The sequence below is a fragment of the Castor canadensis genome, chromosome 16, assembly GCF_047511655.1.
Source record: "Castor canadensis chromosome 16, mCasCan1.hap1v2, whole genome shotgun sequence".
NCBI lineage: Eukaryota > Metazoa > Chordata > Mammalia > Rodentia > Castoridae > Castor > Castor canadensis.
In genome coordinates this window covers 47370755-47442843 of record NC_133401.1, presented here as the reverse complement: position 1 = coordinate 47442843, position 72089 = coordinate 47370755, and the positions used below count along the sequence as shown (strand labels likewise).

The 72089-nt window shown below is 40.4% G+C and overlaps 2 protein-coding genes across 4 annotated transcripts; one reads left to right on the top strand and one right to left on the bottom strand.

The window, feature by feature from the left end:
* Positions 1 to 11634: 11634 nt before the first annotated feature.
* On the top strand, positions 11635 to 50959 carry Trim36 (tripartite motif containing 36). Of its 3 annotated transcripts, none has more exons than XM_074056977.1 (10): positions 11635 to 11953; positions 22534 to 22768; positions 31487 to 31812; positions 33449 to 33595; positions 37575 to 37670; positions 41578 to 41831; positions 42041 to 42165; positions 45553 to 45843; positions 48032 to 48329; positions 49627 to 50959. In XM_074056977.1, exons 1-10 carry the CDS (start codon positions 11885 to 11887, stop codon positions 49994 to 49996), a joined length of 2211 nt encoding a protein of 736 aa, XP_073913078.1. In that variant the 5' UTR covers positions 11635 to 11884; the 3' UTR covers positions 49997 to 50959. The 3 variants fall into 3 exon arrangements, with proteins under 3 accessions (XP_073913078.1, XP_020036430.1, XP_073913079.1); XM_020180841.2 differs by lacking the exon at positions 11635 to 11953 and adding an exon at positions 20285 to 20597; XM_074056978.1 differs by lacking the exons at positions 11635 to 11953; positions 22534 to 22768 and adding an exon at positions 30764 to 30799.
* On the bottom strand, positions 44289 to 44838 carry LOC141418177 (translation machinery-associated protein 7-like). The gene is made up of 2 exons (XM_074058613.1): positions 44737 to 44838; positions 44289 to 44411 (listed from the first exon to the last, which is right to left on the bottom strand). The coding sequence occupies exons 1-2, from the start codon at positions 44836 to 44838 to the stop codon at positions 44289 to 44291; spliced, it is 225 nt and encodes a 74-aa protein (XP_073914714.1).
* Positions 50960 to 72089: the final 21130 nt, after the last annotated feature.

Genomic DNA, 72089 nt, shown 5'->3' with positions numbered 1-72089 from the left:
TCTAAGAGCCTGGGCTCTCACTGGCTCTGCCACTGCTGCATCTGGTGACTCAGTCAGTCACTCCACTGTTTGAACCCAGGGTGACCATCTCTCAACAGGGATAGAATAGTGCCTGCCTTGTAGAGTTATGTGGGGATCAAATGGGATGGCATGAGTGAGTAAAACGTGCCTCACCCAAAGGGAGAGAATCTTATGGGATTCCCATTGTGATCCTACAAGAGTGGAGTGGAGCTAATCTGAAGGGATACTACAGTTAGAACTCTAAGGTTCAGAAGGCTTTTAAATAAACTAGCTGGGGAAAAAAATCAGATTTCATGGAAAAAAATTCAGGAAACTTTTAAAAATCAGAAGCCAACTAATTTTTAAAATCCCACTTATTTACACACACACCCCCACCCCGCAACACACACACACCTGCCGACAGGTGTCATGGGAGAAGGCAGACACTTGTTTCTCTGGAGCTGTCTGAGTTATACTTGCTCATGTCTTCTCCACACAATTTAAATTCGGAGTCATATTCAGAGGGCAGTTAACCAGGGGTAAGCATGCTGCACTGTGTAGGGTCATGAAACAGATCCATACCAACTCAACCCTCATTTGTAACATTGAACTTGGACTCTGGCCATGGAGCCTGCCAGCCAGTCATCACAGCCTGACAGTGCAGGCAAGCTTTAGCATCTCAGAGCTGTGGCAAGGATTAGAGCAATTTAGGTATGTGTTGGTGCTGTGTAATTTGTAAAGTTCTTTTTTATTTTTTAAATTTATTTATTTTTGACTGGTTCAAACCAGGCTTTGTGCTTGCTAGGCAGGCACTCTACTGCTTGAGCCATGCCTCCAGCCCTTTTTGGTGTGGTAATTTTAGAGATAGGGTCTCACTTTTCCCCTATGCCCAATGATTTTATGCTTCCTACCATAGCTTGGATGACAGGCACACACCACCATCCCAACCTTTTTTCATTGAGATGGGGTCTTACACAAACATTTTTGGTCATTCTGGAATTGCAGTCTTTCCACTCTCAGCTTCCCAAGTAGCTAGGATTATAATCATGAACTTCTGGCTCCCCAAAAGTACTTTTTTGGGGGGGCAGTTGTGCCTGGATTTGAACTCAGGTACAAAGTACTTTTAATTGAGAATTATGCATTCTGTTAAGCTCTCGGCCCAGGTCTCCGACTTTACAGAAGGTGCTAAGAAACAACTGTAGTGACTTCCTCTTCACACACCTTTTGCATTTGTGCTTCAGCTAATAATATGATAGGTGGTACGTGTGACTAACAAAGAGAGAATTCATTGAGGCTGCAGTCTGTGCTGCTTCCAGTTCTAAGTTCTTTATATGTATGCTAATTCATTTCATCCTTGCAATAACTCTTAGAGTCAATGTCCTTATTGGAGTCTTTTTTTTAATGAGTAAACTGAGGTACAGAGAAATTAAATGAATTGTTAAAAGTCAACAAATGCTATAATATAGCCTTATCAGTTGAGACTGAGTTTAGTTGTATGTAACAGAAAATAACATGATTTAAACAAGTTATAGTTTAATTTGGTCTTGAGTAGAATAAGGGGTGAGGTAGGTAACCAAGAATTAGAGTGGTAGCCCTGTCCTTCATATCCTCCTCTCTTTCTTCTCTAGTTTTCTTAGCGTGTGACTTCCATCCTCAGAGTCTCCTCAGAAGTCCAAGATGGTGGTTGAACTATGTTTCAGTTAGAAGGAAAGAAAGAGAGAGCAAAGGGTTATTTCCAGGAGCCTGCCCAACCACTGCCATTGACATCTCTTGGGTCACCCCTTCTGCAAAGAAGGCTGGAAAATGTGCTTTGTGTTTTGTTTTTTAAGTTGGACACATTTCTCAAGGTTTTGTAACAAATAAGGACCAAGCACCATAAACCAGTTTCTCAGACTATAACTGTGCTGTTGATTGACAGGTGAGGTGAAAGCTGTGTTACTGTTTTGATTCCCCACTTGCAGTAGTCATTTGGCATATACAAGAAAGTGGGCCAAGCTGGGCACTGGTGGCTCACGCCTATAAACATAGATACTTGGGAGGCTGAGATTGGGAGGATCAAGGTTCGAGGCAGGCTGTGCAAATAGCATGCAGACCCCATCTCCAAAATAACCACAGCCAAATAGACTGGAGGCATGGCTCAAGTGGTAGAGTGCCTGCCTAGCAAGTGTAAGGCCCAGTTTGAAAAAAAAGAAAAAAAAAGTTACTTGAGTACTTTTATGGTTGAACATATAACGCCTCTTTTCACACAGGTAAACAAATATATGTGTCTTACTGGTACATTGAAAAAAGAAACATAAGACTCCTTTTAGAATTATATGATACAAATATTTCAGCTAAGTCCATATTGCACAGAACAAAACATTTTATATTAAGAATATGTGTTCAAAGATAAATATTAACAGTTTTGCTCTTTAAGAGTAAACATACTATGAAATGTCTTTCGGAAACCGCATGCTTCCCTTAGCAAGCTACCCTAGATGCAACTCTAAGATAGACATGTCTGAAGAAAATATTCCTCTAGTCTATATTGATGCAGCCATATTGCTTCTCTAAGGAACTATTTATCAATATTGCTGTTGTGTTCTTGAAATGCACCAGGAAGAAAATCGTAGTTGAAGTTGTCTACAATGGAAAATATAATAAAAATGTTTCCCCTGATGGAATGCAAAACTGTGTATTGTCACAGCAAACGAAGAGGTATAACTTGAGAAGCAGCACCTGGGGCGATGGCTGCAGTGTTGTGGGTAATTTTCAGTTTGTTGCTAATTCTGATTCCCTTCTAACACTAGGCAAGCCATGCAAGTGACTGAATTCATTTGTAGAGCACCTGGGGCTGCAGTGGCTCTGCTGGAGACCTGTGCCAGAGGTGTGCCATTGGGAAAGAGGCCACAATAAAGAGTTTGAACACATATGAATAAAATAAAATAAAATAAAGTAAAATAAAAAGAGTTTGAGTCCTTAAAATGTATATAACCACTTCAATGCACAAAAACCTTCCACTTCACATATGGGTTCAAGAAAGAAGCAAAGGAAGTAAGCCCAGTGGTGACAAAGAAAGTGTCAAGAACAAGAGACTCACAAGGAAAGCTTTACTCCTATGGAAAGGGTGTGAATACAGTAGTTCTTTCTTATTTTATTTTATTTGGCAGTACTGGGGTTTGAACTCAGGGCTTCACACTTGCTAGGCAAGTGCTCTACTGCTGAGCCACATTTCCAGCTGAGTAGTTGCTTTTAAAATAACTGGTTAATTAATACAATTCTCAACATGCATCCCTTTTGTGCCCTTGGTAGCATTCAGAAAGGGTGAAAAAGGCCTTGACCTTGCTGTGGTTGACCACTTCACAGTGTAGGAACAGGTGAAAATGTGCCTGGTCAAAACTTGTCCTTCCTGCTCTTCAAAGTCTGTACTATTTTTACAATAGGATGCATACAGAGTCCTTTCTTAGCATTTTACTCTGAGAATTTCCTCCCACATATCTCTGTTTATAACAGAATAATGGTGCTCAAGCCCTACCAAACACTCAGTTTAATCAATAGATCAATAACCTGTACTGGCATTCTTAGCATTCTTTCTTTCCATTTAACAGCAAGATACACTGTGCCCTTTGTTGGACATCCCTGGTAAGATAAGAAGGGAATTTAAAAAGTGTCTTGATGCAAATTGGAAAAATACTCATGCTTTACCATCTTTGCCAGAGCCAATAAATTCCATATTTAATAATCAGATGGTAGCCAATCTTTTACTAAGTAATAACTCCTAATATACCCTATGTTTTCACTCACTGCCGGCTAAAAGCAATCATAAATCTGAATCTGGTCCTGTAAGTTAACCCTCTTCCTTCCTCTCCTTAGCCTCCCTTCACCAACACCCACGAGATGAAGGTTCCAAAGTAAAGATCGACAGGAAGAGGGCTGGTAGAGTCTGCCCATCTACCTCGTTCCCAGCTCTAAAAGTAACTTCCTTTCATTCTGCTTTAGAACTCTCAAAGCAACAATGCCAAGATCCTTTAGAATGAGAAAATACATCAATGCTTAGCTATGAGGCAGGTGGGGTAAGACAAAGTGGACCTTTGCCCCAGGAAGATGACCAAGTACTTCTGGAAGGTTCTGGAACCTTTAAAAAAAAAAAAAAAAAGCAGTGTTCTGTGGCAATAACACAACCAGGCCTGATGAGAGAAGCAGATCAAAGAAACCAAAAACGGAGTATGTGGCTAAATTATTTATGATGCTCCTGCTGTATTGATCAGAGGCAGTTTTCTCTCTTAGCCCAGCCTTTCCTGTGTCTCTGGAAACTCTTGTCACCCGAAGAATATTGCCCAGTGTGAACGGACAGGGGTGTGGGTGGGTAGCTAGTCAGGACCTTAGTTAAAAGAAGACTGCTTATCCAATATAGTTCTGCCATATCTAGTGACAAACAAACTGGTGACCTCTTGGCATATCTCATTTCCCGAGAAAGAAATGGTGTATCATTTCACTCTGTGCCCTGCAGGAAAAAAAAGTTCTGCCCTACCTGCTCAGCTCATATTACCTGAGCACCAAGAAGCTCAATATAAAATTTAAGCTTTCAAAACAAGTGCACAGTATTAAAAGGACATTTGTATTTTGAGAACCTTGTTTATCTTTTTTACTGTCAGGCATGCTTTAGGTGAGTGGTACTTAGTGGGCTATTTAATAATGAATTTTTTTGGTATTGTGGGGTTCTGGCACTGGAAGCCTGGTGCTCAGGAGACATGGTAACCTGAGTTAGCTGTTCTAGGCTTCCTCTCACTGTCAGAGAACTAGCATTTTACTCCTCCAGACTGAGGATGGAGTCATATATGGCACAGAGTTTCAACTTTGTCAGTGGGGAAACCCTAAGACAAGGATTGATCCTTTTTCTGTACACAGAGAATCCAAGGCATTTGCTATCTTTTAGAGGCCAAAGATTGTGCATGATAAACTTCTCAAGAAAAAAAAAATGGTTAAAAGATACAGCATCCTTTTTACTTGCAGGGAAAAGAGACCGAAAAGAAAACTTTGTTCTTAATGCCGTGAAGGTATCCAGCATTCCATAGAGTGGCTGTGGGATGGGGTCTTCCTGTTTGGATGAAGAGGGGAAAAAAATACTGATAATTGACCAAACTGGCTTATTCCAAGAAGAAATCTTAAGAATTTATACTTACTGAAAATCATTTAAGAAAGGTATATTTTGACCTATCTCCATTACAAACAACTTTGGCTAATGTACTGCTTTTCTTCAGGATAGTAAGCATTTTATGGACTTAAAAAAACTGCATTGTTGGAAGAGGGGATGTTAGTTAGGTGCCTAGTTTTCTATGTGAACTGAAGTTCCCTGAAGAATCCACAGCTGGTTGAAGATCCCATAGACTGACTGACTGACTGAATAGAACATCGTGATTTTCTCTTGGACTAGCTTTCCTGCCCTTCATAGCCACTGTCAACTTCCAGATCTGACCTAACAGCTGTGTGACTATTAGGTGAAGTTTTGGAGTGATTTGTTAAGCTTAGCAGACCACTAGCTTCTACCAGCCCTAAAGCTAAGAGTGTCCTAATATCTGAAACCTGTAGAAGAGATTTCTCTATGTGCTATAAGCACACCCCCACACCCCCATTCTATCTCCACCCCCCACCCCACCTACCTGACATCCCCACCAATGTACTCAGTAAAATTATTGATTTAGGGCTTTCTTTTGTTTTGTGACTACAAAAGCTCATGTAACTTTCTCCACAGTGGAATATGTCCTTCAAGGTAACCTGGGCCATAGTCTCTCATTTTTTGTGCAGAGTGAACTATCTTTTATTTCCTTTGCAGCAGAGCTGGGTTTGCATCAAAGAGTAGTAGAAATAATCAGGTTCCAATAAAAGCCTAAAATGGCATCAATTTTGGATTGTGGATCCAGGTGAAGGTCGAAGCATATGTTCAGGCATTCTTTATCATCCCAGATTGCTATAAATGGTAAATAATGTTGTTTTTAAAGTACATAGAAGTAGTAGAAACCCAGAAATTATTACAAGGAATCCCTGAAATATATAAGGCAGATGGTATAACATTAACAGAGACAAGCTACCACCTAAAAATGGGATGATTCCAAATGAGCTACTGACTCAGGGCAGATTCAGGAGCAGGAAGAGCCCTAGGCCACCAAGAAGTAATCTATAGACATTAAAGGAAAATGGTTGCTAGGTGTGGTGGAGCACACCTATGATCTCAGCACTGAGGAGGTGAGGCAGGAAGATCATGAGTTTGAGGCTAACTGGGCTGCATAGTTAGACCTTGTCTCAAAGAACAAAACAACAATAAGAAAGGTATCAAAATGAAAGGAAATGAGAGACTGGGAGAAAATATTTGCAACATATATGATAGATAAAGGACACACCTAAGAATATATAAAAAGAGGATTAGGGGCATAGCTCAAGTCGTAGAGCACTTATGTGGGTGAGGCCCTGGGTTCAATCCCCAGCACTGCATATATACATATGAACCCCAGGTATATCAATAAGAAAAATGAACAAAGGATACAAATAGACTAAATGAGGGAAGACAGATGCTAATAAACATGAAAGGATGCACAGCCTCAACAGTAATAAGGGAATACATGGGTGAGGCCCTGGGTTCAATCCCCAGCACTGCATATATACATATGAACCCCAGGTATATCAATAAGAAAAAGGAACAAAGGATACAAATAGACTAAATGAGGGAAGACAGATGCTAATAAACATGAAAGGATGCACAGCCTCAACAGTAATAAGGGAAAAACAAAATGAGACCACATTCATTCATCAGAGTATCAGAAGTTAATGAATGGATAATACAAGGCTTATAAGAACTCTTATAAGGTACGTAAGAAAACACATACCTTCAAGAACGTTTGGTTTTGAGGGTTAGAACAGCTATAATAAGGGGCAGATTGTCAACTCTGATTACAATAGTAAGTAAGCCAGCGATTCCACTTTTCATAGCTATTCAGAGAAGCACCCTCCAAAGAGGCCTGTTTGTGTGTTAACTGAAGCATTATTTGTAATGGTAAAAAACTGAAACATATCATATATCAGAAAATTACATTTTATGGCTGAATAACATGCTATTATATGTAGATACATGCCACATTTTGTTCATGCATTCATCTGTCGGGCAGTTGGATATTTCTACCTTTTGGTTATTGTGGAAAATGTACTAGTGGTCCCTGGTGTCCACAAATCTGTTTGAATCCCAGTTTTCAATTCTTTGGGGTCCATGCCTCCAGGTGGAATTGCTGAGTCATGTGGTAACTTTATGTTTTAATCATTCAAGGAAATACCTCTTTTCCACAGTGGTGACACCATTTTACATTCCCTTCAGCCATAAGCGAGAGCTCCAATTTTTCTCCATGGTCATCAACACTTGCTACTCCCTGTGTGAGTGTAGCTATCTTAGTAAGTATAAAAGTGGTATCTCGTGTGGTTTTAATTTGCATTTCCCTAATGACCAATAATATTGAGCATTTTTCATGTGCTTACTCCACTGCCTGTTTTATAAATAAATGCTTTTTGCCTCATGGCCACACTGATTTGTTTACCTATAGTTGATAGTCACTTTCATCCTGTAACATCCAAGTTGAGTAGTGGCACAAACTGTATGACTGCAAGTCTAAAATGTTTAATTAAATATCTTAACCATTAAAGAGTGAGAACCCTTTAAGAAAAAGTTTGCTGATTTTCATGCTAGGTCATAAAAAAGCATCAATATATTTTAAATCATTGAAACCATTTTCAAAGACTGATCTTTGTTCAAACAGAATTGGACTAGAAATCAAGGCAAAAATTGGGAAATCTAAAATATTTGGAAGTTAAACAACCTATTTGTAAATAACCCATGTGTCAAAGAAGAGATCACAAGAGAAAACTAGAAAAAAATTTCTAAATGAATGAAAAGTCAACATGCGAAAATGTGGCTTAATCAACTACTATGTGGTCGTAATCAGGTGATGCTTCCTCCACCCCCGGGTTTGGGAATGAGGAGTTGCCCTGTCCACTCAACATTGTACTCTAGTTCCAGCAAGAGCAATAAGGCAAGAAAGGAAATTAAAGGCACACAGATTAGAAGGGGAAAAATGAAACCTTTCATTACAGATGATAACCTACAAACACATTCTAGTAGAATTGTTAAATGAATTTTGTACCAGTGCAAGAGACAACTAAATTGTGTAAAAATAAGATTAATCTCTGTATACTAGAAGTGAACAATCCAAATGGTGAAGTCAACAGATCAGTTGCATTCCCAATATTAAAAGATAATAAAATACCTAGCAATATATAAATAAAAGAAGCCCAGTATGTGACCACAAAAAGTTGTAGAGACTTACTGAAAGACATTAAAGAAAATCTCAGTAAGTGGAGAGATACTCCAATGTTTTAAATCAAATTATAAAATGGTTGCATAACCCCATAATTTAATTTTTAAAAAAACCCACAAAACTGATAAACCAGGCAAAGTTGCTTATATCTGTATACAATCCCAGCACAGGAAGCTGAGGAAGGCACTGAGGAGCAAGTTTAAGGTCAACCTGGGCTACATAGTGAGACCTGGTCTAGAATAATACCTCAATAAAGCTGTCAAAAAAAATAAAGAGGTTCTCAAATTGATTTTTTTTTTTTAGGTAAAGGTGTTGGGATGTATTGTGTCAGAAAGTCAAATTTTATAGAGCTACAAACTAAATGATAAATGTGAGGATTTATAAAACCTAAGATTTTTTTAGATTCCTTATTCAATTTTATAAAGCTAAACATTGAACATCATAGATTTGTAACTTCTAAACCTTCACAAATACAATTATTTTCGTGTCCATTTTTAAAAACTTGGATTATGGATTTTGTTAGTGCTATTTGTTAAAATTATCAAATATTGTGTTGGTAACCATCAGAAGAAGAAAGTCAGCTGTTGTGGATCAAAATGAAATCAAAAGCTGTTGGTTTGTGTGGCTTGCAGTCCGTTCAAGAATTGGAAGGCAAGGGAGCTGTTCTGTTGGGGAGTTATCTTCATTTGATGGAACTCAGCAGGTGGCAGGTTTTCCAGAGCAAGAGATCCTTTAAGTGACTGCTGGTCTTCTCAGTGTGAAAAATTCACACATCACATAATCCCTCTATTAAATACCTTCCACTTAGGTGGGGAAGTTCCCCAAGAAGCAACATCTGTCATGTTAATTTCATTCTTTATTTCTTGAGAAATACGAATTCACTTTTGAAAAAAATGGAATTTGATGCTGATTTATATGATTTTAATTTTGCTCTTAGAAGTAAGAGAATAAAGCAGCTTCTATTTGGTATTTCTGGACAGTCTGATCCTATGTCTTTAGAATTGCAGGAAAAATTTGAATATAGTCTTTATTTTGTATGTTACGCCTGTTATCTTTGAAGAGTCTTTAATGCTCCGTGGTATTCCTCACACAATTAATGACAAGAGTGGTAAATACCACCAGCCATCTGAATAAGTGCTTAGGACCAAATCCATATCCTAACTTCCAGAAGCTGACATGGACACACCATTGTGGGCAGTTCTCTAATACTGTGGCAGCTGATTCTAAAACCCTTTCCCTACAACCTCACATTCTTGGCCTTCTGTGGGAATCCAGGGAACTGATCAGGATGCTTTGCTGGAGTATTTCCTGGGAGCGAGTGATGGGCGGACAGTCCTTTTGTACTAGCAACTTCTTCAGGGAGGAGAGCGGCAGCTAGTATGTCTAGACAGCAAAGGGATCCTCAGATCAGAGATCCTGGCATTTAGACAGGAAGGGATTAGAGACCATTTAATCAAAATCAGTCATTTTACAAAAGAGAGAACTGAAACTTGGTAAGCTGAATGGACTTAACCCAAGTTGTTACCAACAGTTTCCTACCCAGTATCTGACTTTCCTTCTTCCTCACTAGCAAATATATGATTTTGTTGAGAGTGGCAATATTCCCAGAGTTAAATAAACCCCTTCCCACCTTCCTTGCAATTAGAGGTGGACATTTGACCTAGTTCTCACACAAGAGATGTAAGCTGAGGTCACTGGATGAGGTGGTAGGGGAAGCTTTTCAAGGTGAAACACTTGTGTGTCCGTTTGTCTTCCTTCCTCTCTCCTGCTTGTAATACAAGCATACGATTACCTGTTCAGCTCTAGCCCAGTGACTTTTCTCATGTGCCAGAATCCATTCTCTTTCTGAAAATCCATCAAGTATTGCTGGTAGTGGAAAGGAATCCATTCATGGATGCTACAGACCTCCTTTGAATTCTACTGATTTTTCTTACAGAAGCAAAAAGCACAATGAGGGGCTACAGAACTTGACAGGGCAAGAAGCTTCTGAGCTCTCCACCTAAGAAGCATCTGGACCATGTCTCATCTTCACCAGAGCCGGCCCTACCTGTCAACACCCAGCACTCCACTGTTGCTTGCTCTAAGAGGCCATTGGCTTGTAGAGGAGAAAAACATTCTGAAAAGAAGCAAAGTTCTGGTAATGGAACAGTTAATAACATTGTTAGTGACAGGTGTCCAGGAAAAAAAAGTGTCTATACATTTGGGTTTCTGTGCCAGAGAGGAGAAATTAGAAAATGACCAAAACAGGCAAAGAAGAAAAGCCCCTATGCTCATTAAGCCTGGGGGGGACTCCTAAGGTTCCTGCAGAAAAAGAAGTCATTTCTACATTTCCTGATGCCCAGCCCAGGGCAAACTCGGCCCACCTACTTAAGAAAAGTGCTTTCACTCTTGTTGTAAATCTTGCTTGCGTCCAATCTAATATCGCTGGTAGATTTTTTTTTTTGGCGTTGAAATGCAAGCCCTTATCACTTTTCAAGAAAGATAAGAGTCTCTGTAGAACTGAGTAATAGACTAGGATTGACTGTTCAGTCTTTCTCTTTTCAATAGAAGCAAAGATTGGCAGGTAGGGCTGAAGAGGCCATTTCAGCCACTACCTCCTAGAAAGCTGCTATTATTATAAACAGAAGTACAGACTGTGAGAAGCCGCACTGTTTAACTCAATTAAGGAAAGGCACAATTAGAAAAGAGTGTGGGTAACTAAAGGCGCGAGAGTCCAAGTACCTTGTCATGAATGCTTTTCTTTCCTTTTTTTTTTTTAAAGGGAGGTTGAGTATCAGGAGGATATAGAGATCCTATCAACCTTCCACACTTAAAGCGTTTAAACACAATCCTTGCATTTGTTCTCATCTCGGAAGCCCCGAGCCGGGTCTTTGTTACCTATTGGGTTTCAGGAAGGCTGACTTGAGATGCAGCGGTGCCCATTTCCTGGGCCTTCACTCTTTTCCCTTGGCTCTGCCAGCCAGACCCTTTGTTGTGCCTTCCCTGCATTCATCCATCTCTGCCCTCGCACCTCCAGACAGTGGGATGGGGATTTTTTTCCCCCTCGCTTGGTCTGTGCTGTGCACTGAGAACTGGGGATCGCCAGTCTCCGGGCATCCGATCATAAAGCCCCGATCGGCCGGATCCTAGCCGACCCGCTTTGTGTGCGGGTTGTTTGTCCTGCCGCGCGCGGGAGGCGAGGGCCGCGACCCCCGAGGAGGCGTGGTCTCTGTGCCCGGCCCCTCCCCGCCCGGCCCGGCCTCCCGGCCGCCGCCGCCGCCCTTATTTGTTCCGTTACATCGCGCTGCGGGGACCGCTTCCTGAGAGCCAAGTCCTCCGGACGCGGTGGCGTGATCCCGGGGGTCCTCAATGGCCTCCATCCCACCCAGCCCCGCTTCGGGCTGCCGCTCCTGGAGCTCGCTCACTTTTCCTGGTTAACAGCATCCCCGGGGTTGGGGGTGGGGAGGCAGCGCTTGGCAAAACTCAAACTAAAACCAGAGTAAAGGGGAGCAAAAACCAAGAAGAAATTCGATGAGCCCGGCTCGGTCCTCCGGAGTTTGGGAAGGGTCATGACCATGTCCGAGTCAGGGGACATCAGTGAATTTGGCTACATCATGGAATTGCTTGCCAAAGGCAAGGTAAGTGCTCCCGCGCGCGCCTGCGCCATGAACCTCCCCCACCCCACTCTGGACACCACCTGCCCGGGGGGCTACGCGCGCGACCCGGGCTTTTCCAGCAGCCCCCGGGGCGGATCGGGACCCGAGTTCCCTGTTCTGCGCTCCCCGTCCCGCGCCCCGGCAGCTGCGGAATGCAAAGTAGGCGCCTTTTCTTCATGGCGAGGCATCCCTGACAGGAGCGGAGGGATGATGTCCGGTGCGTTTGCAGCCAGTCGAGGGCAGCGGGAGCGACAGCCCAGAGTGTGGACTTGGGGACAAGAACAAGGTGTTGGCCAAAGGCAGGGAGGCGTTGACCGTACCCTCAGGCTGCCCAAACCTGGTGACTTGGAGCGGGCGATCTCGCGGGTGCAGGCGCTGGAGGCGGAGGGAGGGTCCCACCCGCCAGAGAGGGAGGGGTCCGGTAATTAGGGACAGCTACCCGCGAGCCCCTTCTGGACGCCTCAACCCTCCCTTCAGGCCCTTAGCTGCTGCCCGGCCGGCCGGAGCATTCATTTTAAGCGGCCTTTTATTTGATAAGGAGGGATGCTAGAGGAGTCAGATGTCAGCCCCGCACCTGTCCTGGAGCCTTTGGGACCCAGCCTGGCGCGGTCGGTGGCGCCCCGCGGCCACGCCCTCGGCGGCTGGGCAGAGAGTCTGGAGAGAGGCCGGGTTCCGGGATGCACCGGAGAAATGTCCCCAGGCTCCTCGTGGTTTGCAGGCGGGACCTGTCCCGAGGTTCCACGGCCCCCCGCGGGGACGCGCTAGCCACCAGCGAACAGGTGGTGAAGGACGCCGGAGTTTGTCCTCCCGACCCCCTACGAGCAGTCATCAAAAAGAAGGGTGCTTTTGCAGCTCAGGTGGGAGCCCCGGAAACTTCGGTCCTCTCACTAACTCCAACACGTATAACCGCCACAGAGTGTGGAGTAGTTTTGGGTTCAGACCAGACAACCAATGCCTCGCTGAAGTCCCCTGTGGACACCTTCGTCTGAAACAGATGCTCAGGACTTTTCCTTGTGTGTGTGTGTGTGTGTGTGTGTGTGTGTGTGCGCGCGCGCGCGCGCGCGCGTTGGGCCGCCTCCTTACCATTTACAGCCCCAGCCAAAAGTGCAAATGCGGGACCCTCATTCCACCTTTCTTCCTATTCGGGGAGCCATCCTGCCCCTTGTGGGGCCTCCCACGTCAGCATGGGGACACCCTGGCCTGACCATCCAAGCTCTTTGTGGTCCCAAACAGCTGCCCCTTTACCACCCAAACAGCCTGCTTCTCTTCTAAAAAGAGGGCCCCAACCAGGGTGAGAAGTCCAGGAGCAACAGCTGGCTCCCAGCTGATGTCCTGGGCCAGGGGAGGCCTCCAGAGAGCAGGGAGACACAGCACGGCCCCGCTTCCTGGGACTAAGAGGATGCCTGACGGGGCAGCTGTTTGGGAGCTGGAGGATGAGGTGGTAGAGGGTGGATGCCTTTTGTTGATTTCAAAATTAATAGACTATTGATGGGATGGGGGACAGTTTAGGCTTATGCTCAGACATTCTCCAAATAAGCCAGAATTGGATTAGTTGGCTATAATTTCCTTCAGTTGCACCCAAACCCAGAAATTCTGAGAGAATAGTTCTGGGATGGGCCCAGAAAGGGACATGTTAATAACACCCAGGTGACTATGAAGCAGACAGGTGAATTTCCCATAAATACTAAATGGGGTGGGGGTGTGGAGGGCAAGCCACTGGTGAATCCTTGAAACTCTTTAAACTCAGGTGAACAAAAACCAACCTCTCAGAGCAGCATGGTCATCACACTATGCTTATATAATGGAGAGCAACAACAAAGTCACCTTCTGGTGTCCTACCCTGGAGTCCTCTTCCTGTTTGAGAGTCAGACTTCTCCATGCTTCAGCAGTGGGCATACAGCTGCCAGGAGTAGTCACAGCTGAATTCTCAGGCCTGGTGTCCTTTGTAATCTCTGAGGTTGGAAAGTGGGCTGTTCCACGAGGAGTGTGTGTGTGTGTGTGTGTGTGTGTGTGTGTGTGTGTGTGTGTGTGTGTGTGGTGTTGGCTTCCTAACCATTTCAACTCAAGCTTATTTTGTACCCACTCTGTTTACCTCCCAATTCCAGTGAAAAGTGCTGTTTGGTGTGCAAATGTGGGGTCTTTGAACACTTCATATTAGCCATGAAATAGCAGACATTCGAGACGGGCTTGCCTTATTTTCCTCTGGGGAGTTATGTTTCGCTTGGTGGTTCAGGTTTGCAGTGTAATGAATAACAAACTTGAAACTGGTCTGATTATGAAAGCAGGAGAGCAGAGGCCTGTCGTGGGCCAGCCTCCTCCTTCTCCTTCCCTCTGAGTCTGACTAGTGAGCGGACCATCTTCATAGTTCTTTCACGTTCCCTTCCTCAAACTCTGTACATAAGTTCATTTAAAATACATGACTTTGGGAGCTGGGGATCTGACCCAGTGGTAGAGTGCTCGCCTAACATGTACAAGGTCATGGGTTTGATCCCTATCACTGCAAAAATAAAAATATGTGGCTTTTGAATTGTGCAAATGAATACATGGAATGCATGCTTGCTGTAAAATATTCAAACTTTTTGGAAGGTCTTGCAGAGTAAACACTGCAAGCTCATTTCCACCTACAGTCCTCTCTCCTGCCCACTTTAATGGACCCGTTCTGGGTCTATTTCAAATTAGATTAGCTTACTGTGTGTTCTCTCATGTGGGAGGTGAGCCTTTCATTTTAGGTAACCTAAAACCCTCATGCCAGACTTGATCAGCTTATTTACTCTATTATGATGCTTACTTGAATATTTAAAGTACACAGTGAACTCTGGCATCACAGTCTTCCTATAAGCACACAGCAGTTTATACGGCGATTCTCAAGAGCTTTAAAAATCAAGGTAAATGCATTTCCTTGCATTTCACCACCAGTGAGACTTTTGCCTTTTCTGAAAGCTCTCTTTGGTTTCTTTTGCACCTCATCTCTATGGACAAAAAGAGAGCTTTTCAAATCTGTGGTCAATATCTAGGATTACTCAAGGCAGTGTTCTCAAATGCTTTTGGTCTCTTGAAAGATTGGTCTCATTTTTTATCATGATAAAAAATTGTCATGAGAGGTTTTTATATACCTATTCCCTTCGGAGTATCATGGACTCTTTTGGAATCATATAATGAAGTTACAAGAACAAGGAAATAATAACTTAAGCTTAATATACCTTCCTATATTTCCAGTATTTATCATATCTATATTTATGTATAAATATACAGACAATACTTCTCATCTTTTTTGCAGTGCTGGGATTTGAACTCAGGGCCTCACGCTTGCTAGGCAGATGCTCTACCACTTGAGCTGCTCCACCAGCAGATAATACCTTTTATTCCTCATAGTTTAGTAATTATGGTTCAGACATGTCCAAGAAGTTTGAGTAAAATAAAAGACATGTTGGAAAGCTTACATTTAATTTTGAGATTAGTTATTTTAACTTTGAGACACAAGACAGTCACAAAATTGACTTTAAAACAAGAAGGCGCTTCTACTCTGAATTTGGTTTAGAAAATCCACAAATGTAGACTAATGCAAAGTCTTCAAGATCTCCTGGGATCAAAGCAAGAAGTCTGCTGAATGACCTGTTTCTGTAGACTGGGTAGACAGTAATTCACACAGGTAAAATCTAAACTGGGGTAGTAATGGCCAGTTGTGCCCCTTGCAAAGTATTCTTTAAAATCTTTTTACAGGTTGGAATTGAGTGAAATGTATGTGTGGTGGTGGGTAGGGAAGAAAATTTAGAGTTTTGTGACATCATTTGAAAATAGCTAATTTCATAAATATTTTTCTTTAACTACATTATTCTAAAGATAATTTGAAAAAAAAAAAGGCTACCTCCTAAATTACTTTCAAGAGAGTAAGTTGGGTATTTCTAAGAAATTATAAATTACATGTTTATACTTACCTGTGGTCAGTGGGACGGGGTGCTGGGTGAACACCCAGGTTTGCACCTGGGTTATTTGGTGTCTGGCTATGCAAACATGAACTTATTAACTGGGCAGAGATGGAGACAAGTGGCAGTTGCCACATCCCCTCTCTAGAGAATTGTACTTATTTCACAGGGCTATTGCAATAATTAAATGAATATTTTATACATGCTTGCTAATACTGTAATTGGCACATAAGCTATTACCTCTAGCTATTGTTCTGATAGGGCTAGGTCCTGAGACACCTTATATCCAAGGCTGTTAACAACTAGAGATCAAATTTCCAGATAAAATACAGGAAGTAGGGTTAAATTTGAAATTTAGATGAATAACAAATACTTCTTTGGTACAAGTATGTTCCAGGCTATTAATATTTGGAACACACACTAAAAATTCCATTATGTATCTAAAATTCAAATTTAACAAGGCATACAGTGTTTTTATCAACTGTAGCAGCCCCAAGGGGAGGAGAAATGTGTTCAAAGGGGACCTTCTAAGTATTACCAAAGATGTTTACATTGACTGGGCCAAGAGACCTTTGGTCACCAGCTATGTGGACAGTGTGCTCCTGCCATTAACAGGAAAAAATGTACCAGAAATCTACTGTTTCTCTCATCATTCCAATTTCAAATTGGTGGTCTGGTGCTACTGTTTAGTAGATGAGTATCTACTGGATTTTGTCTCAAACACATAAAGCTTAAATGATTGGTGAGGTAAGACTTACAAAACACCCAACATGAGTGTACACAATGAGAAGGAATAATTGCTAGACTGAGCAGCAAGACTAAGTGCTGAGCTTTCAGAGGAAGGAGAGAGAGAGTCAATGAAAACTAGACTAGTGAAGGAGGCATTAAAAGTAAACTTGAGCCGGACACTGGTTACTCATGCCGGTAATCCTACTCAGGAGGCAGAGATCAGAAGGATCAAGGTTCAAAGCCAGCCTAGGCAAATAGTTCATTAGACCTTATCTTGAAAAAACCCATCACAAAAAAAGGGCTGGTGGAGTGACTCAAGGTTTAGGCCCTGAGTTCAAGCCCCCGTACTGAAAAAGAAAAAACAAAAAAAAGAAGTGAGCTTGAAAGATGAGTAGGAGCTGGCCAGGCAGTGGAAATCTGACCTTCCTGGCTCTCTGGACGCTTCCCTCCACACTTGGTTCCCATAGAAATACTTTATGACTGGTGAGCCTGGTATATCAGACAGAGGCTTGAGTCAATGATTGATAGACACTCATTGTCCCTTCACCTGACTTCCTGATAACCAGCAGTATGGACAGTCTATATGTCAACTGATCTGCTGTAAAACCATTGGGTTGACTTCATTTCTTTCTTATTTCCCTAAAGTCCAGGAGCAGTCTGGATTTTCTACCAGGGTTGCTGAATGACTAGGGGTTCCCAGCAGGGGCAAGGTTTAGGGATTTGTGGTCACATCACTCTGTTTCAACTTTTTGTCCAGGACATACTAGCAGAATGACACTCTGCCTGTCTGATTTCAGGGTTAGTGGTATCTTAGGGCTCTGACTGAAATATGCATCATGGTCAGTAGGACCTGACCCAGCTAGGGATTTCATCTCTTTTAGGTATCAGGAGTCAGTATGGAAGGAGAACAGATCATCTTAGAACGATATAGATTACAGAGTAACAAGCTTATATTTTAAATATCAAGTAATGAACATTGTATGGAGCCTCTATTTCATGAAAACATGAACAGTGTGTGTGTGTGTGTGTGTGTGTGTGTGTGTGTGTGTGTGTAGCAGGACTGTAGAACTTTTGGACTTCTGAAACAGATGTGACAAGTCACACCCCTGTGATAGGAGAGTGACTAAGTAGGCTGGGGATACCACCAGTGATATAGCACTTGCTCAGCAGGTATGAGACCCTGGGTTCAAGCCTCACCAAAACAAAAACAAAACAGAGTCAGCAAACCAGAAGGCAAAAGTGTTGAAGGTCTGTGGACTTAAGGGCAGTGACAGGAATGGACGAGCCTTGTCTTAAATGTTGACTCATATATTGCAAGAAACTATTTGAGAAAAAAGTTGTAGGATATTCCAAACTGGTGAGGGTGGGTGCCAAATGATAGCATATGTGATGCAGAAAGGGACAAAGACTTTTTGGAAAAAGCAAACACTCAGATATTTCATTCCCATTTCGGCACAAAATCCTTCAAACCGTTCCCAGAAATCATGGCATTTCCAGCCCTGTATTCTCTACCACACTTATTTTGTGTTATTGCAAATTTACCACCCCTCACAGTCACATATACACCCACCTCTCCCCTTAGATGCTTGTAACAAGTTACTTATGGTTCAGCACCAAAGCTTATTCTGCTCTCTGTGCAAATGGAGCCATGAGGACAGTGCTATGCACACAGAAAGCCATTTGTGTGTACCTGTCAGGCTGCTGCTGAATCTGGCATGGAGAAGAGGCTCATGGGAATTAGCGGTACAAATGAGAACGAACAGATTCTGAGAAGGGTCACTATGAATTGAAGGTTGATCAGAGGTGGACAGTGAAGAAAAAAGGATTTTTTTAAAAAAGGAAGAAAACAAGAAACCCACACAGACTGGATGTGGTAGTATACACTGTAATCCCAGAATTCAGGAGGCTGAAGCAGGAGGATCACCAATTCCAGTTTTTAAATTGAGGTCTGGGAAGGTCCCATTAAGTGGAGGCTGGGATGTGTGGGCATTGAGAGAAGCTAATGAAAACATGACAGCCAAGCAGGATGGAATCCAGGAGGGAACTGGGAAAGCAGCAGTTTAAAATGTTAATTGTTAATCAGGCAGAAGATATTTCAGTGAAGTTTGATTCGTGTGATAGAGGGTCTTTAAAATTTACTTCCATCCATATATTGTGAATTTATGTTAAGTAAACAGTCTAATCTCTTTTACGACTCTGTCAACTAGTAATCTTTGGACTAAAGCACTATCCAGTGCGGTATAATTCACACACCCCAACCACACAGGCGTTTGCTCTGTTTCTCATCGCCCTGCTGATTAGGACTCTTCAGACCTGTGGCTCCAGCACGTGGGCCACGGATCTAGATGCAAACAGCCCAGTCATTGCCTGATGAGGCTTCATCCCGAGCGCCTCATCTGTAAATTAAGGGTACTCCATTAAAGACAACTGCCAGAGTCCCTTGCTGTCCTTCAAGGCCACACTGCCAACGTCATTTGGCTGCAGGGTTGGAGAAGAGGCTACTTCTTCAGCTGACTGCGGAACCCGCCTGGGTGAGACTTCTTCCAAACAGGAAAATGAAAGTGGGAAGCTTTGCAAAACCTGCACGAGATGCCTGGCTGCAGCTGCGTTGGTCCCTTCATCCAGGAGGTGGAACACCGGTTCATTGAGTCTAATACGTACGGATGAAATTATTTAGCAGTGGCATGAACTAGCCCAACAGTTCCCAACAGCTCACGCTAGACGGAAAAACCGCGCCCAAGCCCTGGGGTGAAATGCACTCGCTGTCCCTGGACAAGAGCGCACGCCAGAGCAGGTGCATCCCGGGACCCTCGGTCCTCAGGGAAACCGCGGGGGAGGGGCCTGGCTGCCAGCCTGGGAGGATGGGGACGCCTTTTCCTCGGTCTCTTGAATTTAGTCCCCGGGTTGCCCTCAGGAGTGGAACACATACCCTGCGGGCTGTCCCCGCGCCACCTGGCAGGAATGTGGGGCGCGTGATAGCCCCGCGCCCTGGAGAGAAGTGAAGCGGAAAGCAGAGTACCAGGGCTCCGTGATCAGCCAAGGAGTGCCAAGATCACAAAAAAAAACAAAACGAAACAAAAAAACCCAGCCCCCCCTCCCCAAAACAACAAAGGATGGAGAGAAAGAGGAGCGGGACCCAGGCCCGGACCCACAAGGGAACATCCCCATGCCGGGCCTGGCGGGCGGGGTCTCGCCTTGGTGGCCCCCGGGGCGAGGCTCTGCGGTGTCGCTGCACCGCACGGGGAGGGCTAACCAGCCACCCACCTCGCCCTCATCCCCACGGCCCGGTTCAAAGCCAGAAGCGTGGCTCGTCTGCGGTCGCTGGCTTGCGGCTCTCTGCAGCAAGGCGGGGCCGTTACACCCCGGCACCGCCCTCGGCCTTCTGCGCCTCACTTCCGCCGCTCAGTCTTCCCACCCCGGCAGGGGGCGATGGGCGGCGGCCCCGGTGCAGTGCAGAGGAAGGGAGAGCGCCTGCACCCAGAGCGCGCAGCATTTCCGCCTGGCCCCGCCCCGACCCCACCCCGCGCTCAGGCCCCGCCTACAAACACGCCTCCTTTATGTGGCTGGCGCTGTTACTCGGGCGACGGCTCCGCCCTCTGGCCCCGCCCCGGACACGCCCCCGAGGCGCCCCGCCCTGGTCTCCGCGCGGCCGCCGGTCCAGCTGCAGTCCGCAGGAGCCGCCGCCGCAGCCGGCCGTGGGCAGGATTCCCGGGGCCGTCGCAGGGAGCCGAGCCGAGTCGAGCCGACTCTCCGCGCCTGTGCTTTCGCCGCCCCGGCTTGTTCCTCGCCTTGTCGGTCCGCTGGCCGGATCTGGCTGACCAGCACGCCCTCGGGCTCCGAACCCAGGATCCGGGACCGCCGCAGGGACCCGCCCACCAGACCCTGCCCGGGGCCGCCAGTCCGCCTGTTTGCACTCTGCCGCTGATGACACCGGGCAGAGTGCCACCATGGAAGGGGACGCTTCAGACTCTCTGGTGAGCGAGTGCGGCGGGGCCCCCCACCCCCTCTGAGGACCCCCGTGGGAACCTCTGCACCCCCGAGCCCAGGGCCCGCGCCTGGAGACCCCGCTTCCTCTTCGCCTTCACTCACCCTCCAGGCTGGATTCCAAAACCGGGAGTCCCCAAATTATCCCCCAGAAGGGTCGGTCTTGGGGTTCCTTGGGCCCCAGCGCCCTCCAGCCATGACCACCTCCGGGAGTCCCGGCTGGGCTCTTGAGTGGGATTCTGGCTGGAGAAAATGGCTTTAGGGACCGGGGTGGCGGGCCAGGATGCGGGTCCCCGTGGGTCGGCCGCCCTTTGTCTGGGGGCACTGCGGGGCGCTGAATCCCGCCCGGATTCAGCCGCTGCCTCCCGGGAGCCCCAGCTTTGCCTGCTCGCGGGGCGCGGCCGGCCGGCGCCCTGGCAGCCATCGAGGAACGCGAGTTTTTGTTTGGAGGGGTCGGAGGTGCGCGTTTTCCAAAGTTTCCCCACCAATACCTTGTAAGCCACAGTTCTCTTAAGATTGTTTCCTTCTCAGTCAATATAAAATGCACAGTGATTTTTTTAAGTAAGGATGACTTTATATCCATTGTGATTAAAAGCCAAATGGTTTAGGAAGAAAAATGGAAATGAGTTGGGATTTGCCAGTGAGAGGTACACCTTAACCGAGGATGTTAACACCCCATTATGTAAAATGAGGTGTGAAAATCTATTTAGGACAGTATTTTTATTTGAATTGGTGTCCAACTGTTTGTTAACTGAGGTGTGATTTCCTGAGTTCTTTGATGTGAATTGTGAGGTGTGGTCATCTTATTTCTAGATGTATTAAAATTGTGCAGGATGTGCCATAGTGACATATTTTTAAATATTTAATTAAATATTTGCGTGATGCAGTCAGACACACTGCATTTAAAGATGTGCTTGCTGACAGTGATGAAGCCAGCTGGCTGTGGTGTCAGCTGTAGTGCAACAGTCTGTGTTGTCAGGATGATTAACGTGCTTTGTGTCACTTTAGCATACATTTTGATTACATTAAAATAAGTGAATCAGATAAATTCTAACTTTATGTGCATTTCTGGTGATTGAAGTGATGGATTATGCAAGGTCATGAGTGATGTTGAACTGTCATAGGGACTGTCACACGTCTATGGCAGGGGTGCTGCCCATAGGTCTTAGAGGATACCTGGGAAAAGTGCACAGGGAAAGGCTGGAAAACGGTTTGAAGTCATCACACCTTACTTATCAGAGTCTAGAATGTTCCTCCTTAAAAATGATGAACTAATGAAAGCCTATAGTATCAAAGTGCTTATAAAGGTACATCTTAGTCGTCTACGCCCTTTTACTAATCTTAAAGTGCTTTTATAACCGCGCTGATATATAGCGTGAGAACCTCAAATGAAAAATGGCCATTTTTAATGTAGAAAATTGGAAACGATCTAGCTTGTAAATAGATTTCAGCTAGGATTTCATGAACATACTGATAAGCCTGTTTTTGTTTTTAACCATCTCTTGTCATTTGCCAGTCTCAGAGTCAATGCACTGAGCAGGAATATAGTACATTCTTAATGTTATATTCATTTTTTTTGTGTGTGATGAAGTCTTGTTCTGTAGCCCGGGCTGGTCTCGAATATTCCATTCTCCTGCCTGAACCTTCTGAGTGCTGGGATTACAGGGATATACCACGAAGCCCAGCAAGTTTTTGATAAAATATTAGGGTCCCCTAGAATTTTATACCAACTTTTTTTCTTATACCTTAACTTGGTGTCCTGTATCCTTATGTCCTGGCATTCCTAAATTCTAAGCTCTGGATATTGAAGGGAGGTTGAGAGCATGAAATTAAATAGTTGAAGAGGACTTCAGATTTAAAGAAAAATCTTAATTTTAACTTTTTGGAAAGGTAAGAGGTTTTGACTGTTTTTTTTTTAATTCTAAGGTGACTATTAAGAATATCGAACGAGAGCTCATTTGCCCAGCATGCAAGGAGCTGTTTACACACCCGCTGATTCTTCCTTGTCAGCATAGCATCTGTCATAAATGTGTAAAAGAACTCTTGCTGTCTCTGGATGATTCATTCAATGATGTGGGATCAGACAACTCCAATCAGAGCAGTCCTCGCCTTCGGCTCCCCTCCCCTAGCATGGACAAGATTGACAGAATTAACAGACCAGGTATGTGGCATAGCTTGGGGAGGGGTGGGAGGAGTTTATATAGCTATAACTGGGGAAGAAATAGTTATTTTTGTCATTTGACTGTTTATTTTTCCAGATAAATAATCTAAAACTATGATTCTAAAGAGTTCCTCCCACTTCAAATGTCAGACTCTTGACTTTGATATGCACTTAAAGTGGTTGCTGATCACCCTTTATTAACTGTACTTTAGGGGATATTCTTACCTGTGATGTCCTTGATATGATAAAATAATGGACCACCCCACTATGAGGGAAATATCCATATATGGTAATATTCAAATAAATACTGCAGAGTGAAGTATGGACAATGGCTGATCCCAGAAAAACTTTTCAGACAGATTATCTGGTATCTTTCCACCTGATGGTTTGAGTTTCTTCAGCCATTTTTGATCCATTTTAAACATAAGTATTTGAACATCATAAAAGTAGAATTGTATAATGCTATATCAGTAGATCTAGTTTAATATAGCCTGCATACTGTACCTTCATCCCAGGGCCAATGTTTAGAGTATTTCCTGTTGAGATAGTGTTACTTTTTCTTCTAGACAGGTATTGTAGGATTAGTGTAGATCAAAGTTAATTTAAAATCACCAGAAATGCTGCCATTCTTAGTATAAAAATTTGTAGTGCAAGCAGGGTGCTGGTGGCTCACAGCTGTAATCCTAGCTACTTGGGAGGCTGAGATTGGGAGGATCAAAGTTTGATGCTAGTCCGGGCCAGTAGTTCGAGAGACACCCATGTCCAAAATGACTAAGCAAAATGGACTGGAGGTGTGGCTCACATGGTAGAGTGCCTGCTTTGCAAGTGTGAAACCCTGAGTTCAAACCCCAGTTCCACCAAAAAAAAAAAAAAAAAAAAAGAAACAAACCCAGAGAGAGAGAAAAAAAAGAAAGAGAAAGAAAAAAGAAAAGACAAATCAGCAGTGAAGACCAACGTGGATGGAAACAACCAAAGCTCATGTCACCATGTCTCTTGTGTTGAGGAGAGGATTTGTGACTCCAGAGCTTCAGCTGTGTCCCATGTCCAGCTGTGTCCTGGGTGAACTTTGAGGCTCCAGATTTTATTCTTTTGTCCACTCAGTCAGTTTCTCCCTTTTAGAGTTAGGAGTGATTTTTAACCTTTGACTTTCTTTTCCAGAGAACAGTCTCTTCCTCTAAGTTGCATTTTAAAGAGTGCCATTTTTAGGGGGTCCACACCATGATGGGGAGCCTCCTTGTGTGAGAGTTATGTCTCTGTGCTCCATCTGAGAGAGAATGGATTTGTTAAGGGTGATTTTGTGCTGTTTACATATATTTTTTCGTTAAATGTCATTCACTAATAACTGAAGATATTTTGGACATATAAAAAGTATATGTAGTGTATGAAAATGGAGAAATGAGACCTATTGAAACCATTCCAGGAATGGGGGAGAGAGGATAAAGGAGAAAGATGGAGGGGGTGAATTAAACTATGATATATTGTAAGCACTTTGGTAAATGTCACAATGTACCCCCAGTACTATAATAATAAAAAATTTTAAAAGTTATATGTAGCAAGTTGTGAGGAGGCAGGGGGTAGGAGGACAGACAGGATAGGCTCATTGTGAAGTCATTACTTTTTTTTTTTTTTTTGGTGGTGCAGGGACTCAAACCCAGGGCCTCCAGCCTGTTAGGCAAGTGCTTTCCTACTGAGCTGTACCCTCAGCCCTGAAGTCATCACTTTTATGTTTTTCTCCTTGTTGAGACTCCCACATACTGAGGAGGGGGAGGAGGACAGTTATGGCTTGAAGTCATCCTATCGGATAAAACTTGGTGTTCTATTAGTAGGTCTTCATGGGCTAACTGGGGATCCATGCTTGATTGACCAAGGAAATAGAGCTTTGTATGTGTGTTAATATTCAGCACAGACCATTAAATTAGGTTGTACTCACATATTTCATGGAATCCTGTATTTTATGTAGGCTTTTAGCTTTAGGATTAGGCTACTTTTCCCATGTGATTGGTAGGACGTTCTAGATGAACTCACTCTAGTGAGCTCACCTGAGGCGCTTACCTGGCATGGTACTGTGTACATGCCTTGTTACATTTGTTGAATGGATGTTGAAGCTACAAGATTCATACAGAGACATGCCATAATTTCCTTGTGTTCAGTAGTAGTACACCGTTTCTTCAGAACACGAGCTCCATGTCACCAGACAGCCTGCTGTCTAGATTAGGCATAGCGTTACTGAGATGTTCCTCCCCCTTTCTTCAGAAAGAACACGGTGAAGTTGGATTATGTCCTGAGGGAAATAGTGAAGAGTCTGAAATCATTATAGGAGACAGGAATGTTTAGCCGGGCACTGGTGGCTCACGCCTGTAATCCTGGCTACTCAGGAGGCAGAGATCAGGAGGATCCAGATTCGAAGCCAGCTGGAGCAAATAGTTCGTGAGCCCCTGTCTCGAAAAAACTCATCACAAATAAAAGACTGGCAGAGTGACTTAAGTGCTAGAGTGCCTGCCTAGCAAGTGTGAGGCCCTGAGTTCAAACTCCAGTGTTGCCAAAAAAAAAAAAAATCTATGTTTACCTCAGGTAAGGGAAGGTGACAGCCAAGTGTGGGTGAGGAGAAGCAGAATTTCTGATTCAGTGAGTCCATGGAATACAAAGGCAGAGTTAAACTTAGCATGAAAGAATATGAACCCCCGACCCTCCTAAGGTTCTCTGGAAATGAAACGGCTACTTAACTCTATCTGAGCCCTGTCACCAGGAGCTTTTAAATCAGGTGTCAGACTTACATGCTACAGAAGCCAAGCAGGTATGTTAATGAGGCAAGTTCCAGGCAGAAGGAGCCCTTCTTCATTTTCCTTCTACTATATATATAGAGGGACAAACATTCTGTTATTTCAGTTACTATCAGAAAACCAGCAGCCCAGTGTCAGCAGCCAGCTGATTCCAGCTTCCCTGTTGGACTGTGGAGACAAGAATGGGTACCTTGTTAGCTGGGGGTTCTGAGAGCACCAGTGAATTATCATCTAGGGTTGGGAACACCAGATGGTCAGATTTATTGGTTTGTCAGAAACCTGGTGGTAGTCTTCATGTGAAAATATTGTCTATTACTCAAATTATTTAAAAACACAGTTCACCGTAGAGCAGGACTGCCAAGCATGTCTGACTCTGACTTGTCCAGGTTTGGCCATCATTATTTGCAGTCTTTGCTTTAAGCAGTGGCTGGCTGACCACTGTCTGAGAATGTTGTTAGAAGGAGGTTGTGCTTTGGGCGGGAGCTGAGATAGCCATACTGACATCTGCTAGATGTCCTCCAGCACTGACGTTCTCTGCTGTATTGAATACCAGTGGCATTTATTCATTCAACAGATACTTGAGTGTGCCTACTGGTTTCCAGACACAGACATGGCTACAAGCTGAAGAGTGACGGCCGGAGAGACCTGTCCTTCTAAGATGCACATAATAGTTTAGCATTGTACAGATCTTCCTAAGAGAAGTGCCCATTAGAGTTTAGTCCTTCATCAAGAATACATACAGAGCAAGTTAATCAATACAGGTAGAGCACCAGACCATGAGACTGCTAAACACTGGAGGTTATAATCGAATGAACACAAATTGTAGGATTGTCTTTCGTGTGGTAACCAGCTTTAAATTAGTAGAAGTCAGTGCACTGTAAGTAGAATGCTACCTTCCATTTATTGGGCATTTGTCTATAATTTTTCCTTGGATAGATTTAAAGATTAAGTTCATGGGTAAGTGATGCACCTTCCTTTTTTTTTGATAGATTCTAATTGTTTTTTTAATCAGTAAAATGTATTTGAGAAGGAAACCAGAAACCCTGTTCATAGCAATTATTGGTATGGAAGGAATAGAATTCTAAGTTTGCCGTAGCCACGACCATGTACAATGTTAAGTCCTTTAAATATGGCTGCTCTGAATTCAGCATGCTGTCAGTGTAAAATGCATACTAGATTTCAGAGACTTCACATAAAAAAATCCTAAAGAATTGATTTTTAGGACATTTAAATTTTAGGATATTTGATATTAGGATTATTAATTATGATACTATTTAATGTTAACATATAAAAGATTTAATAATTTATGATAACATTTAATATCAACATGTAAAAGAAATAATTCTTAATATTGATTTCATTTCAAAATGACAATATTTTAGATATAACAGGTTAAATAATTTGTTACCAAAAGTAATTTGACCTGTTTACCTTTTTTAATGTGGTTACTGGAACATAAATTGCATGTATTGTTTTTGGTACCAGTAGTTCATTTAGATGATGATATCTTTTTAAAAATAAAAGTATATTTTGAAAGGAGAATAAGGTTTCTGTGTGTATCACAATTGCATATTAGACTGTGTAAAAATAAAAGATGTTACTTTATAATTCTGATCCTTTACACATAAGCTTTCTGTCCATTTTATATTTCCCTTTTTTGTCAGAAAAAGAGATTAAGTTTTCGTACTGTTTACTTAGAACTTTTAGGTCAGTAAAAAAGTCAAACAAGACCAGGCACTGGTGGCTCACACCTGTAATCCTAGCTACTCAGGAGGCAGAGATCAGGAGGATCGAGGTTCAAAGCCGGCCTGGTCAAATAGTTTGTGAGACCCTATCTTGAAAAAACCCTTCACAAAAATAGGGCCGGTGGAGTGGCTCAAGGTGAAGGCCCTGAGTTCAAGCCCCAGTACCACAAAAAAGTCAAACAAAAGATAATTGATTTCACTTTGTACTTCGAACAGTTACAAGAGAATCAATTGTCTGCAAACACAAATCTATAGGTCTCTTACTGCACCAATGCTGAGTTGTTCTGAGTTCTAAGAGAGTGGCTTGAATGTCGGATCCTGCTGGCTTCATCATGCCGCATGTACAAGGAGGACACATTTTTACCATTAATTCAGTAATCGTGTTATGCCGGGTCACAGTCACTGCTGTATCTTTTGTTACCACGCTGTGAATGTTCTCTTTGAAACTTAATTCTAAATCCAGCTTTCTGTTCATTGTTCACAGCCTCACAACGGAGGTCTTTGGGGTGGAGAGGTAGAAAATGCTTTGCTGCTTTTGTGGCTGCAGGCAGTGTAGTATTAGATTTAAATCTAATCTATCTGGATTAGAGATATCTCTATCTAGAGACACACGGTTCTCTAACATCAGTGGTCAAGTCTTCAAAATTATATAGAAAGTCAATGAATTGGGCTGGAGTGACTTAAAGGTCAACAGGATTCAATTTCCAAGCAGGTTGTGATATTTTTAACAGGCACACTGATGACTCATGCCTGCATTTTGTCAATATACACAACAAGACGTTGACATCTTGAAAATACTGTATACTTCTTTAGCTTGCTTTAATATATGGGAACTGAAAAAAATTTCACATGTTCTTAGTGTGGAACAAAGTTTAATATGCTACGTTGGAGATATTACATAAGCCAGTACTAAAAATCTGATGAAAGATACTGATCATTTTTATAATTAATAACATACTCTTTGCTTGTTTCATGCACAAAGTGTCTTTTCTTTGTCATTAACCTTTTAACATATTTGGCGTCAGAGTTTTAAACTGAATTTTTACCCACTTGTGGGTAAATGACATACATTGCATTTGTTAGGCTTTCTGGAGTATGTGGTTCTATGTGAAAATGAGCCAACTTATCTTAATTTTTTAAAAATTTTACTCCAGTTGACCTTTAAAGGAAAATTGGCTACTTTTTGGTGAAATGCTGGTGATACCTTCTGTTTCATCTCCTGAGATAATCCCTTTTCTGTTTTCTTCAACCTTCTGTATCTTTTGATTTAAAAACCTTCTAGCTACACAGAGTCTCTGAGAATTTTAAGTATTGCAAGTTAGTAATACAGAGAAAAGATAGGAGCAGTAGATTGAAAGAAGTTAATTTTATATATCTGGTTTTGATTCAGAGGGGAGCTGAGAAAAATAGTTTTTTGCAAGTTGAAGAAGCTAAGTTGTACCAGAGGGTAACACATGGTGAAAATGTACCAAAAGAAACATTAAGCAAACATCAAGAACCCAGCATGGAAGTCCATGTGGGGAGAGACCAGGTGGAAACAGTGGGGAAGTTGTTTGCAGTCCAAATATGGGAGAGAAGGGAGAAGGCAGAGTTTTGGAACCTGTGATGAGCTGACTCTCTTCCCCTTATTTTGAAATATCTTATTTCCTCTTTGATATTTAAATGGTAAAACATATGGCTGAAAGCTGACTTTTTTGGAGAAATTTGCTGTAAACTAACTTGATAATATTTCACACATTTTAAAACTCTGCCATGATTTATGTTTAGTGTGTCTTTGAGATAATGTAGGGAAAATAATAGATTTTGCAAGTTGAGAGTTTTCACATATGGTTCCTCTGACGGACCATTGCTTGTTGCGTGTCTGTCACTGCCTTACCTTTCCAAGCCATCATTAGTTTTCTTTTTCATTGTGTCATGCTGTAGAGCAGTACTGTCCAAAAGAACCTCTGTGGTAATGTAAATGTTCAGCCTGTAACATATACATGGTGGTCACCAGCCCCAAGTCTCTTGAGAATTTGATCTGTGGTTATCGAAACCAGAGTGTTTATAATTCAATATAATTTTAATTAAAGTTCAATAGCCATATGGCAAAGGACTATTGTATTAGCTAGCACAGCCATAGAAAGTAGGAAGTTGATTCTATCATATTTTGAGTCCACTGTGTTTTCTCTTTCCCATTAAATTTACTTTCTAGCTTCACCTTGGGTCTGTCCTGTTTTTTTTCTTTATTGTCCTGAACTCAGGGTCTCAAACTTGCTAGGCAAACACTCTGCCAGAGATACACTCCCAGTCCCTTAAGTCTTGATTTAATATTTTACTTGATTTAAGAAGTCCAATGTGATGCTTTATACTTTATCTTTTTACTTTAAAAATAAGTTAACAGAGGGTATACAGAAAAGGGATGAAAGATCTTTTTTTGAAATTTTTAAACATGAAGACCAAAATCTGGGTGTCACCAGTATACATGTTTAAAGCATGATTTTATTGTCATGACTTAATTTGTTTTATCTCATTACTTAATTGATCACAACCTTCATAAAACCAACAGTAGCTCATGTTTAAATATTCATTAATTTCCATCACTGACTTCATGTGTAGCCATGTGCAATTCAGTGTGAGTTTCCATGTGTTTGAACTTGACCACTGCACTATCTCACTTCCAGAGTTGTTTGGCTTGTTCTTTCACCAAATGAAATTTTTCACTGGCATGTGTTTTAAAACTAGCTTTGCTGCTTATTTCATGACATGCTTGCTGTGGTGTGAAAAATCCCGACTGTATTGCATGTTTTTTAGAAATACCTCAAGAATATATTTTGGGTAGGATTTTCAAATTTTTGTGGAACATTTTTTTGGTATGCATTAATGTTTAAAAACATAAAGATTAAAGTGCCTTTCAATGGAGATATTAAAAATATTCTGCATGTTTTTTGCATAAGTGGCTTTGGGGTCCAATGTCTAAATTTAGCATGCTATAAAAGTCACTTAGAATAAATACTTTGGACTGATTGCTGAATTTTACATGTAGTGATACATGATACGAGATTTTTTTTAAGATATTCTTTTGAGCCATGACAGTCATCTGAAAAGGTAGTATTAATGTAGCTATTTAGAGACCTTTTGTAAGTGTGGTATACTAAGTGTAACCATTTATTTTTGGTACAGGATACATGGTAGTGGGAACAAAGGCTGTGGGTTAAGAGGTTTCTCTACTAAGGAAATTACTTTGTGAGCAACCAAGATGACATACTCTAAGAATAGACTTTAAATGAGAGAGGGATATGATATGCTTGCACCTATGTAACATGGACAACTCTGGATTCCAGTGAACCAGAGGGTAAGGGCTGCTGTGCCTTGGTTTGATTTGTTAGAATGGGATTTTTAAGGTCATTCATTGTATAGTATGTCTAATATAAATTTACTTGAAATACTTTTTGGGTAACCTTTGTGTTACTGAATTAAATAATCTCAATGATTCTTTGTTTCAGGTAATAAGAAGATACTAAATGGTTGGTCCCTCTTAAAGTGTAACTACATTCTTAGGTCTATGAATGAGTTTTTCACTCTTGTCTAGATAGCACTCAATCAACTAGTATCTCAACTACTAAATTTTTCCGGATAAAACAATACTACATCGAGAAACCTTCCATTGTAATGGTTCTAAAAAATTTTGTGGTCATATATCCCTTTGAGAATCTGACAAAAAAACTAGATTAACCAAAAATATATGAAAAATTTCACACACAAATTCAAATGGTTCATGGACCTGCCTGGAGCTTATCCATGGGTCCTGGGTTAATGACCCCTACCTACACTTTCTTGTGTCATCCATGTCCTCTCAGTCAGCTAACGCTGCTCCCCTTTAAATGCTTCTGGATGTGGTGTATAAAAGTAGCTATAAAATTTCAAAAGATCCTGTCCTCATGTAGTATTGTCTTACATGTTTTATCTTCATGTCTATGTTTGGTTTAATATGGGTTTTATATGGGGCTTACTGGAGAATATTTTGCTTTTCTCTTTGATTTGATAAACATTTACTAATTTGAGCTTGTCTTTTATATACCCAGGAAGAATAGTTTTTAGAAAAGCTTTTGAAATGCAGCCTCTTTGGAAATTAGGCTGTAGTAGAGAAATGTCTCTTCATTCTAACCATTCTCCTGCTGATGTAACTAAACAAAGACTTTCTGATTACACAGGCTGGAAGCGCAATTCTTTGACCCCCAGGACAACTACTTTTCCTTGCCCTGGCTGTGAGCATGATGTGGACCTTGGAGAACGAGGAATCAACGGTCTGTTTCGGAATTTCACTCTGGAAACAATTGTGGAAAGGTACCGGCAGGCAGCCAGGGCAGCCACAGCTATTATGTGTGACCTTTGTAAGCCACCACCTCAGGAATCCACAAAAAGCTGCATGGATTGTAGTGCAAGCTATTGCAATGAGTGCTTCAAAATCTACCATCCGTGGGGAACTGTGAAAGCTCAACACGAGTATGTGGGCCCTACCACGAATTTCAGACCCAAGGTGAGTTAGGCTACACACTTAATGTCATGGAAGAAGTCATAATTGTAGTGCCTGGAATCTGACAGAACAGAAATAACTCTAAGAGCAGATATAGGAACTTAAGGCCTGGGTGTTGGAGTTATTTAGCATGGGACTAAGCATTCCCAAAGGCTTAGAGTTGTGCAAAATTGTGTTTCCTGTGTTACACTCTAGGGTAATACAACACAAGAAATGAATGTTCACATCGATATTCTGAGTAGTAGGGGATGATTATCTCAGATATCCTATGATTGAATGGTTACAGTTAAAAAGTTTTGTGCTTTTGTGTCATAAACTCACATTTGCCTTTTCTCAAACTATGTCAGTCTGGCAATAGATTTATCAAATAGCTTTGAATCCTCTGTTACGTTCCTCATCTCATTTTAAATGCTCAAGGCCACTGATTTTTAGAAATTTGTGATTGCAACCTGGTGTTTAAATGTTTCTTTTAAAAGATTAATTAAATTGATTGATACTGTTCTATCATGAAAGAACCTCTGATTAGTAAATGAATTATATTAAGTTTCGGTTTTTGTGAGTTAAGGGTTTCATGAACTTTGCATAAATTGCAGTCTTCATAGTATCTATTTACAGATGTAATGAAAGATGGATAAGAGAATCTAAGAAATACGAATAGTTTATATTAAGAAAGAGTATTTTCTCTTCACATTGTTTGTGCTTTTCTATATAGCAAAATTCTCAAAGGTTGTTCCTTTTACTGTAGAATATTTGCCTATAACTTTGAATTCATTTGATAATTCTCATAAAAAGCCAGACTTCATGTTTTATTTTAAATCTAATAGCTTTGATAATTAGGAATTAGACATTCTGAAAAGCTTGACATCTTTTCTAGTTTTTTATTCTCTAAAACCTACATTGATTATTAGTAGGCCTTTTCATATTGGACCTTTTTTGTTTGTTTTACACATCTGTAAGTTATCAGACCAGTGATAGTTGCCCAAAATCTAGTCCACTGAAATCATGAACAACTTTTTGATTTCATTCACAAAAAGTACTTCTTAACTTAAGGAAATACTCCCTTTGTTCCAAATGAAAATGATTATTTTACATAAAATTGAATGATAGTTTAGAGAGTAAATGAAAGTGAAGATGCTTAACCAAACCAGAAAAACTGTTGGTCAGTGTTTGTGATTTAATAAAGGCGAAAGCATTGGGAGCTCGCATCACAAAGTGTCTGGGGGTTCTCTCAGCAGAACGGTTCTTGTAGAGATAGCTGGACACCACTTCTCCTAAGTTGTTCTGGTACAGTGTACAGTATTGGACAGGGTCATTAAGAACTGCCTAGTCCACTGTGGTCAGAGAGCCTCTAGCTTGACTAAGCTTTCATTCCTCTTGAGTCTGATTGAGTGAGACTTCCATTTATCACCAAATCGAGGACAAATAACATCTAAATATTTAACCATTTGAACCCTCGAATTGAAAAATAGTAATTCAAATACAGAGATTTTTTTTCATGTGATATAGTAAGCATTTTTATTTTTTTTCATTTAAATGGTTCTGTTTGTTGATTTTATAAAGCAAATCTTTGTATTTTGGGACTTTGTTGGATTACTTGAAACTTAGATGCTCGGTCATACTTTTACTTTTTACTGAATAGGTTTTAATGTGCCCAGAACATGAAACAGAGAGAATAAACATGTACTGTGAGCTGTGTAGGAGGCCAGTCTGTCATCTCTGTAAGCTGGGTGGCAATCATTCCAATCACCGCGTGACCACCATGAGCAGTGCCTACAAAACCTTAAAGGTAGGACTGGCTTCTCTGGAACTGGATTTTGGTTTCTTATAATTTCACTTTGTAAGTTTTTATTTATAAAGTCATGGTTTGTGCAGTCTGTTTCATGGAAATGAATTAACAGTGTCTAGTATTACTCAGTGATCTCTTGACACTAGATTGTTAGTATTTCAGAGTGACAGTTCTTTGTGTGCTGGGGATGTGTCTATCACTTTGGTGACCCAAGGACTTTTGGAGTTGTATGCTAGGAAACTAGGCAAAGACCAGAAGTCTAGTCTAGAATTTCATAGCTATCTTTTGCATTCTGAGTTAATTTCCTTATACAGTTTGGACTTTTAGAGACTCTATAATAGGTTTTTCAATTTGCTTACTCTTCAGTAAGGAAGTGATAATCTAGATTTGTCATTTGGCAAAAGTAGCAAATGGATCTCCCACCTTTTTACTTGGTTTTAGATTTTAAGCTGTGTGTGGGGGTGAGGGCACTACATGATAATATAGCTTTGTATTATCCTTTCTTTTGCTGTTGGCCATTTGAATGTTGAAAGTAGAGAAGAAGAGAAGTGGACATTACACTGTTTTTGTCTTTTGTCTACTGCTTACTAGAACTGCTGCGGCAGAGGCCAGGTTTACCATATGTCTTGTCTATTTGGTCTGACTTCCAGGACAGGTAAACTGTGTAGCTGCATCTTCAGGTTGTTTTGTGAAAGGGTGCCATTTGAATTCTGGAAACTACTTACGCTTTTGGAGGAGTGGACTTAACTAGTAAAAAACTGAATTAGAGGAACAGTCTCACTGCTGGTAGTTTTTCTGAGGTGAAGCCCGTATCTTGTTTTCTTTCTTCTTTCCTTGTAGCCCCTCTGCTTCTCTTAAGCACACAGACATACTTATGTGCTCAAAGTGGGGTGGGCCTGGCTTTCTCTGAGCCGGCTTTTGCTGGCTGACCTCACTCCTTCAAAACAGGGACCGGCAAAGTCCTTTTCATCTTCCTCCTCAGGGAACCCTGTTTATTGCTTCCCCTGACTGTAAACAGGTGTGGCCTACAAAGGCTTTGGAATTCTGTATTTCCCTGTAGAGAAGTCATAGTTGGGTATTCAGTTTCTCTCCTCTAATCTGGCCTCACCTCAAGACCATGATGCTCCATCTTTGGGGAATGCTTCCTAGGATTTTCTCAACTCACACAACTGCACAGCTTTCTCCTCAAGGAGAGTTGGTTGCTGGCTCATTCTTTACTTTGTCTTCTCTGTTTCCGTAATGGTTAGTGGACATCTCATGGAAGAATGTTTGCTGAGGAATTTTTGTTAGTTTTGTTTCCAGTGACTATATCATAAATTTCTAGGAGGAGGAATTAGGAATCTTGCTCCAATACTGTTATCTGTTATGGAAATGAGGGCTTTGATTTTAGACACGTTGTTAATGAGGGCGTCAAAAAGTAGAAGATATAAACATTCCTACAATAGTTCTGAGTACAAGGATGTAATTAATACCGCATTTGAAGGTATGATTTCCACTGTGTTTGTGAACTTCATGGTGATCAGTGTTGTATTTGCTGAAGTAATTGGGCGCTCCTTGCTATTGTGCTAGAAGTATAGTGGTTTCCCAACACAATGGCTTAAGTTCATACCATTGTCAAACATTTATTCCAAGTAAGAGTATACTTGTACAGAATGTGTTATTATACCCCCTTTCTTCCCAAGATTTTATTCTGAACGTTTTCAGAGATAGAAGAAAGCTTACATTACCATTCAAGTTGTCCCCTGTGAGGGCGGGGACCATACTAGTCATTGTTTATTCTCCTAGCCTGCTCATCTAGAGGATATTCAGTGTGTTGAATGGCTTTCTCACTTCCTTCTTCCCTTGTTTTGTAGATTGTGATAAGTTTCTTTGGTACCTTTGATCAAGGACGTGATTAAAGAGGGGGAAGCAGTGGCTCTCAAATTCTGGTGGGATTAGCCACACTGAGCACTTTGGATGCCCTGAAGGGCCCTGGCCTCTGTGCTCTTTTAGCCTTCTGGAGACTCAGATCCACTGCACTGTTTGAGAGCCTTTTCTGGAGGAAAGCTTCTGAGCAGTTTGGAGTCTGGAGAACTGGCATCCTGAATTACTCATCCCTGCTTCCCGGCAGGTGAACTGCCTGTAGGCAGGAGCCTCTCGCACATTTTACCTGTATTGTCAGGACCTACTTGTACCTTTTTGAGGCCTATGACTATAAACGGACATACTGATTCTTGGTTGTAAGAAATCTACCTGTCATTTAAAACAGACTACCTAGTTTTGAGGGCCTTAGAAAGTCTAGAGCTTTCTCAGATAAAAGGTACAGTGACTTTGAGCATTTAAAACCCAATGAGTGCTCTTAGACTATGTTTCTGAACTTTGTCATCTACTCTCTTGTTCTTACCTCCTTGGGCCCATCAACTTATCTTTGTCTTCTTGTAATTTAGCTGTCTTAGTACTAAGCCTTACTTCAATCTATTTATTATTATTGTTGTTGTTATTATTGTGGTACTGGGTATTACTAAACCCGGAGCTTACTAGGCAAGCACTCCATCACTTAAACCATGCCTCCAGTCCTTTCCTTCTGTTTAAATGGCCAAATTCAGCCCCTTGTGACTGTAACTAAGAAAAAACACCAGCACCTGCAGCTAGTTCTTCTGGTCCAGCATGGGCCCGTCAGGGTCAGTGTTAGAACTGTTGTTTGACTTGCAGCTTGGTGCTGAAGAAACACCTCTGCCTGTGGAATGGTGGTTAGTGTCCTGTGCAGTGAGTAGGCTTCTAGTTGACTATGTGGTATTTCTACTCTCTGAGCGTTGCTTTCTTCATCTGTTAAATGTCTCTTATCCTTACCATCCTATAATTTCTTTCTTGGTCCCACTTGTCTTCTGTGCCTGGAAATGTTGTTCCTTTCCCTCCCAGGTCCTTCCTCTGTCTCTCCAGTAAGCTCACACTGATTGCTCGGTGTTCTTCTGAAAAGACTGGGGTTCTGCAGTCTGTCACTTCTCTTTTTTGTACACATCCTCTTCCCCTGTGGTGTGTATAAGTTAGATGGAAAGTGGTATAGTGGGAGACTTGCTTCTTAATTCCTAAACACTCAGCTGTTTTCTTTTTGCCTTGCCCTCTTTTTTTTGTTTGTTTGTTTGTTTGGCAGTACTGAACTTGCACTTGCTAGGCAGGCACTCTACCATTTAAGGCACTCTACCAGCCCTCTTGCCCACCCTTTCCATTTCAGATCTTCAGCAATGGCCGGGAGCCTGAAATGCTCCCTTCCTGTCAGGGCTACAGTTTGGAGGTGCTTCCCGGTTGCTGTCACCCTTATCTAACTCTGAATACATCAGTCTATTATAACTTTTACCCCATGCTACTTTTAGGCCTTTTGTTTTTTACAATATACTTTAGAAATATTATAGCGTATTTCTAGGCTAGACTAGGAATGTCACCAAAACCTTTAAGGTAATGTCTATTGCAAATTTTACAAATTCAAAATGACCACCTTAGAAAAACGTAATTCAGTAAACTCTGGAAATTGCCTACTTTTATAAATGTGTATTTATATTCTTGGCTGGGACAGGCTAAGATTATTTTGGACTGGTCCTTGTTGTTTTTCTTGTGTTTGTGTAAGTAAATTATAAAATCAGATGGAAACAGTGCTGTTTGAATTGCTTGCTGCCTTTCACTTGCTTACAGGCAGTAAGAGGGAGAGTTCTGGAGTAAAAATGAAAAACAGAGGTGTACTGTTTGTGTATTTAGACTTTTTGATTGAACTAAGTCACTGCCTTCCTCTTTTTTCCCAGCCTACTTTTAATCTTCCACATATCCTGGGGCCTCTATGCTGAAGACAGTAACCATTTGCCATGTGTTAATGAGAATAATCACCATAGCTGGTTTTACCATCTATTCATCAGAAAGGATGGGTCCTGTGTAATTTTTAAAAAATTCTGCAAAGCCTTTGTTAAACCCTATATATTTTTGTTCATTTGTGTTATGAATGTTTCAACAGGAAAAGCTTTCAAAGGACATTGACTTCCTTATTGGTAAGGAAAGCCAGGTGAAGAGTCAAATTTCTGAACTCAACTTGTTAATGAAAGAAACAGAGGTAAGTGAGAAGCTGGTGTGCGTATTTTTGTTTAGACATTCACTTACAATGTTCACAAAATGCTGAGGATGTTCTATGAGGTGGAAAAACAAAGTTCAGTTAAATCTCAGCCCTGCTTTTCTGGGTCTAGGGAAAAAAATGTAAACACTAAATTAATGATTTGTGATCGGCACTGTGATGGAGTAGTGATTAAATGATACTGGGATACTAAGGAGAGTGTGACTAGCTCTTCATGTGGCAAGAAGCAAGGTCTTAGAAGTAGTAATAGAAGGGAAATCATAGCTTACTCAATTACACGAATTTTTAAAAAAATTCACAGAAGCTGGGTGTGGTAGCTGTAATCCTAACTACTTGGGAGGTAGAAATTTAGCCAGTACAAAAAGTGTGTGAGACTCCCTTCTCAAGTAATAAAACTGGGTGTGGTGTCGTGAGCCTGTCATTACAGCCATTACAGCCACATGGGAGGAGTGAATAGGAGGACTGATATCCAGGCAGGTTTAGGCAGAAAAGCAAGACCTTATTTAAAAAGTAACAAAAACAAAAAGGACTGGAGTTGTGGCTCAAGTGGTAGAATGCTTGCCCGTCAAGCATGAGGCCCTGAGTTCAAACCCCATACCACCAAATAAACCAGAACTAAGACGAAAATCCCCCACAAATCCAGATTGCCTTTGGATAGGACCAAGTTTATTTAAAATTTTTGGTTTTCCTGAGTATGTGCTCTACATTTATTTACAAAAAGATATGGAGGAGTGTCCATGGCCGCTTTGTCTGTGGTAGCCACAAGTGGAACAAAGGCCTATCAACAGTGGACTCCAGATAGCAGTGAGGATGTGTGAGCTGCAACTCACACACTGCCCAGCAGTGAGGACCAGCCTTGTAATCATGGTGAGGAAGATGCTGGATACACAGGAGTGTACATTGTGTGATGGTGCTTGCAAGAAGTGGCCCTGATGGGGACACCAGATTGTGCTTTTAGAATTCAAGGTAGTTGAGAAGGGAGTATTAGTGCCCACACAGGTCATCAGAGTGGCCTCTGGGTACCAGACATCGTCTTTCACCTAACTGGGATGCACTCACTGCTGGCTGCGTGTGTGGTCATAAAGATTGATCCATTTTCACACTCAGGTACACTGTCCTATTTGTATGTTATGCTTCAAAATAAATAGAAAAAAGTAATAAAAAATTAAAATATAGCCAGAGAGGATAGAACTGGGTTATTTTAGAATTCCAAATATTTTCTGCTGGCTTGGATGTATACCTGTTTCTCTTCTCTTTTTGAAACAAACTTAAGAACCATTACTCCCAGTCACTTTAAAAGTTGTGTTTAAATATGAAACTATCCTGACTAGTAGGTTACATCTTGGAAGATTTTTTTTCCCCCTCTCAAAATGGAGTGAAATTTTTGAGAAATGATGTGAGTCTGGCGATATGGCTCAGTTGTAGAGCCTCCCAAAAATAATCCTTTGAATTACCAGCATTGATTATGTTTTTAATCTTGTTTTCCTGATGTTCCCATGTACCACCATAAAAAGTACTCCTTTGTTTTTCCATGTAATTTAAAATGGGATTTCTGTTTCCATATTTTTTTCTGAGTGACAAACTCTGTTTGGTCTAGTAGTTTCCCAACACAGACCGAGTTAGCACCTGGCTGGGTCTCTCCAGGGATTGTATCTTTGGTCATTTTAGGCTTGTCTTTACCCTGTAATTTCTCCCAGTCATGCTGAAATGAGGAAATTAGGAAAAATCGGCATTAGTTTTGGGTTTATCATCCAGTAGGTTGAAATGAGGAACCCAGGGATTAAGTGTTTGTTTAGCCACTGATTTCCTGAGATTCTGGAGGAAATAATTGAACATTTTTGTAGTTTTGACTTGAGCTGCACTTGTAGGCTGATAGTGAGAATCTTGTACACTGGAGAATTTGTTTCCATTCTTGATTTTTTTCTTGTTATCCTGGGGTTTGAATTCAGGGCCTGTTCATGCTAGGGAGACACTTTGCCTCTTGAGCCATGTCCTCAATCCTTTTTTTTGCTTCAGTTGTTTCTCAGATGGTGTCTTGTAATTTTGCCTAGTCCAGCCTTAGACACCGATGACTTCCTATGTAGCTGGGATGACAGGTGCACACCATCACACCCAGCTTGTTTATTGAGATAAGGTCTTGATAACTTTTTGCACAGGCTGGCCTTGAACCATCATCCTCAAGTTCTCCATCTCCCAGGAATCTGGGATTACAGTTGTGAGCCACCGAACCCTCCATTCTTTATTTTTACTCAGAGATGAGGGTGACACTCTTTGTGTCTGCAGTCATATTTAGCTGGAATTTTAAAAATCTGTGTAATGATATTTGTGAGCTTAATGTTACAATATGTCATTGAAAAACTGTCCACATGTCACTGTTCTCTGTCCTTTCTCTTCTTTAAAAGTATGACTGCTGAAGATAGAAACAGAGAAGGGAATCTGGAGAAAAAAAGATTCCTTTCACTGTAAGTGTTGGCCAAAGGCCATTGCAAAATGCACAGTGTACTTCTGCCATATATTGTTAGCGTTTAAGAATGTTCTTGAAGGTTTTTTTCTGTTGGGTCTAATATGATAAGTGCTTTTGAGTCCTCTGTTGATCTTGTTTTTGAAATTACATTAGCTCTGATTTTACAGGAATTCAAAATGTCTGGACCAGGCAAAGTGGTACTCGCCTTATCCCAGCATTCAGGAGGCTGAGGCAGAAGGATCAGGAGTGAGGCCAGAGACCCTGCCTCAAAACAAACAATCCACCCCTCCAAAATAAAACACAAATTAAAATGTTTAGTGAACACTATAGATAGGATTGCTATGACAAAGTAGAGAAATAACTGTATGAGATGATAGAAATGTTTAGTATGTGATTTTGTGATGTGCATTTTATATAAATAATGTTTTGTATTCTTCCTAAAAACTTAGTTTCTCTTGTGCACAAGGTTTTTTTGTTTTGTTTTGTTTTTTGGTGGAACTCAGGGCCTCACAATTGCTAGGCAGGCGCTCTACCATTTGAACCACTCCATCAGCCTTTTTTTGTTTTGGGTGTTTTCGAGAAAGGGTCTGGCAAACTATTTGCCTAGGCTGTCTTTGATCTGTAATTCTCCTGATCTCTGCCTTCCAAATAGCTAGGATTACAGACGTGAGCCACTGGTGCCTCACTATCCACAAGATTTTTGTTTGTTTGTTTCTTTTTTGGTGGGGAGAGGTGGTGGGAATTGAACCCAGGGCCTTGTTCATACTAAGTTACCACGAAGCTATACCCCAGGCCCAATCCAAAGTTTTTGCAAGAGAAAATTCCCCCATAGAGAAGTTAAATAATTTACCTGAGTCACACAGCCCAGTCATGATTTAATTATAATTAAAATAATTTAAAAAGGAGACTTCTTTTTTTATATCTTAGTAAAGAGTGTCATTTTTATTTTTATTTATTTGTGGCTATGATTTAACTTTGGAAAAAAATTGGGATAGCATTAAAAGGGCTAAAAAAAATTCCTGAATTTGACATGAATCCCAAACTTCAGAATTGTGTTGTTCTATGCTTGTGATTCAAGCAGTTCATTTCTGCTTCAATTTCCTTTATACATAACTGAAAATTTCTTGCTTATTTAATTGAATAGATTGTCTGTTGCTGGACTTTGGGAAGGAGAAGCTTAAGGAAGTAGACATGATGAATTACAAAGCAGTTCAAACAACAGTGGTTCTTTGCTAAGTGTATTTGATGGCAAACTACTCTTTTTGAAAATTTCAGAGTCAGATAGAACACTTTTTCTTTGCAGTATCTGGGTTTGTTTTGTTGGCTTTTGATAATTTCACCATCATACAATGAGTACAATTCTTAGAACTTTGTGAAGAGGCATTTGGGTTGAGGATGAAGTAATTCCTGTCTGTTTCACAATAGTGCAACGGAGAGAGAGCTAAAGAAGAAGCCATCTCACACTTTGAAAAGCTCTTTGAAGTCCTTGAAGAGAGGAAGTCATCTGTTCTGAAGGCCATAGATGCATCTAAGAAACTGCGACTAGACAAATTCCAGACTCAAGTGGAGGAGTATCAGGGTCTCTTGGAGAACAATGGGCTTGTGGGGTATGCCCAGGAGGTGCTAAAGGAGACGGACCAGTCGTGCTTTGTCCAGACGGCAAAGCAGCTCCATCTCAGGTATTGTTTTTCACTTTTCACTGGGGAGGATGTGTGAGAATGTCCTTCAGCAGCACCACGCACATTTCAGCATCAGTTCTGAGTGACTCATGATGCTGCATTCATAAGAAGTAGGCCTTGCTTCATTCTTGAATGTTGAGGGAAGTGGAAGTTTTCTTTGGATTTGCCTTTTCAAGAATCGTTTTTATATAAAACATGTCTTTCTACAGAATACAGAAAGCTACAGAATCATTGAAGAGCTTTCGACCAGCTGCTCAGACTTCTTTCGAAGACTATGTTGTGAATACATCTAAACAAACGGAGCTCCTTGGGGAGTTGTCCTTTTTCTCCAGTGGTAAGTCTCGGTGAAGGCCAAACCACATCCTTTCAGTCTGAATTTACACTGGATAGCAAAATCTTCTGACATTAGGAAGTAGCATCATAGCTGCCCAGGGTTATAATATGCTGACATTGTATGTTTTTATGACAGGGTTTTTATTCTTAACATGAAATCCTATTGGCTTATGTGTTTCAAACATTGCATAAATGATATCACATTGTATGTATCCTTTTTTTTATAAATTGCTTTTTAAAAATATATTTAGATATTAATACATGAAATTGTTTTAAAGCTATATTTCTATATTTTAACTGTTTATAGTATTTCATAGGTAAATAAACCACTTCCATACTGAGAGACCATTTGCTTCTGTTTTTCCTCTTATCTATAAGCATGCTGTGTTGAACACCTTTGCCATGTCTCTTTGTACATGTGTGTGTGAGTTTCTCTAGAAACCTAGAAATAGACTCCAAAGGCTAAAATTGACTGCAGGTGTTTAGGTGTTGACTAGTTGCTCTGTTAGTTTGCCAGGGCTACCATAACCAGGGATTGCAAAGTGAATGGCTTGAATGATGGAACTTTTCTCATGTTTCTGGTGGGCAGAAGTCTATGATCACAGTGTTGGCTTCTCTGAGGCCTCTCTCCTTGGCCTATAGATGGCCTCATTCTTCTCCCTGTGTCTCCACACCATCTTCCCCCTGTACACATCTGTGTCCTGGTCTCTTCTTAGAACGACATCCGTCATACTGGCTTTGGGCCCTTTGCAATGACCTCATTTTCATTTAATTTCCTCTTTAAAGACCCTGTCCCCAAACAAAACTCCCATTCTAAGGATTATGGTCACATTCTGGAGGTTTTAGGAGTTCAACATACACATATTTTTTTTCCTCTGAGAGGGAACACAAGTCCATAATTCTGCCTGTAACACTGGCTTCTGTTTGTGTGTTTTGCTCCTCCCTCTCTTCCTGTTTTCCTTCTCACATGTCATCTCCTTGGTCTCCCTCAGGTTCCTCTTCTGGTAATGATAAATCATCACAGTTCTTAGAAAGGTCTAGTCCAATCACTGTAAGGTGCAGATCTGTGGACTGGCACATTCAGCTAGAGGAAATTTGTCTTATTAAAATTAAAAATCCATGAAGGATTACTGTGACCGCTTTTCTTTTTAAATCTGTACCTGATAGATATTTATTACTATTTCACATGCTGATTCTACTCATACACTGTAGTCCCCATTTCCAAACCATTTACCTCCACTGCTTTTTGGGTATATGTTAGCTTACCTGTGAGGCCAAGGTCCTCCCTCCCTTGTTGATCCCCAAACTGTCTCTGGAGGGGTGAGGGTGAGTGTCGGTAATCTTGGGTTTCTGAGTTTGGGCAGAGGACCACTAAGGTGGGTGGGTGAGAAGGAGGAGGAGTTACCCAGCTTCCTGCTGCTGGGCGTTCCCTTCAGTTTTTCCTACATGCGCATTTTTTGCTAAGCTGCTTCAAGAAAAGAAAAGGGTTTGGGGTAGGGCGTAACACTATTCATGTTGTTCTGTAAATTGTTCCTTTTCTTAACTTAAAAATTTATTTTGGATGACTTTCCAGATCTCATTATAGCTGTTTAATATTCAGGTGTATAAATATACTGTACACAGACTAATTATGCACTGCTAATACAGATCAGGGGATAGGGAGAAGGGGGAACCTCTCTTTTTCATTTCAGGCCCTCCTTTGTGATTTGATATAAATGGTGTGTTTATGTATTCACGCACGTGTAATTTTTATAGCTTATTACACATGATCTAAGCTTAGAAATCTAGTCTATAGAGAGGATTATGCATATGCACAAAGATTTAACTGTGATATTTTATTTTATTTTTTCAAATAAGTTGGTTTAATTCAAGGTACTACAAATTCAGAGTACAACAAAGACCAAAGAACAGAGTTTGGCAGGGTTCCAGGACAGGTTTAATTTAAATTCACAGCTGAGGTACAGATGGCTGACAAACTAGACACAAGCCACTATATGATGATTTTTTTTTTCTACAAAAGTTGCTTTTTCTTAAATGTACAACACTTCATTCCAGCTATTGATGGCAAGAGGGGTTATTGCAGAGAATCCAGATGTATAAATCGGAATGGAATCAGGGTCACTATCATCTCAGGCAAAAGATGCAGATTTTTTTGCTTGATTTCTTAATTCCACCTGTGGCCAGGGGGCTGTTCCCCATGACCTTCACTTTTAGCTCCTTAAGTTTCTTCTGCTTCTCTTTTTGTTTCTGTAAGGAAATATAGGCCCCAAAAGTGACCACGTGGAGAGGAGTGATCTGGCCAAGAGATTCTTTATTGCCGGGTGGGAGAGGGAGAGAGGAGAGAGAGGAGGGGGGTGGGGGGAAGGGCAGGGGCTTAAACACCCCTCAGAAAGACTGAGGATGATCTGATTGGTTAGGATCTTATGGTTCATGCTGATTGGAGGTTGGGGCAGAAGGAGGATTCAAGCTAGGCTTGAGGCAGGACTGTGACCCTGGGAGGCAGGACTGTGACCCTGGAAAACAGAAGCTTAAGGGTGCAGTAAGAACTGAAACCTATCGGTGCCATTATTGCCAACAGTTTCTGCTTGAAAACCTTGTCTCCCTCATCCATCTCCTTGGCCTGCTTCTTGGGCTGTTTCAGGGGCTTTTTCTTGCCAACATTGAGGCTGGACATGGTGCCTGCCACCTTTCCCCAAGACCCACTAGCTGTGATACGTTAACCACTGTATCTTCAGTGACATACTAGAACCCTTTTTCCACAAAATAGGTCAATATTGATATACCCATTCAGTGGAATGTCTTTGGGGGAAAAACACTGGCAGGATCTATGTAAAATTGTTACTGTGATTATCATTGAATTATCTTATTTTTTAAATGTATTCTTTAGTTTCTGGTTTTCTTAACAAAAATATGTATTGTGTTTATACTAAGAAAAACTATATGGCTTTGCAATTCTACAGAAGAAAATATGAAAGGAAATTATGTGAAGTTCATTGAGAGTTTCAAGTCGTCACCAAACATAGATTTTAAAATATTAAAATAATAATTTGTTTATGGGAGCATGTGGGTGAAAAATTTCAAATCCAGTTCTGTTATTAGGTTTGTGAAAGGTATATGGTTCAAAAATGTTACTTACCGTATTTCAGAATAATGATGATTCTTAAAGCTGTCATTAAGCCTCAATTTTTATCTTATTTTTTATCTTTTTTTCAGTTATGATCACAAATTAATGTTATATTTGCTCTTTTGTTATGCATAGTATTGTAAATCTAGAAAATTCATGGACAGTATAGAAGTCATTGTCAGTGCATCATTATGTACTGAGGAAAGGTACAAGTTTTGAAATATCAGTATCTTAACATTGTTTTCTGTTTCCTAATTCTTTCAGGCGTAGATGTGCCTGAGATCAATGAGGAACAGAGCAAAATTTATAACAATGCCTTGATAACTTGGCACCATTCGGAAAAGGATAAAGCTGATAGTTATGTTCTTGAATATCGGAAGATCAACAGAGATGAAGAAATGGTGCCGTGGAATGAGGTGGAAGTCTCTGGCACAAGTAAAGTTGTCTCCAACCTTGAAAGCAACTCTCACTATGCTTTCAGAGTGAGAGCCTACAAGGGCTCCATCTGTAGTCCCTGCAGCAGAGAGCTCACACTCCACACTCCTCCAGCTCCAGGTACTGGGAACACTGGAATTAAAGATGCACAGAGTAGCAAGAGACTTGACCATGTAAACCATCAATGTCTCCATGTTGGAGACCAGCTCTTGGTTTTAAAAGACCCCAGACAAGTAGATTACATACCTAGCTGGGATACAGAAATTGAACTGAACACTTGAATTTCACCTTCTAGGCTGAAAACAGGATTAGACTATTGTCAGTCAGAGTAAAACAGGAAAGGTATTTGAGTAAGCAGGGCTAAATTAGGATTAAAATTACATTAATGCTACCTGTAAAGTTTAAAATAGAATATTGTTTGGTCAGTTTTAGAAATATCTAAAACATAGGGTATAGCTAGACATTTAAAAGTTTATTAGTATAATGTCCTGAAATTTAACCTTGATGTAACCTGATCCTGACTTGTCTAGGTTGTCTAACTGTGTGATCTCAGCCCAGGGGGAGGAGGGCAGCCTGTGATAGAGCCATAGCCACCTGGATAACTTTTTCTCCCACACTAGAAACTCTTTGTACCTGGCTACCCTCCTTCCCCCTTCCAAGTTAAAATCCACTGATGCTACTTGCAGACTGAAGACTTTTGTAGAATGAGGATGAGACAGGTTAGTTGATGTGCACTACAATGTCTCTGTGGATGAGGGTGACATTTAACCCAAAGCTGTGCTCAGTCTGGTTGGCAGGAAAGCATTTGGCCCCTTCAGTCTCTCCCTGAGGGATATCTTCAGTTGGTTTTGAGAACCACTGTCCCTTGCCCATTTTTAGTGGCATATGTACCCACGTTTCTTGTGTTTTCTCCTTCCTTCCTTTTTTTTGTACAAAATAGAATATCAGTATATATATATATTACCCTCTGTTTTTTGGGCACATCATGGCCTAACAAATCAGATGACAGATATATAGAGTAGACTAAAATTACTTTTCTTGAACTTTAATAAAATCTGGTAGAGTATTGGAGTGAATTTGCAAGTATGCTGTAGAAATTTTATGGTTTGTGCTATTTCTGCTTTCTTTTCTAGTCTCTGACCGAAAGTAGAAGAAAAAGGATTCTGAACCTAGCTGCTGTTTTCAGTAACAGTTGTTGGGGGAAGAGGAAGGGAAATTTCAGGGGTTGTCTTCCTTTTTTTCTGAGAGAAAGCATCTGAATTGGGGGACACTTTAAATTTATTGGACAAACTAGGGGAGTTTGGAGATTGAAAGAAATAGGAATAATTACACCAGGATGCTAGGTCTCACCAGGAAGAATGGTCTGCTTACACATGGGGGATGGCTTTAGTTTGCTAGTGGCCATTTTTTTAAGTTATGGTATAATATAGATGAAGTTTATCATTCTAACATACACTTTGATGACATTGACTACAATTACAATACTGTGCAACCATCATCACTCACATCTCCAGAATGTTTCCATCATCCCAAACTGAGATGATTAAGTATTAATTTAATCGTGAGACTAATTCCCTCTTCCCTCTCCCCACAGAGACAGGTACCCTCTGCTCTCCATTCTGTCTGTGAACTTGCCTCATTTAAGTAGGGTTGTATGACATTTGTCCTTTGCATTTGGCTTCCGTCTAGTGCCATTTATGTATTGGAATTTCCTTCTGTGCATTCATGGGTTGTGGATATGTGTTGTTTCTGCATGCTTCTTGGAGTTGAGTTCCTCCATTCCTGTAAATGAGGAAGTGAAAGTTTAAATCAAAGTCTAGCTAAGTCTGAGGAGAGATGCAAACCTAGGCTTCTTTGAACTGAAAGCTGTATTTTTGGTTTTTTTTTTCTAAGAACACTAATGTTATGTCTGCCATATTGGTTGATAAGGAAAAGGCCTTTAAAAATAGCTAAAATTGTCCAAATTTATAAAATTTGTAATACACATTTATGAAAATGTAGTCCTTTGTATTTTAAGGACAAAGAATGATTAAATAAGTTCAAATATCTACAATTGATTTGATATCTCTATGCCAAAGAAGTGCATTTATAAATGTTTACTTTTAAAATATTTTCTTCTGGTTTTGAGATTTCTGAAGATTTTCAGGTATAAAGAATATACTGGAAGTTACTGCTAAGTTTTCTGGGTTTGTATGATACCTTCTAGTTTCTCTTCATTAATTTTTATCTGAGGGACTTAATCACATTTGGTCTTAAGTTATAGAATTGCTGAGAGATGATTTTCAGACTGATCTTAAGCTCTATTTAGTTTTCAGCTTCCTCTTTGATGAAAAATGTGGCTATAATAACGAACGCCTCTTGCTGAACTTGAAAAGAGACCGGGTAGAGAGTAGAGCTGGATTTAATACTCTTCTTGCTGCGGACCGGATCCAAGTGGGTTATTACACCAGCTTGGACTACATCATCGGAGATGCTGGAATAACAAAAGGGAAGCACTTTTGGGCCTTCCGTGTGGAGCCGTATTCATACCTGGTCAAAGTGGGAGTTGCCTCCAGTGATAAACTACAAGAATGGCTCCACTCTCCCCGGGATGCAGTGAGTCCAAGGTACATTGAGGTAGAACCTGATAATTATTTCACAAATAAACACCCACAGGTAGCATGATAATCCTGAAAATAGACTTGGATCTGTTTATTACATTTGGTATGTACATTTCTTAGGTTCAGGTATTTTGACTCTGATTATGTGGCTGGCTTTACCACAATTCATACATTATTATTCAGTTCATACATTGAATAATGAAATTTACAGTTAATTTTTGATGCCTTGAGGAACAAAGTCTGTTTTGGGTACCAGATGATTATGATATAAGTTTCATAGTTTTAAATTTTCAAAGTCTCTTACACAGTACCTAAATTTTCTAAAAATTATCCACATATATAGTGAAATACCTCTAATCACCAAACTTCACAACTGATATCAAGTTGTCCTTTTGTTATGGGGCAATTTCTTTAAACCTTCTCTTAATCCTTTACAAAAGTAGATCATCTTAGACATGTTTCCCTAGTGTTAAGAATGATAGAGATTGTACAGTTTTAGTTTCTTTTAAATGAGATAAGGTGAACTAACCTAGGCAAATAATTACGTGAACAACATCCCAGATTAATCTCAATGATAGGGAACACTTTTTTTGCACTGAGATGAGGTATTCACATACACTGGATATTATCATAATTAAACATAGTGGCATGTCCACTTGGTGTAGAATATTGGGATTCATGTTTAACAGTTTATAATGAGAAATACTAGAAACAAAAGAACCTGCTTTAAATTGATGCAGTGTGATCCCAAATATATAAAAAGCAATCGATGCATAGGAACAAAATGGAAGGATCATGTATCAGAATTTTCTATGAGCTTTTATTGTTTTATAATACAAAGAATAAAAACTTTGTGATCTCTTCTTGATGTAGAAATCCCAACCAGGGAATAAGAGTTCTCTGAAGGAAAACCTTCTGTGTTATTTTGCTGTGTCCACTAACTTGTCTTAGCCTGGGAATTGCTTAGATTTGGGCATAGATCTTGTCTTGTATTTTCTTTTATATGATTGTGTGCCATAAATATTTAATCTTTAAGCCAGTCTCTTCATTCCCCTCTTCCCTTCTTTATTTTTGTTCTCACTGGGTGAAAGTGAATGATATTTAATGAGAGGGAGTTTAGGCTGGATATGTGATATAATTCCAAATGGCAATTTGTAACCTTTGTGCTTTTAATGGATTGTTTCAAGAGGAAGAAAGCTTTTTGTGTAACTTTAGATCAGTGTATACCATCTTGTGGAAATTTTTGGAAGGGAGTGGAAGGCTATGGATGAAGATATAGATAATGTGTTGTGTGTTGTTTTAGGTATGAACAGGACAGTGGACATGACAGTGGAAGTGAAGATGCCTGCTTCGAATCTTCACAGCCTTTCACATTAGTTACTATAGGCATGAAGAAATTTTTTACACCCAAGTCACCGACTTCTAACGAACCTGAAAACAGAGTTCTCCCCATGCCAACAAGCATAGGGATTTTCCTTGACTATGATAAAGGCAAAGTGAGTTTCTATGACATGGATCACATGAAATGCCTTTATGAGCGCCAAGTGGATTGTTCACACACAATGTATCCAGCGTTTGCCCTAATGGGCAGTGGAGGAATCCAACTTGAAGAACCCATCACAGCGAAGTATCTGGAATATCAAGAGGATATGGAGTTTAAAAATCCCATGTGACTAGGATGGAACATGTAAACAACACAATGCCTTGGCATTAGCCTTTGTAACTAATTACATAACATTTAAGTCTTCTGTCACACTTGTTTTTGTGTATGATTCACCTTAAAACACAGAAAACCTAAATAAGCCTTGTCTCTTCCATGTTATTCTGCCTTTCACAAATGAGAAGAATGAAGACTCTTTCCTAGTTAGTATGGGATCTTCGCAGCTGGATCGTCTTGACTTTCTCTTTAAGCACAGGGAATCTAATTTATTTATGTCAGTTGTTGTTGCTGATCCTTACATTCCTTTTTGGGGGGGTGGGAGTGGGATACAAAAGTATTTATTATGCCTCTTTTGTGTTTGGTTTTTTGTTTTTATTTCATGTTTATGTCTTAAGAGATTTTTTTTTTTTAAATGCCTGTGGATAGAAGTTAGTCCTAAGAGGTATGTCTTGCATTTGTTTTTAATAGGAAAATGAAGCTATAGGTAGGTAGAAGAGACAAAGACCATAAAATGATAGTATATTTAAGTGAAAAATTATGTAAAGTGTGTAATTATTAAGATTATATTGCTTGGAAAGTGAACACTCCTTTTTTTTTTTGAGACCACAGATTGTATTCGTGAAGATATTTTAAAGAGTTCCTTTAGCTCACATTGTAAACATGTCTTCTTAAAGGAAGCTTGAGATTCTTGGATAACCCATGAAACGTTTCACTTCATATATTTTTTTTTCCAGAATTTATCTTCCACTCTTCTTACTCTTGAAAATGTTTCTGTTTATATCAAAGAATTTTTTTTAGGAATCTTGGTGAAGATGGATTGATATTGGTGTCATATTTGTTCCTTTGTCCTCTCATTATATATTGTGATTTTTATTTTTTGGCATAGATACTACATATCAAACATTTCCTGGCTTATGTTTACAAATTTGAAAGTTGGTAACATATTTTAGTAGCATTAAATATGTTATAAAATGTGGAGTAGCTACTTGTTCAGTTGTGTGACATTTTCTATGGCTCATTGGTAATAAACATTTATAGTATAAACAAGTAAAAGTACAAATTTAATTGTTTAGGAAGAATAGCTAAAAATCAGGACTGTGTGTTCCCTTATAAAAAAGTTGAAATTTTTTTAATTTGAAGAATTACACTTTCTAAATGTTTGAAAGCTATACTTTTAGATATTTGATTTTATTTAAACTGCTTATTTTTTTAAGTTGAATGTTCAGAAACTAAGACATGCATGTTAGCACCAGTCATTTATGGAATGTTACTGACATTTTAATGGGATAACCAAAACTCTTGGACCTGTTTATTTTTGTTTTTTTTAAATGAAAAATCTGTTTTTCAGCCTGATAGCACTGCATCAGATGTCTGCCCCCAACCCAAGTAGACAACACCATGGAGAATTTGTGTTTAGTCATCTGTTTCTTCCCCATCTATGACTTGCACTTTATGACATAAACTGAACCAAGCAAATACACAGTGTTAAGCGGATCGCTGTGCAATAAAGTCACTGAAGTCACATATGTGGTTACGTCAGATACTCTCAATCTGTGTGATAAGCCCATGTCATGTAGGCATTTTTAAGTAGAACATTCTAACAGGAGTAAGAAAGCTGTTCTGTTGAATAGTTGAATGTAAATGGTTCAATAGACCTTCTTTCATTTTTAACTAAAAGTTAAAAGGAGGTCTAGGGACTTTTCACATGTGTTGTGGGAAATTAAAATATTTATTAAAAGATATTAACTTGGAGTTAAAGTTTTATGTAAAATTATTTTGACCATTTGTTTATCAGCTTTTATTCTTGCAGAAGTTATCAGCAGAAAAGTTTAACTTGGCACTAATTTATTTCAGTTGATCAATTTGTCCAATATTTCTTTTTCTGATTCATTGCAGGTTAGATTTTGACCAGATGAATGGTCCTTCAGTTCACATTCAGCCTCTCAGAGTACAGGACACTATTAGTCATGGTCAGTGGCGGGTCATGAGTTGTTATTAATGCTTGTTTTAAAGAAATATTAAAACAAGAGAAGGTTGAATGCTAGCCCTGTGATACTATCTAATCACATATTTGCAGATACTTTTCTTTTTCTGTCTTTTGGTGGGACTGGTGTTTGAACTCAGGGCATTACTCTTGTAAAGCAGGCACTCTACCACTTGAGCCATGCCTGCAGTCTATTTTTGCTCTGGTTATTTTGGAGATGGGGTCTTACAAACTATTTGCCTGGGTTGCCCTCAAAACTTCTGATCTTAGCCTCCCAAGTAGCTAGGATTATAGGCTCACAGTTGCTTTCTTGAAATCATCCTTTGGGAATGGAACATACTCTGAGCCTGATAAATCATTTGTCAGGGCTCAGAGTCTGATTGGCCCTGGGCTATGTCCTCAAAAGATGACTTACATCTCAGTGAAGGTTAGAGCAGAAAGGAAGGGTGTTATCTGGCAGGAGCTGAGGCCACCAGAGATGTACCATCCTCAACTTGATCTGCCGGCGCTGTTTATTGACCAAACCCACTGGAAGCCAGCCAGCAAGGGTGTACAGATGGCAGGGGTCATCTTGGAACAGAGAAGGAAAAGATAGACCTGGTAGTCCTGAGGTTGAGGTACAAATGGAAAATAACTGGCACAGTGGGAAAGAGTTTGATGGATTTGAGGGGAAAGTAGGGAGGTGATTGGTCGTTGTGCTGACTGCTTTGAAAAGGCTATTTAGAATGTTCTGAAATGTCAGAACACATAAAAATCAACTGCCAGAAGACTTCGAAACTTTTCCCTTCCAGCTTTCTGATTTGTTTCCAGACAACCATTCCATGCTAAGATCATCTGTGAGACTACTGGAATTGCTGCTTCTCTGAGTCTACATTCTCTTGGCTAAGATCCTCCCTTTCAAATAGAAAAGAAATTACTCAGTGCTATGTTAAGAAAAGTAATGTCGTGTTTGGCTAGACTTGTCTGCATGTTGAAGATTGCAGAATACTGTCAAAAGGAAAATAAAATGTGTCATGTATAAATTGTAGACTATAGTCTGATCATCTATGGCTAATTTTAAAATAACTTAATAAAAGTATTAAATTTTAAATCATCTTCCCTTTTTCCATAAATTCCTTTAAAAAAACCTATCTACAAACTTAATGGCTGGTTTTTTAAAAACCATGTATGATTTTGGAAGACACTAAAGTTCCTTTGTGTTCATATTGTCATGTGGTTCAAATGCAGTTTTGAGTTTGTGCTGATTGACAGAGTGTATGATGGGGTCAGCTTCCTTTTCTTCTGAATCTTGATCTCCTAAGACGGCATCTTCTAAGCATAGAGCTAATAGCCCTTGGAATATTATACCTGCTTATGATTTTTAAGATAATCGGAGCAACCATGCTGTCCTACTGTCTTTGCTAGGAAGGTTGAAGAACAGTATTAACTACTGTAAAATTGCAACTTCTTCAAAATAGTATGGTTATATTATCTGTATATATCCAAAATATTAAATGCAGGGTTTATAAAGTCAAAGATGCATTCAAAATCATAGACTTCCAGTCCCCCACCTCGATCCAGCTTCTCAGAGTAGGTGGCTTTCACTCTTGGTTCTTCTTTACAATGTTCATTTCATCTGACAATCTTAGGTATGATTTATGAATATCATAATGTTAAATCATTATTATAAAACTATTGTTCATTATTTAGCCAAGTAGTATATTATGACTAATTTTCTATATAATATTTTTTACTTCTTAATGGCATTTGTAATTGTCTATTTCATATACTTCATTGTTTTTGAAACTTCATGTTTCTACACCTTCCAAAAGCTCGATGAAATCCTTCAAAAAGGCTTCCACTGGGTCAAAGATGTTCCTTTTGTGTTTTGGTGGAGTCTTTGCTAGAGCTCTTTGTCATCTTGTTTCAATATGGACTGGTTTGTTCCTGGGTCTGCTATATAGTCCTCGCAGGTTCCCTTTTAACCTTTCTTCTAATTTGCATCCCACTTTCTGGATCTTGGTTTGTTTTTTTTTTAAGTTGTTTTTTGTCATCATTTTAATATAGTATCTTCTCCAGTGAGTGAAGGTTCACGGAAGGTGGAATTTAAATTTTTTTCATGTTCCAAAGTTTATTCTAACTTCCCACTTAATGTTTCAAAGCCATTTTCCTATTTTTCAAGTCACTGTTGTGTTGTTTTCTAATGCCCAGCCTTGTGTGTGAAGTCTGATGAAATTTGATTCTTGGTTTCTTTACATGTGACCTGTTTGTCTTCCATGGAAGCATTCAGCTCCTATTTCTATCTCTGTTGTTTTGAAATTTTATAATATTTCTTTGTGTGGGTCATTTCTGGGTATTTGATTTTTCCCTTCATTTCTGGGAACTTTTCTTATATTATTTCACATCACTACTTTTTTGGAAATCTACTAGTCAGTTACTAGACAGCTTCATTTTGAAAGCAAGCTGTTATTTTATTGATATAGTATTTTTATTACTATTAAGAGTTTCAATTATTGTTTCTTTGAAAAAAACAATTTTTTTGAGAAAAAATTTTGGGCTTCATTATCCAGGCTGGCCTCAACTCCTAAGGCTCATGTTATCCTCCTGCCTCAGCCTCCCAAATGGCTTGGGAATACAGTCATTCACCACTATGCCTGGCTGAAATTTTATTTTTTGTTTGCTCACTGCATTTCCTTTATGTATTTCCATATGCTTTTAAGTTTTTCTTTATTATTTTCCAACTTTGATTGAGGGAATATTCTCAAATGTTTGGGTTTTTTTTTTTTGTTAAAAATATGCTTTTTAAAATTGTGCTGGGTTGGGGTTACATCGTGCATTTACAAAAGTTCTTACAATACATCAAATATCTCATCCTTGAATTCACCGCCCCCACCATACCATTCTCCTATATCCCCTCTCCCTCCATTCCTGGAACAGTTTAAACAAGTCTCATTTTTGCATTTACATACATGTGTACACAGTATTTGCACCATATTCACCCTCCTTTAGTGTTTCCCTTCCTCCTCCCCTCTCCCACTGGTACCAACCCACTCATGGAGGACCTGTTTTGCCCTCCTATTCCCTGACTTTGTAAAAGAAAAAAAAATAACATTTTTTGTTTAAGATAGCTACACAGGGAGTTTCCTTGTGGCACTTCCATGTATATATGTATTATAACCTGAATTGGTTCATCTCTATTTTTCTTTCTACCTTAGTCCCCTACTTACGGTGATTTCCACAGGTTTAAAAATTCTATATTCATTCTTATAGAGAGTACATCAACCATATTCACCTTCTTAACTTCTTTCTTTTACCCTCCCTCTCTTGTGCGTGACCTCCCCTCAGTGCGGCCCGTTTTTCATAATATTGCTGCATTTGTTTTAGATCTATATTCCACATATGAGAAAAAACAACGAAAAAAGAAATTTTTTTTTTTTTTTTTTGGGGATGGGGATGGATTTTATTTTATTTTATTTTATTTTTTTTTTCATTTTTCTTTTATTATTCATATGTGCATACAAGGCTTGGTTTATTTCTCCCCCCTGCCCCCACCCCCTCCCTTACCACCCACTCCACCCCCTCCCGCTCCCCCTCTCAATACCCAGCAGAAACTATTTTGCCCTTATCTCTAATTTTGTTGTAGAGAGAGTATAAGCAATAATAGGAAGGAACAAGGGGTTTTGCTGGTTGAGATAAGGATAGCTATACAGGGCATTGACTCACATTGATTTCCTGTGCGTGGGTGGAATTAAGTTGACTTAATTCCAACATTCAGCAAGTGCATCTTTAAATAATTTGATACATTTATTACCAAATTTTATTTAAAATATTTGTGCATATGACATTTAAACCTGCTTTTCATACTTTATATGATATTTTCTTAAGCTATAAAAAACTATTTTGTAGAGTAGTTTTAAGTTCACAACAAGTTAAGAGGAAGGCTGTGTAGTGATTTCCATGTGTGTGGCTCCATGAATGTATAGCCTCCCCATTGTCAACACTCCAACCCCAAGTGGTTCATTTGTCCCAATGGATAGACCTACATTGAGTAGAATCCATAGTTTACATTAGGGTTTGCTCTTGGTGTGCATTCTGTGAGTTTGGATGAATATATAATGTCATTTATCCACAATAGGATTATACAGAGTAGTTTCACTGCTCTTTATTATCAAATGATCACCATTCCCTTCCACCTGACTCACTTCCACCACCACCAATGACTTCCAAAGAAGATAGGAGGTAGAGTTTTTGAAGAAAACTGGAGAAGTTCCTCATTCAAGTTCACTTAACTGCTTAGGAGAGGTCTTAAAGTCCTCTGGGCTCTTTTATTTTTTTGTTTACTATCTATACTTTTACTCTCTCCAGAGTGGCATTTTTGCCATATGGTACATGGTCTTTGCAGATTGGTTTCTCTTCAGGTCGTAATCTACATGTCTTACATGGCTTGATAAGTCATTTCTTGTTATTAATATTCTATTGTCTGGGTACAGGTTTATCCATTTACTTTCTGCTTCCAAGTTTTGCCGTTTATAAATAAAGCTTCTATAAACATCCATGTGCAGGCATCTGGACAAGTTCCCAGCTCATTTGGGTAAATACCAAGGGACTGGATTGCTGGATCATATGGTAAGTGTGTGTTTAGTTTTGTAAGAAACCGCCAAACTGTCTTCCAAAGTGGCTGAACATTTCCCATTCTCTGTATAGACTTTAAAAAAAAACTGTCCATATCAAAGACTGAAGCATCAGAGAAAATGAGTAGCTTTGTATATAAGTAGGGCTTAAAAGACTGTTGGATTTCAGTACCGCACAATAACATGGTGAGGTGACTTTGTCAGATCCTTCCCACAAGTCAGGATCTGCAGGCCTTTTCTCTGGGAATATTTATTTTCTCTAATGAAAAATCCTTCAGTTCTCAGTTTGTATAGTACTCAGGAAATGGACGAGGCCCTAGATTGGGGCTCCATCACTCAGTACGTAAACTCCTGTGTAATTTTCTGACCTCTCCTGTGTACTCAGTGCCCCTGAATGAAGAATTTCCCCAAACTACCTCCTATCTTTGGAAGTTACTGGTGATGTTAAAAGCACTGGTTCAGTATTATCAGAAGACTTCCAAATTCTTTGTCCCACTGGGAAGAATCTATGGCATGCTGTGTGGGTGTAAATGGGGCTTATTAAGTGTTAGGAAAAGGGAAATACAAAGGGAGCTTGGTGGGGTTGAGGTGGACTCTGCCAGCAAAGAGAGCAAGATTTTCTTCTTCAGGTGCTTTTGAAACCTACACTAACTCATGGGAAGGGCAGACCCAGGAGATTCCCATCCAATAATGAATGAGTGGAGAAGGGAAGGGGTGGTTCCCAGGCAGGTGAGGGTGGTCTGGGCAACCCACATATGAGTCCCAAACTTTCCCCCTCCTATCCTGCCTCAGTAGTAGTGGGGGTGAGTCAGGTAAGGGAAAGGTAAATATTCAGTGATGTAGAAAGCAGCTGGAGGATGAAGGATGGAGTTTTAACTGCTCCATATCAAACAAGTCTCTCTTGGCTCTACTTTCAGAACATCACCATAGCTCAACTTCTCCCATCAGTGTTCTAGCCCAATCATTGTCATAGCTTACTAATGAATCTCTTCAGCCCTGCCTTAGATAGGTAAGTTGTGCTGTTAATAAACCTGAACTTCTGACACAGTGTTCATTCTAGATCAGCAAAGGATCAGCAAAGGCTGTTTATCCCCTAGTGACTCATAGATCCAGTGTCCCTACATCTTGTGACATGACCTTAGCACATGGTTTCTAAAGTGACAACCACAGAAAAAGCATGGAGGAGTCCTTACAGCTGTTGTGAATCAATGTCTCATGCCTGTTCATGTTCCCCTGGTGAGGACACCATGCTTACTACCCGCACGAGTGTTCTTACCTGGCGAGTGCCCAGGAAGAAGATAACGAGGTATGGCCAAGCACTAACAATTTCTACCTCAAGCCTTGCGTTGTGACTTCTATTCTCAATTGAAAAATCTGGTGGTCCTTCTGAAAATGTGTAAGCCATTTTCTCTTGCTCCCTGCCATCCTGCTATTCACATAATCCCTCACCACTGTGGTCGTCTTTCCAGAAATCAGATTTTCTATGAGATCCATCTAACCACTCTATGTAACTTGCACCTCCCCCCCACCCTACTTTCCAGCCCCCGCTTTGTTTTCTGTAGGACTTCTCAATTTCATTTGTCTGCATCCTCTAAAATGTAAGCTCTAGGAAGACAGGATTTTCACCCAGTTTTTATCACTGCTAAATCACCCAAATCACCCTTGATTTTCAGTCCTGTGACTCACCTCTGCCTTTGTGGTACATGGGTGCCTACAGTTCCTGAGTCTGTCTGAGCATCTGGGTGGGTAAATTGACCTGATTTTCATGAGCAGTCATTTGGATCTGATCTCCTTTCACTAAGTCCTCTGATGTTCTTTACCTGTGGTTTTCACTATAGATTTTCTTGGCCACATTGTAGTTGGGGTTTTCCCTCAATTCCTTGTTCATTTTTGTTTTGGGGCCATTTTCAAGAGGAAGAAGGAAGTGAATAGGAATTTGCCATTTTGAAATTGAAAAAAAATTTGGAATAATTTTAGCTAAAGATAGAGCATTAATGTTTCTTCATTGGAGCCACAAGAAATAGCATTTTTTCTAAATCTTCAAGTTATCACACCCTAGGAAATAGCTCCTTGACTCTCAAAAAGCATTTTCAAGGCTTTTATTTTGATTCTAAATGGACTATAATATAGGGTAGAAATGTTCCATATGTTTCACAGAAGATATTTTCTTAGTGATGTATAAATTAAAATTTTATTGTTTGATGGTAGGTTCCATATGTGATGAATTCCAGGACTTAACCTATGCTAAACACACCACCACTGCACTACACCCTAGACCTCTATTAAGAGTTTTAAATTTGTAACACCTTATTTTTTTCCTCATTTGGATTTCTTTATGCTTCAGATGGTCTATCCATGTTTTGTTTTGTTTTTTTGGCAGTGCTGGTGTTGGAAAAATCTCTGGATTAATGAATAAGATTTAAGAGTCAGTCAGCAAGGCACACAGTTTTACTTCTGCAGAAGGGTGTGCCATCAACATAGGTCTGACAAGCAGGCACTGCTCATTCTTCTATTGGTAGGAGTCAGGGTTCACAGTCTTTGTCCATTGACTATGGATGAGGTAAAGGGCTCACAGCCTTTCTCCATTAACTACCAAGGTTAACATTTAACATTCCAGGAAGCCTCAAGTTAAGCAAGCCTAACTGGCAGCTATTTTAAAGTGAATTTACCTGGGTTGTGTATATAATTCTTTCTTTGAAGGGAAAGACAAGTTATCCCCTACATTGGGGTTGAACCCAGGGCCTCCTGCTTGCGAGGCAGGTGCACTACCATTCAAACCACTCTCCCAGCCCTTTTCGATTTAGTGATTTTGGGGATAGGGTCTCACTTTAAGTCTTGGTTGGCTTGGACTGTGGTTCTCCTATTTGTGGTTCCCCCATGTAGCTGGGATGCAGGAATGCACCACTCTGTCCAGACATTGGTTGAAAAGGGGGTCTTGCAAACTTTTTGCCTAGGCTATCCTTGAACTACAGTCCTCCCAATATCTGCCTCCTGAGCAGCTGGGATTACAGTCAGCACACCTGGCTGGTCTCTCCATGTTTTAAGGGAAGCACATCTGTAGTATATGGAAGCAGTCTGTAAATTATTTTTTCTCATAAAATTTCTTAGGTTATCAGTTATGTTAATAGCTTTGATATACAAATGTTTTTTATTTCTTTCTTGAAGTATACATTATATGCCTTAAATTTGTTGGGAGATAGGGAATTCTGAAAACATCCTTAAGCTGAGTGCTGTGATGTGCCTCTATCGTCCCAGCTACTAGAGAGGTAGGAGAGGCAGAATTGTGTGCAGAATAAGCTGGCCTGGGAAGCATCAAGACACCCTCTGAAGATGAGGGGCAGGGTCCTTAAGTTCTAAAGGTTAGTAATTGTAGTCCCTATCTAAAGGGTTCATCTCAGGAGCTCATAGGTTGTGGGAAAAGAAGAGGACCCCATGAGCAAATTTAGGTAAATGTTAAGCAGAGTTAGATTTTGTTTTATTTTTCATGGCAGGAATTCTCACAGCACTTAGTACCATTTGACTTTGAATCTAACAGAACACTCTATGGACACTGTGAAAATGGTAGTAGTAGTGGTTAACACAGACTTTCGCATTCTGCGTATTTTGCCTTTATATCTGAGGCTATAACTTAGTGGTTATGTGATCTTAAATGAGTTACTAACCTATGAGCTCCATCTTATCTGTAAAACAGTTCTGGTACCATGTGTGTTAGGTTAAGTTAGATAACAGTGTCTGGTGTGCAGTAAGCACTTGGTATATGTGGAGGAGGCTTCTATTTTTAGGAAACATGGCAGACAAAGATGTACCAGGGAACAGATGGGATGTGGGAAGTGGATCCAGCCCTCTGGGAGGCCCTGATCAGAGATGTTCCAGTCCATGAGAAATTCAAACCATGATCCCAGGTAGAGACAACCCATCAGTAAGGTCCATAAAAGTGGAGACAGCTAATCAAAAATGGCCTAAGCTGAGGTATAGAACTTACTCTAAACCCTTTCTCTGTGTGCTATATCCCTTTGCATAGCTGCCTGCTACTTTATCCCCTTTCAATGGCATCCTAATAAATCTGTTTCTTCTGTTCTCCATCTCAGTAAATTAATCCATGATAGTATGTGGTGTATACACATACAATACTGTATATACATTCTGCTTTTAAATAGCACTTCTGAAAATAGGATTTAACCCTTATTTAAAATAATGAGAGTACACTGTAATAGAAAATTGTACTGAAGTCATAAGTAGTATGTTCAAGTGCTGATGGTCTACCTTGACATGACTGCAGCCATCCTTCTTGTAACTGCCATATTGTCTGCCAGGTGACCCTGGCATGCATACCAAGCCCTACAGCACAAATGAAGTTGTTGGTAGTCAGCTGAGCATATCGTGCTGACTGCTGGACTGTTTCTGACTGCTATTAGACATGTTAATTGTTTTTGAGAAAGGCCAGGAACATTGTGTCTGGCTACCACCCGCCTTTGCCTTGCTTGGCATATGAACTCCTTCCTCCTGCCTCAGGGTGCACGAATGCTCTCAGACACTTTTGTCCAAAAGACCCTAGTCGATTGTATCTTGTGCCATCCCGGATCTACCTGCCTCTTTTTTGGTCTCTTTGTCCCCTCAACCTTTGTCCACTGGTTCTTATACACTAGTACTTGGGATTTTCTAAAGTAACTTATCATTCCCCCAAACCAAAGAGTTAAATTAATTATTAATTTGAGGTATAATTAAGTTTGCCAGATTAAAAAAAATTATCTGTTTTCTAGAAAATCAGGATAATATGGTTTTTGGTGTGTTTCTTTGTTTTTCCATAACAAAGAGATCACAAAATGTGAAAGCAAAGGACTTAGGCTGTGTCAAGAGTCAGTGTGCAGAATCAACTTAACTCATGACAGATTTCTCTGGTGGCTTCTAGAACCTGGTAGATTTGAATATGAAAAAGCATGTCCTACAGAGCAGAGTTTCTCAATTATTAGCACTCATGTGGGGGCTCTCGAGATTCTGATTCTCTTGGTCTGAGTTGGGACTTTGGAGTCCATGTTTCTCACTTGCTCCATCTGAAACCAATGCTGTCTACCAGGAACTGTGGACCTCACTGAATAGCTGGGCTTTAGAGGACCAAAAGATTCCTCTGTGGATGGGTGGACAGGAGCCAGGGTAGGAGACTAACTTAAAGTGAGAATTTAGCAGGCTCAACTGGAATGGGAACTGTCATTTGAGGCAGCCTCATGGTGTTTACAGGTAAAAATCAAAATGATCACTTTAAGAAGTTTTGAGTAAGTTTGGGTAAATATTTCATCACTACACTCAGCTGATCATTCAATACAGGAGAGAGTTTGGACTTCTCAAGTTTATTGCATGTCTCAGATAGCATCTTGTATTTAAAACAAACCAAACAATCTCAGTCTAGATCTTCCCCAAGGTGTCTGAGCAGAATTTGCTTAATCCTGACCCTTTTATCCTTCGTGATACAAGAATGAGTTAATTGCAAAACTCTACAACTGGCTAAAAGATTTGTTAGATGGGATTTAGCACTTCATAGTTTACAGTGCATTTGTTGAGTGTTGTATTCCAGGGTCTATAGTCATTGCTTTATGTAGGCTCTTGTTTTCTCTCAATAATCCTAAGAGGAGAAGTGTATTATTTTACCTATTTTACAGGTGAGGGGAAACTGAGAATCAGATCAGTAATCTATCTAGGGGATCAAAGCTCATAAAAGGCAGAGCTGAGATTTGAATCTACAACTAATCCCCAAATCCAAACTTTGAACCATTATCCAACCTTCCTATTAAACTCACTTAAATATCGAAGATTGTCTGACAAATATGACAACTCTCTTTTCCTCATTCCCTCTCCCTTCCTCTCTGTCCCTCCCCCAATATATTATATTTATTATTAATATTAACATATTATGTATATAATATATAAATCATTATAATATATAATATATAATAAATTTTATATATAATAAATATATGTTATATATTTATATATAGTACAGGGATTGAACCCAGGGCCACACACACATGCTAGGCAAGTGCTCTGTCACTGAATTACATCCCCAGCCTTCATTGACCCTTTGGGGATAAGTTTTAATCACTGCATGGAATTTCATTGTTGGATAGGTTATCTAGTGTTTGTTCTTATAAATAATGTTTTGAAGAATGTCCTTGGTACAGATGTTTCAGAGTGGCCACTCCTGGAAGGATGTGCCTGTATATATGTTTTGCTTCCTTACCTGTAACAGGGAACAATATCTATTTTTTTAAAGCTTGAATTTTAATGCCTTTCTGCCTTTTGGCAGGGCAAGCCCTCTTTCATAGCGGAGTCACTTCACACCTACCTCTTGCCCCCCTGAAAACCTGAGTTTTCCTAGGTTAGCACATAGTTGTGAAGAGAAGTAGAGTGAAGAAGAAGGTGAGAAATTCCCAATCTTTTAAATAGCTTCTGCAGACTCAGGTTTTTTCTTTCAAAGGAAAACTGTGAAGTTGTAATGCAGATAGTTTCAAAGGATGCTGGTGATAAGTCAGCTCCATGAACATTTTTCAGATTTATATGATCCGTTTCAAAATGAATGGAATTACTAGACTACAGCTAAGGAAGCTCTTGCTGTCTTCAAGGTGCAGACTTATTGCCAGAAGTGTCTTATCCAGTCACTAGTGGAGATGTGATACTTTTGTGATGGTGACCCCCAGATCTGTCTTTACTAATTATTGGCTTATTCTATTATGCTTTGCACCTTTTTTCGTTACCATACATTATAAATAGCTTAAGAAAGAATTTTTTTGTTTTTTTGGTGGAACTGGGGTTTGAACTAAGGGCCTCATGCTTTCTAGGTAGATACTCTACCACTTGAGTCACTGCCAGCCTAAGAAAAAAATTAAAAAAAATTTTTTTTGTTTTATTTATATGTGCATACAATGTTTGGGTCATTTCTCCTAAGAAAAATTTTTGACGAAGAATTTCATTTGAGTTCCATTTGGGATAATTTCCATAAATCCTCCAAAGACTTTTTTTTCTTCATCAGTTTTAATTCAACTGAGAGCCATAAAAACATCTTTCTAGAATTCTTAGACATAGCAGTTTTCAAAGCTGGTTTCAGCCTGTCCAGGGTTCATTTGTGTGTAGTTTGAGAACTAACTTCATTTTATGTTTTAGAAGGTTCTTTGTGGAACTGGAATTTCCAGTGTATATTCACCTCTCCATATTTCTGCATTCCTCTTATGCATTTCTCTTATGTAAAAGGAAGGAAAGAAGCATTGATTTAAAAATAATTACACTGAACATGGTTCGAATTTTCTGTTGCTAGGGATAAATGGTAAGGTTCAATTATTTAAATTAACTATGCCAGTCCTATAGTAGGAATGGAATGGACTTATTTAGATCTAATTGAGGGATTTTGTTTACTATTCTGAGTTTGATGCTTACTTATTTTGCAACTGGCCATTTTTCTTTTTTTGCCTGAAAATACTATGCTCTTTTAAAAATTATTACATTATTGTTGTACTGGGGGTATATTGTGACATTTATAAAGGTGCTTACAATATATCATAGTTGAATTCACCCCCTCCATCATTCTCTTTGTTCCCCTTTCTGTTCTTAGAACAGTTTCAACAGGCCCAGTTGGCCATTTTTGTAAGGATATTTCTAAGTCTTTCTGCCCTAGATTCCTTGTGAATGAGAACATTAGGGAAATTTTGATATTTGGATGATTGTTGACTTGGAGCTAGACAGCTGAGTGTTGTGGATTTGGGGAGCTGTGGGTTGGTAAAATAATATACTTAGAGAGTAGGAAAGAAGAGCAAAGATTTTTATTAGGACACCATTAAATGGGGATAGAATGGTGGGCAGCTAGGCAAAGGAGCATAGCAGGGAGACAGGATTGAGGGTAGATTTTATTACCTTAGGTAAGGCTACTTTTGATTAGCTGTCTCCCTTTTTGTGACCCTTACTGATTGGTTGTCTCTTCTTGGATCATGGTTTGAATTTCAAGCCCACAAGAACACCTCTGCAAGCTTGGCTTTCACTTCCAGGTTCCATCTGGGTCCCACAGCCAGCCAATCTACCCCCTACATTCCATCTGTTCCTTGGTATTTCTTTGCCATATTTCCTTAAAATGGGGGCCTCCTCCACATTCACCCCTGTCACAAAAACAAAACCAACACTGATTTTTAGTGAAGCAAATGTCTCCTCTTGTAACTGCCTTGAGCTGGGAAGGGTGATAGAGATGTCCCTGCCTATGTATTTGTTGTTCTGGCCGAGGATGATGGAGCAATCCACGGGGACATGGAAGGATCTAGTTGAATATCAGGATAGAATTGCATGGAGGCCTGGTCCAGGAGGCTAAGGAACACTAGAGGGCCAGGTGGTAGGGGATGAAACTCACATTTTAATGCCATTTGTAACTTTATGGGCTGGTGGTGAGAAGAAACAAATTTGGTTAAAGTATTAAGGTGGCAAGGACCAATGGCAAAAAGGAATAAAATAGATTCTAGAGGTTCCAATAAGGAGAGAAGCCAGGATAACAATGACCAGGTATTCTCCTATGAGAGTCATCCATGGGTGGCTCATTCTGTAAGGTGAGAGGCCTGGTGGGTTGATTGACATGGGATGTTAGTTTGAGGTTGTCCTGATCTATTAACTCTAAAACAACAGACTTCCCCAAGCATAGCATAACTTCCTCCTTGGGCAGCAGTAAGCATATTTAAAGCCATCTTGTAAGACTACCACTGCTAAAGAATTTTTTTAATACATCAGTGAGGGTTTGAGCTAGGGTATCTAAAGTATTGGCTTATCTCAAGTGACAGGATTTTGTAGATTGGGGAGGAAGAAATAATTCCTCCCCTTTCTGTCCTGTATCTCATATAATTTTGAAGCCTATTAGTAGAGGCATGGGTTGTGTAGCCTTCCTCTTTTGAGGGTTGTGAATGTCTACACATAGGGAAGAACATCTGGGTTTTTCCTAAAGTTATAGTAGTGGGTGAGAGAAAGGCTAGTTTTTGCCCAGTTGGAAGGTAGACAGGCATGAGCTTTAGCGCTAGTAACCATGCCTATGAGCTCTTGGCTTTTAGTTGCTTTGGAGAGTCTAGTACAAGTGACTCCATTTGGAATCTGAAAACCTTCTCTCATTCTATTATTTATTTATTTTTGGTGGTACTGGGGTTCAAACTGAGGTCCTCATGCTTATTAGGCAGGTGCTCTACCATTTGAGCCATGCTACCATCCCTAACAGCTTTCTTTTAAATTGTTTGGTTTTGAACAGTTCCTCATCGCTAGGATGAGATGTCCTGGTAGGTCTTTCCTTGTTGCCGGGATGAGACATCTCTGTTGGTCTGATTTGATCCCAGATTGGAGGGGAGTGCCAGGCAGGTCAGGCCAGTGCTAATAGACACTTTTTGGCCAAATTGAGGCAACAAAGAGGTTTTGATGAAGTGGGTCTTAGACTGGGTTTGAGTCCATTAGGTCTAGTTTTGTTTTATAGGTAGCATTCTTGTATCTCAAAAAGAATTTTTTTTTTAAATTTTAATTTTTTTAATCATTCATCTGTGCATACAATGCTTGGGTCATTTCTCCCCCCAGCCCCCACCCCCTCCCTTACCACCCACTCTGCTCCCTCCCTCTCCCCCACCCCCTCAATACCCAGCAGAAACTATTTTGCCCTTATTTCTAATTTTGTTGTAGAGAGAGTATAAGCAATAATAGGAAGGAACAAGGGTTTTTGCTGGTTGAGATAAGGATAGCTATACAGGGAGTTGACTCACATTGATTTCCTGTGCATGTGTGTTACCTTTCAAAAAGAATTTTTTTATCACTTTTTTTATTTTATCATTTTTACATTTACTTACATGTGTATACATTGCTTTGGCCACCTCCCCCACCCCTCTGCTTCCAGGCAGAAACTGTTTCACCCTCTTCTCTGATTTTGTTGAAGAGAAAACTTAAGAGGTAATAAGAAAGACAAAGCGTTTTTGCTAGTTTGGGATAAAGATAGCTATACAGAGAGATTCCTAGCATTGCTTCCATGCACTTGTGTATTACAACCCAAATTGATTCATCTTTACCAGATCTCTTCACTACTTCTTTGCCACCTTCCCATACTGGCCTCTGTCAGTTTGATTACTTTATTTGCTCCTCTATAGTGGGTGCATCAAACACTTTCAAGTTTTAGGTTTCCTTCCTTTTCCCTATTCCTCCTGTATGCATTCTCCCCTTAGCATGTGACACATGTCCAATAATATTACTGAATTTGTTTTAGGTCTATAATCTGCATATGAGGGAGAACATATGATTTTTGGCCTTCTGAGTCTGGCTAACTTCACTTAAGATGATGTTCTCCAGTTCTATCCATTTACTTGCAAATGACAAAATTTCATTTTTCTTTGTGGCTGAGTAAAATTCCTTTGTGTATAAATACCACATTTTCTTAGAATGTTTTTTAAAGTTATTGTTAGAGGCTTTACTTCTGCAGAATGACAACAGATAACAGTCACAACATTTTATGAGAAAAATGAAAAGAAACCAAAGCAGAAGCAAGTATTAAAAAAGTTAATCTGTTTGACAGATAAGCACTCGTTGGAGTCATTTTCCATGGTTTTGATTGTAAATGCTCCACAAAGATCAAAACTATAATGACAAAAAACTTAGAATAGCCATGGTTGAAATATTGAGAAATAGTTTAGCAATTGACAGGCCTACTTACAGATTCTTCTTTCTTTTTAAATTGTATTTTGAAATAATTTTTGCAAAAATTTAAACTTAGACAAAATTTTCTTTAAATAAAATAAAATAGCTAAACTTAAAGGTTGTGTTTACAAGCTCCCAATCAGGCAGGCAAAATAGCTGCTTGAGTTTTTCAACCGCCAACTTTTTCCTTTGGTCCAGAGTCTTAGAGTTAATTCCTGAATATGTGCATTTTAGTTAGCCTGATTGAGATAACTGATTTTTTTTTAAAAAGAGAAGATAGCTTTTCCATAGTTACAAAAATAACACACATAAACAAGTATATTAATTTAGAGTAGTCTCAGATAGACCTTTTAGCCATAGATGAATTACCATTTTCCCTAATGGAGTAACAAGATGGCATAGACCTTGTGCCTGCCCTCCTAGTGTTATTGTGGTGGAGATGGCTGCTGTGGAGTTGGGCTGCTGGAGGTGGCATGGTGGTCCCTGCCATGGCAGCATTTCCTCTGCACCCTCCCATTAAGTCTGTGACCACAAGGTTTTTCCAAAGGACTTTAAGATGGAGTAAAAATCCATCTTACATACAACACGCAAGCATAAAAGAGACAACAAATGGGAAGTTTTCCTTTCTTTTTTCTTTGGTTCCCCAGGGGCCAAAGGCAGTGGAATCGATTCAAGGGACTCTCCCAAACCAGAGCTCTCACCCCAATTCCCTATAGCCTGGGGACTGAGATAAGACAAATGGAAGACCTTTGAACCTGCTTGAACCTCAACCAGCAGTACACAAAGAAAAGAAAGTCTGAGGGGAATAAAGGCTTTCCCTCAGGGCAGAGAGTGGAAAGGTAAAGTTGCCTGGGAGGTTCCCAGAGAAAAGCAACAAGGAGGGAGATAAAATTCCTCAGCAGACATAGATCCAGGGCAGGATCCTTTGGACCTATGTCCCTCCTAGAGGTCCTGATCCTGAGAGAGGGACATGAAGGTCTGAACATAGGGGATCTCAGACCATTTAGAGAAATGACAGAAGAAAAGATCAAGTTGTGAATGGGGCTGTGACTGATGGCCATGGTGAAGTCAGACTTCTCAATCTGGCAGTTTGTAAGCCAGCCATGCCACATTACAAGGAAAGGTTAAGCATTTTTGTAAAGTGTTCAAAGATCAAATTTAGCCCAGTGCTGGAGAACGCTAAGGACAAGTCTGAGGGGTCAAGGCATGGGAGAGGAGCTTTCCACACCCCAATTCTTATTGGGGTGTCCCATCAAGGGAGAAGGGGTTCAACCTAGATGTCTGCAGGGGACTGAGATACAACTTCTGATAAGAACAGCTGGTCTAAGTAGAAGAACTTCCAATGACCAAACGCAACCCTCACAAAAAAGGGGACTCCAACGACTGAGTATTTCTGGTGCCCTAAGTGTCTGTCTTCATGGAAAAGAAGCCTACTGTCTGCAGGGGACAAATCAGGGTGCCTGCTCCACTCAAAGTCGGGTAACAATTCTCCAAGATGAGAGGACTCCTTGGAGTGTCACTCCTAGGGTTGAGAGGGCTCCCAAACATGAAGGACCAGTGAAGGGGAGGGATAGGGATCAGGGAGACTCATCACTGGCACTAAAACTCCTTCTGCAGGGCAGAGAGAATCGTCCACATTCGAGGAGTCAGTGAGAGGATGTGAAAGTCAAGTGTGAGGACAGAGGTAGTGTCCTCTCAGCAAACAAAGGGTTGGCTGGGTGAGGTTCTACTACCATTTGTGCCATGTGCTGGAAGTGGGAACTTAAAAATGGAGAGGACAGACAGGTTTTGACCCTTGTGGGCTGTTGGTGGATACACCGCTTTTTCCCAGTTTTTTTGTGTCTCACCAGAGAATTATGGCCAGAGACCTGCAACTTTTAGGAGAAGTAAATCGTTTTACCAAAGAGTCTTTTAAGTCTCAGTTTCTTTACCTCTAAGGGCCATGGGTTCCAGACACCTGAGAAGAGACCCTTGAATCTCTCCAGGGAGTCACCTTGCCAGAGATCTTCCATTGCCCAAAGCCCCAGTGCAGTACTACTGAAGTTTCTGATATGAAAGGAACTTCCCGAATTCCTCTATAGAGTATAAGGGGCTCCCTGGGTTAATGCCTGTACAGGCCACCAATTTATGTGGTGGATTTGGGAGCCATGGGTTGGTAAAAGAATTTATCAAGATGGAGAGTAGGGGAAAACAAAGACTTATAGGGTTGCCATTAAAAGGGGATAGAATGGCAGGTGGCTACCCCAAGAGGCATAGCACACTGAGACAGGGTTGAGAATAGGTTTTATACCTTGGGTTAGGCCACTTTTCCTTTCTGTGGCCCTTATTGATTGGTTGTCTCTCCTTGGGCCATGGTTTGAATTTCACATGTGTAGCAACACCTCTGCAAGCTTCATGTTTCACCTGGGTCCCCAAGTAGGCCCCATCTACCCCGCCACATTCCATTTGTTTCCTGGTATGCCAGGTCTTCTGTCTGCCAGGTCTTCTTAAAATGGGGGCTTCTTATACAGTAGGAATGGAATAAATTGACTTAGACCTAATTTATGAAGTCTTGTTTACTGTTCTGGGATTATGATAACCCATGAGTTTGATGCTAACTTATTTTGCAGTTAGCCTTTTTTTTAAGGACATTTCTAAGTTTTTCTATCCTAGATTCCTTGTGAATGAGAACATTAGGCAAATTTTGGCATTTGGATATTGTTGGCTTGGATAGCTGAGGAATCTAGTTGGTACTAACAGAAGAGCTGGACGTAATATGATCAAGTAGCTATGATTGAAGGATTAACTTTCTACATGTACTTTTAAAATACTACCTGAATTAGGCTGACTATTCCAGTCTCCTTTATAAAAGACACTGGTTTGCAACTATGAGGAAACTTTTAATTTAAAGATCTTATCTTGCCAGGCTCTGGTGGCTCATACTTGTAATTCTAGCTATTTAGGAGGCAGAGATCAGGAGGATGGCAGTTCGAAGCCAGCCTCGGGCAAATAGTTCCCAAGACCCTATCTCAAAAATACCCATCACAAAAAAGGGCTGATGGAGTAGCTTAAGTGTGGAGCACCTGCATAGCAAGAGTGAGGCCCTGAATGTACACCCCAGGACTGCCAAAAAGAAAAGATAAATAAAGATCAGATTTCTTATAAACAGATGAGTTAAGACTTCAGGGGAAGATTAGAGTATTGTAGATCATAGCATGCTCCCCATACTAACATTCTGGAGGAGAACTTTGAGTCATCTTTGACCATCTGTGTTTGCTTTAAGATTTTGTAATGTAGGATTTTTTTTGTTTTTTTCTTTTATTCATATGTGCATACAATGTTTGGGTCATGTAATGTAGGATTTTGTATATTAACTGATTAACTGTGAGCACTGTGGAGTGCTAGTCCTCATGTGACCCTACAGGGGCTCTCATGCTCACAGGTGATGTCAGAAACCACACATCTGCCAGTGGCTTTACAGCATTTGAGCCCAGCCTCCATCTCTCCTCTAAGCCCAAATGGCATACCCAGCCGCTGACGTTGTGTGGACACTGGATATCGCAGCACCACCTCAAAACCAAACTGCTGTTTCCCAGCTCTGGAGATAAATTGTCCCAACCAGACCATCATTTAAAAAAGAGAGCTATTAAAAATCTTTTAAAAGTTACATTAGTGGGTTGAATAGGTAATATTGATGGAGGGTCCTTTTGCTCTCCTCAATAGCTTATCAAAGTACCCTAGAAAATTGTATCAGCAATTTTCAACAGTCTACCATACCACTTTTGAAAGCCCAATAAGACATAAAGAACAACAGCTTTTATAAAAAATTCTGCTGCCCCCTCCCCCTACTCCTGTCATTGTCATGTAAATTCTGGTTCAGTTGCTTGCCTGAATTTTGCCAAAAATGTCCTTATGCTTTTAGGATCCACTGCCCAGGGCTGAAACTGGAGTTTTAGATCCCAGACCCAAACTTCTGGGCCTCTGCATGTCAGGTCCTCCCGCTCGCCTCTATACCAAATAAAGAGGCTTGGTGAAGGACAGAGAAAGGAGATGTATTACATGGCCCAGGACAACTGTGGGAAGAGGCAAAGTAAGCACTCAGCCCATCTTTAGCTATCTTTGAGGTACAGATATGAGTTTTATCTTTCAATAACAAAGAATTAAGGCAAAGGACAAATATATGCATAATTAAACAGTCCCAGACACAGTGTGCCTAGTTGGACATTATCTCACTTCTTGTTATTCTAGGGTTTTGGAGAAGGTGTTGTCGCTGTCATCACTTGAGGGGAGCAATCTGGTTCCCAAGACATGATTATTCCTGCTCTAGGATACCAGCATCATCATTATAGGTAATTGTCCTCATTTGGAGGGGTGGTCTGTCCCACAAGGCTCTGCTGTTCCTTAGGGGTACTTTCAGTCCCTTGTCATAAAGATGTCATCAATCATTCCTGTCCTTCCTTGATACCAAGGTGGCTGCAGGAGAGAATGGCTCAGAGTAAAGGACAACAGGTACCAAATGGAGACAGATGCCAAGCCTTTCTTCTGTGTTTAGTTAATTTGTGGATCCAAGTGTGGAGACAGAGCTTTTCAACAAATGCGGGTTAAGCACCTTTTACAGGGATAGTGGTGTACAAAAAGATCTTTGGGTGGAAGAGACTTGGAGTCAAATTGCAGCTCTGCTACTCGCTGAGGGGTGACCTTGGCAAAGCTTTATCACCCCAGAGCCTGAGTTCTCTCCGGGAAAGTGGGAAAAATACCTGTCTTCTAGAGTTTTTGAGGATAACATAATGTCTGTCTGCATATAAGTACTCAACGAATGTCAATTCCTTCCCATCTTCACAAACTGCGAATAAACT

Coding starts and splice junctions, on each gene's coding strand:
- Trim36 (XM_074056977.1), top strand. CDS start 11,885: ATGACCATGTCCGAGTCAGGGGACATCAGTGAATTTGGCTACATCATG. Junction 11,954..22,533: donor AATTGCTTGCCAAAGGCAAG/GTAAGTGCTCCC, acceptor TTTAATTCTAAG/GTGACTATTAAGAATATCGA. Junction 31,813..33,448: donor CCACGAATTTCAGACCCAAG/GTGAGTTAGGCT, acceptor TTTACTGAATAG/GTTTTAATGTGCCCAGAACA.
- LOC141418177 (XM_074058613.1), bottom strand. CDS start 44,838: ATGTCCAGCCTCAATGTTGGCAAGAAAAAGCCCCTGAAACAGCCCAAG. Junction 44,412..44,736: donor TTTTCAAGCAGAAACTGTTG/GCAATAATGGCA, acceptor ATTTCCTTACAG/AAACAAAAAGAGAAGCAGAA.